General features: G+C 38.6%; 1 protein-coding gene across 1 annotated transcript; it reads left to right on the top strand.

The window, feature by feature from the left end:
- Positions 1 to 21,265: 21,265 nt before the first annotated feature.
- Positions 21,266 to 44,333, top strand: LOC140338167 (uncharacterized). The gene is made up of 7 exons (XM_072422247.1): positions 21,266 to 21,616; positions 28,503 to 28,850; positions 30,220 to 30,318; positions 31,336 to 31,776; positions 33,229 to 33,585; positions 35,875 to 36,180; positions 42,592 to 44,333. The coding sequence occupies exons 1-7, from the start codon at positions 21,358 to 21,360 to the stop codon at positions 42,657 to 42,659; spliced, it is 1,878 nt and encodes a 625-aa protein (XP_072278348.1). The 5' UTR covers positions 21,266 to 21,357; the 3' UTR covers positions 42,660 to 44,333.
- Positions 44,334 to 72,089: the final 27,756 nt, after the last annotated feature.

Below are 72,089 nucleotides of genomic sequence, written 5' to 3'. Positions count from 1 at the left end.
ATACTTAAGGGTTTTGCAACCTACATACACATACCACAGCTGTTTTTATTTACATCTTCCAGTTGGCCTTTTCTAATACAAAATGTTTTATTGCTTTGTTAGGACAAAAATAGCAAGAGACAATGAGTGCCTAAAGGAAAGGTACATTGAATCCCCCATACAAAACATTCCTGTAGAATAAACAACACATACAAAGTCATCCTTCAGTTAGAAAAATTATCGTTATGTTTAACGACAAAAAAAATATTCCGCCAGTAAGTATTCCATGTGTTAGGAAAATATAACTCATCCAAAAGGAGAAGTACCTAAAAGGTAGGTATTAAAATGAAGCCTATGGCTAGTACGGAGTTGAAATGCACTAATCTATCAATCCATTTATCTGTCTATGCAACCTACACATTTTCCCAAATTGCCTATCTATGTATCAATACCTGTTCTATATCTATCTATCACTTTCCGATCACTTTTCTACCTATTCTTACTAACAACTGTCAGTTTCGAGTCAATGCCCATTTTACCCCTCAGTGGAATGCGATGCAGCATACAATCATCCCAATCATTCATCACCAAAATAAAAACCAGATGCGGCTCCAAAGCTTATAATAAAAGACTAGATTGGAATTCTTTGCACAGCAATTACAGCAATGCAGGTCAAGGACTGGGGGATTAATTCCATCAGATTAATATGATTTATCAGAAACTTTTAGATCTAAATTATTGAGATCACTGGTAAACATTCTCCAACAAAGGTATTGTCATGTCTGTGCTCTGCAAATCTCATCCAGTATATCCATACAGCTGTACATACATCTATACATCCAGTGTATCCATACAGCTGCATCCAAATCTAAGGATTTACGGATGACATGCCCTGTATTATACATTTAGGAAGGTTTTGATGAACCATAATAACTATTGTTATTAAGGCAGAGCTCTAAACACAATATAATACATGATGCTAGCTTTCAGTAATATACCTATTTAATGTACAGCGCTGCGTAATATGTTGGCGCTATATAAATCCTGTTTAATAATAATAATACCACAAGCAGTTATAAGCAGTTTTTGTTTTTTTAAGTCCCCTCTGTACCAACTTTATTATCCTTTGATCATGTCATCAGGATATTCTTGCACTTCCTATAATAGGGTAACAATACTGTTTGTTCTGTAATGAAAGCACAGCAATGTTGCCTTCTAAACATCTTGGTCTTAAAGCAGAACTAAAGTTTCACTTTTAAAAATAAGCTATCAGGCAGGTCATTATTGCAGAAAAAGACAGCTCATGTCCCATCTACAATAATCCCTTTTACCTGCCTGATCACTCTGGGTATCTGTCAAAGAAAGCTTAGCTGCACATGCCAGGATATTCAGCAATCTTGTGTGGGAGTTACATCATCCCGCCCTGGTCAATCAAGTTGGCCGAAGATAGTCTCCAGGAAGAGAAGGAGGAAGATGGCGACAATGTGCAATAAAACAGGGACAGGCGAGTTTCGAGAGTTCAATTCTACTTTAAAGACACTAAGTAAGAGATAAAAAAAAAATGTCTAACTCCGGCTCTTTTTAGGATGTGTTTTAAGAAACATAAACTTTATGAATAAAACATAATAGGGTCCCATTCAATGTTTGATTCAACCTCTGTAATGTTTGCTGGACAGAGTAATCTGCATGTGGTAAAAATAATTAAAGTATGTGAAAATGAAATAATAGGAATTCAAATGGTGAAAATTATAATTACAGTTTATAACCTCATAAAGTTACCAACATACAATATTTGTCATGACATCCTTTAAAGTATATTTCAGTGCTTACAACACAAGTTTAGTGTATAAGAGGCCCAACATTGTTATGATACTGCAATTACATTTTTGTAATTTCCTAATATGGCCACTTGCCTTTCTGAGGGCTTTTGGTAGGGCACATGAAGTGCCCATCTTTCTGTTACATTTTCTGTCCTTAACCTCCTGGATTGTGGAATTGGTGCTAGCGTCATGACACAGATACATGATTAAGGGTCATGATACAGAATGACGGTTGTGTGACAACAATGCAGCATTGTCATCCCTGCAAAGGACACTATGCAAAAAGGTTCACATTGCATGAGTTTTTGTTTGTTTTCTGCACATGACCTGTGTTTTAACGTCAGGCACTATGGTTTTGTTGTATTTTCTCTTCCAAGACCCCCATCCTAATCAAGTTATGTATAAAGGCCAAACTTCAAATCTAATTTTTATTTTCAGTTTGTACTTCTGACAGCCAACCATTTACGTATCATGAAGCATTTATATCATAAACACACATTAACAAGGTTGTTTATATCAGGCAGATCACTTTGATATAGAAAAAAAATTGAAGATATGGTTTACTCCCTGTTAAACCACTATCTTATGCCTGTGGACAGCCGTACTGGCACAAAGAAGAGAGCAGAGAGGATGATTTCATCCGTCTCTATAACATATAACACCTGCCTTAGGCAGCAAGGAGTGTGGTGTGTTTCCAGTTATCTGCCTGTTTAGCTGAGGGTCATTATAAATAACAGAATTACCAGCTTAAATATTCTATCATTAAAATAAAATACATTCCTAAATCAGAAATTACCTAAAGGCTTGAAAATCCAGCCTGAGCTCACTATAATGTAGGAGAAACATCTTTAATTCATCCGGGTGGACTAATACAAAATAGCGGGTTATAGAGGTCGCCCTGAGCTAAGAGTTTTGGAATTAGACATTAACATTCTGCACAGGGGGGTGTCACGGTGATTTGTTTGGTATGATCTATGTTATCTATCTGTGCCTCATTGTGCATCTAAAATCCTGGCAGGATATTTGTATTGTCCTCTGTGCCCTCCAAATGTGCCAAAACACTTGACTCTCCAATGTGGAAGGAAGCAAAGGCTATACAGTGCTTGGTTGACCTTCACATACAATATTAACATGCTTTAATTGTTAAAGCTAATGTTTAATATGAATAAGTTTTGCCTTTCCTGGTTCCTCCTTTTTCCTGTCATCAACATACTAATAAAGTATTTGAATGGAGTATGTTTTGCCTTTCCTGGTTCCTCCTTTTTCCCCTCATCAACATGCTAATTAAATAATTGGAGAACACCTTTCCGCTTATCTTATTTTAGACCCAGTGATATCAATACTAAAATAAATAAAATAAAAAGTTTCTGTGCTTCCATGTGCAATGCAGATGGATAATGATTGTTGGGAGGGGTCAGTAATATGTGAAAACCTTAACATCATGCCTTGGTAATCCTCTCAAGAGCCCACACCAGTCCTGATGCAAGCAACGGGATGGTTTTAGGAAGGAGTAAGGCTAATCATAAAACACATTAGGTTGTCAGTCTCAAGGAGTGATCTTTCTAACTTTCTGTAATTGCATGCACACCTGGAAACTCCCATGTTTGAAAGAACTGAATTCCAATAAATGAAAGGGCTATAATGTGATTGACTTACTGCAGCCAGAAAATGAAGCGGGCCCTATCTGCCTTTCTGCAGGTTTTAATGAATTTTGAGCAAAGCTCACTGTGTGCAGTAAAATCAGCAAAATCAATTTCAGTTCAGGAGAGGAACCTGTGCGGCTGAGCAAGACTAAAAAGGGTGGAATGATGGCGGATTTAAACTAAATACAAGGGGGTTACAAAAAAGTAATACAATGAACAATGTTAGGAGACCAGGTTGAGCAGAGAGACAATCTCCTTAGAGGACCACTGTTCTTTTATTGTCCAAGTAGAAGGATAGGGGTGTGTTTCTTAAACTGGTCAAGGATCTGCCTTGTGCTGCTTTTTGTCTGCAAGGTGTCTGGATCACCACTCTGTTTTAACATACTTTTAAAGCATATCTGCTTGTTTAGCTGATAACTTGGTGAAATTTTTAGACTTACTTGCTTTAAAGTTGCCTGACAAAAACATTCATCCTCTGCCTTCAGTACTTATTTGAGTTGCTGTCCTGGAAATCACAAATCAGGAGCTATTGACTGTTATTTTGCTACAATAATATTCCATATTATCTGTGCTTTTTTTTTTTTAGTATTTTTGCATGTTAATTACCTTCCTTGTTGTAGAACTGAGTACCTCTATCTTGGATGTGATATCAGAAGCCCCAGCAGACTTAGAACAGTTACTCAAGCGATGCTCTATAGCAGTGTTTCGTAGTCAAGATTTCAGCAGTTAGCTAGGGGTTACGAGAGCAATAAGCAATTTGTAATTTGTAACCTTTTAGGTTAATTTAGGTAAAACTAAGGATCTTTTTGGCTATCTGAAAGAGTGGCATTCTTCCAACTGACCACCATGCAAATATTAGTTGTGAATATAGTAATTATAGCAGGGGTTGACTGAAGAACGGAAAGTTATTGTAAGGCAGTATTCTCCCCAGAATTGTTTTAAGGCTGGGTGGGAAGCTGTAGGTGGGTGACAGCCCCTGTATTGTGACCCAACTTTTCAGTAAACACCCAAAAACAACTAGGTGGTTCTTGAAATGTGTCACCCTGATAAAAGGGACTGGGGTAAGGGTTCCTCTATCTTAAAAAGGTTGATAAAGGCTGCTTTATAGCATTCTACATTGTTCCTCCCCTGGGAGCTACATAAAAGGTTATGAAAAGGAGCAGAAGGGTGATGGAGATGGGTTGGCTCAGCCAAGAGAGTAATTAGACACTCCCAGAAGAGGAAAGGGCTAAACCATGCAAAAAAAGAGTGGGGTGTGCTGGGGAATTGACTCTTCCTAGAGAAGTCATATTTTCTAGAATGTTCAGAGGTTCATTGCATGTAAATAATCATTTAAAGAAGGGAAAATGCTGCAAATGAGCATTTTTCTGTTCTTTTACCTGCAACTTAAGTTGGTGACAGGGTCTCTTTAAGCTCCCAGTAAAACCTTGCGTGTCACAATTTTTTTTTCTGTATGGTGGTGACATAATCATATGAAGAGAAGAGAAATAGGATGTGAGGAGGATGCAGCTTTGTCATCTAACCTCGGCCTGACTGGACAGAGTGGAAAAGGATTGTCCATGAGGGATAATAATGTGACTCACATACACATGTTCTGCACGGAGGTATGCAGGCCTGGCTATCACTTGAGGGCCCTGGGCCCTAGCCAAACCAAACAAAAACCACTCTAAGTAAATACATTTGTCCTCTATGAGCAGCTCTCCTCCACATCCAAAATCACTGGAACGGGAATGGCTTTACAAAAGAAGAAAGCTGAATGCCCAATGCACACTTTATCCGCCGCTATGAGCTCCTTGTTATATAAAAAGCACAGATAATGGCTAACATATCCTGAGCAAGGGAGCTCAAAGTATGATAGTGAGCAAGGAGCATGTCATTACCCACAATTCTGAGCAGGAGCAAAAATGGTCCCAGCATGCTGACGAAAGCCAGGGATTTTGGCTCATTCAATAAGCATTCACCAGTTGGCTAATAAAACGGATCTAAACCCAATGACAAAAAATTGTAAATATTCTATTTCTACTTTTAAAAAGTTATTTTCAGTCTCTTTAAAACTGCACATTTCATTATCAAAAATACCTAAAGATCTTGCAATAGTGTCCCTCAAATCTCCCAGTTTTAGGACTTGAAAGTGGGACAAAAGGCAACATGTGGGCATGGCTATTTCAAGCTGGATCCTTGGTGGTTAGTGGTTTTGGTTTTTAACCCAATACTTTTAATGCCCCTGGGACTCCCCTTTATTCTTTGTTTGTTTTGGACACCTTTTTTATGCCACCCTTTTTTACCTGCGGTGCATTCCAGTGGTCATGGATGCTTAAATGTCCAGACCAAATATAGCAGTGACATTTATAAAAGTGTAACTGTATGACAGAATTGCAGACAAACACTGCAGCAAGATGGTGGCTTTCATTTTTGTCAATAGAACGGTCAGCTTGCCTGCAATCATTATGTCACAGTTGATAATTTGATACCTTGATCAGGAAGCCAGAAGATGGCAGCATCATTCCAGGATGGTGCAGGACCGAGTCAAGAACAGTGCCAGAGGAATCAGGGGCTCTGCAGAAGTAAAGGTTATATGTGAAAATTTTATTTTAAATTTAGTTCTGCTTTAATCCCTGCCAGTCTTGCTATAAAGTTCCATACCCAAAACCAGACCTGCAAACCACAAGAAACCCTTTTAAACCTTTTCTATGTCTATATACAACTCAGAACTAGAAATCTGCATAAAGTATAACAAATATTAAAATTTAGCAACCAAAGCAAAAATGACAACTGCTCTAAACAGTTACAAGTTAACACAATTGAAGTATAACAAAACCTAATTATTAAAATATTATGAGCAGTGAGTTTTTTTTATTGCAGAAGGGGCAGGCTATGTCTCTTCTGCAATAAAACAAAACTATCAAAAACTACCATTCTGTAAAATATTCAAATCAAGAAACAATCCCAACATTTCTAGCTGCCGGGAATGAATGAACCCCAACACACCTGCACAGAAATATTGTCATTGCAGTCTGGCCAACCAATGGCTGATGGTCCCAAACCTGGAAGAGAACTGGGTAAAGTAACTGTCGCTGGCAATGGAGCAAGGACATGCTAGTTAAATAATTGCAAACAGACAGGTTTGTTCTTCTTTGCAGAAGACACCATCTGTCTTTTGCCTGCTCACAATTCTTATATGTTTAGTTCCCTTTTAAAACCTCTGCCTTTAATGCAACAATCGAACAACAGCCATGTGTGTATAGTCATACAAAGCATCTTTATTATATCATAAAATCATTATTAAAACAAGGCACCTCCCTGTCTGGCCAGACCGCCAAAATACCTCAATATCAGAAATGATTCTAAACACAAAGGTCATCCACACATGCTTTGATCTACATATATACGTCCTCATGAAAACAGAGAATGCCTCCCAAAAATATATGAAATTACAGAGTAATAAACGACATTCCACAACCAAAATCTCAGTTTTCTTTTTATATTTATATTACAAAACCTGCAAGGAGAAGTAATAATGGATCTATGCATGTGGCATAACAAGCCATAGGTATAACTCCCCTATTGGCCAAAATTTGGACCGCGTTCACTTGTCATGTATTGCTTACAAATGAATCAGGGCGATAGCAAGGTCATAAATCTAAGCAGTGCGGATGTTTAATTCCCCATAGACAAACCTCTCACTAATCATACAGTGTATCTAAATATATCAGAGCAGTGAGAGCCCTATACATCCAATAGGTTAACATTTCTCATAATGGACAGGGCTTCATACCAATTTGGTGAACTAACTTTTCTGTATCCATCCATCACCCCGATGTCACCCTGCAGGAAGACAAATCCACCCCAGTTACCCCAGCCCCCCACCCGGCCTTACAGCGCATCTATATTTGCCATAATACCAGTGCAACCCAGTTGCCAATAACCCTGCACCTCCATGCCACCCTGCAATAATATCAGTGTAAACCAGTCACCCAGCACACCTATGCCACTCCAAAAATACCAAAGAAACCCAGTCACCCTTCCTCTACCCCTCAAAAAAAACGATTGCATATGAATTGTCCATATCCTGATATCTCCATGCTAACATGATACTGTACCCTAGTTACCCAAAGTAATACCAGTGCATCCAAAGCACCCCCGTCACTCCAATAATACCAGTGCCCAAGTTACCTATCTGACCCCTTACTACATTCCCCATGTCACCCAGAAATAATACCAATGCAAGTTACACATCTCCTTCTACCCCCATACCCCTCCAATAATACAATTGCACCTGAGTCGTTCATATGGCATCCTATGCTAACATGCAATAATAACACTTCACCCTAGTCATCTCTACCTACACCCTATGTCACCCTGAAATAATAACCAGTGTACCCCAGTGACCCATCTTGTTGCACCCCATTTCCACCCTGCAATAATACCACTGCACACCAGTCACCCATCACCCTCATGCCACCCAGTAATATTGCCACTGCAAACCAGTCAAATATCTTCCTGCACCCCAATGCCACCCTACAACCATACCACGGTACCCTAGTCACACACACCCTCCCCCGAACAGCCTATTTTAACCTGCAATAATACCAGTACATCTAAGTCACCACCTCCTTAATGCCACCCCAGGAATAATGCCAGTGTAAAACAGCCACACACTTTCCTGCACCCTTTGTAACCCTGCAATAATACCCCTGTACCCCAGTCACCTCCTACACCCTGTTACCCTGTATTAATACCTCTGTATCCCAGTCACCCCTTTAAACCCCATATGTTACCCTGCATTAATACCCCTGTAGCCCAGTCACCCCTCTACTTCCCATTTTCTACCCTGTAATAATACCCCTGTGCCCCAGTTACCCCTCAACACCCCATACATTACCCTGCAATTATACCCCTGTAACCCAGTCATCCCTCTACACCCCATATATTACCCTGTAATAATACCCCTGTACGCCAGTTACCCCTTTACACCCAATTTAATACCCTGCAATAATACCCCTGTACCCCAGTCACCCCTCTACAGCCCATAAATTACCCTGCAATAATACCCCTGTACCCCAGTCACCTAACTACATCCCTTATATTACCCTGCAATAATACCCCTCTATCCCAGTCACCCTTTTAAACCCCATATGTTACCTTGCAAAAATACCCCTGTACCCCAGTTACCCCTCTACACCCTATGACACTCTGCAATAATGCCCCTGTACCCCAGTCAACCCCTCTACAATCCATATATTACCCTGTAATAATAGGCCTTCACCTCAGTCGCCCCTCTACACCCCATATGTCACCTTGCAAAAATACCACTGTACCCTAGTTACCCCTCTACACCCTATGACACCCTGCAATAATACCCCTGTACCCCAGTCACCCCTCTACACCCCATATGTCACCTTGCAATAATACCCCTGTACCCACTTACCCACCACTCTGCACCTCCATGGCACCCCAATAATACCAATGAACCCCAGTCACCTGTCTGACCCCTTCTTACACCCCAATGTTACTCCAATAGCACCTCAGTCACCCTTCCTATCGCACCCCACCCCCCTATACACTCCCATGTAAACTTTTTTTAGTACCAGTTCACCCCCAGTCACCCCTCTCTCCCTCTCTGTACCCCCTATATCATCTCACAACAATACCAGAGCAACCAAGTATAGCTAATGCCACTAATATCACAGAAACCCCCCAATACCTTTATCTGGTGACACTGGAATTTGAGTTTTCTTGGCCTCTCAGGTACCTCAGTGCATGGCTCCGCCCACTTCCGGTTCTGTGACATCACATCCAAGTGCCTTGATCATTTTTATCATCTACCTACTTCAAATTCAATAAACTTTATTAGGTAGCACTTTTTTTTTTGATCGACTTTATTAAACAGGCAGTTTGACTTACAATGAACAGGCTTTTCTAGCCAAGATAGGCTTTGTTATAATTAACTAAACTCCTTAGCTGCCCCCTCAGTCTGGTTCTGGGAAGCCATTAAAGGCCAAGGATCAGAACACCAACCAGGCAAGCTGTATAATATAAAATGCAGACAGCAATAGCAGTGTATATCTCTCATGTGAAAGGTCCTCTTTAAATATGGAGAGCGCAGACCCCGGGAAGGCGAAGGAGACCACAAATAAATGGCCTGTACTAGATGGAACTGGTCGTAACCGAGATTGTTCTTTAATTAAAAAAATGTGATCTGATTACAAATCCCCAAAGTGACATTATACTTAATAGCAGGAAGATATGAGCAGAATGGAGCACTGAGGAATGGCGGCCGTCCTACAATTAATCATAATCAACCAACGCTGCAAATCCACCCACGTCTAAGAGGACGTTTCCTCTCTCACTGGTTGATACCTATGAATATGGCATGCTGGGATTTGTGGTGCAGCGCAGTTGTTGGTAATTTAGGGTTTGCTGACAGGGGTGTAGTGGGGTGGGCACTCACTTTTTTGGGGGGAATAAGGCATTTACATAGCAATGATGCACTCACCATGTATAGCCTTCACTATTACCGTGACCCCTCTTTTTTTTATCACTACACCCCTGCTTGCCTAATAAAATATAGCAGCTAAGGGCCACTGCACTCTTGCCTTGCAACACCGGGGTCCTGCCTAACACCCCATTGATGACAATAGGTCTCTACTGAAAATCCAATATGGCAGACGTGGCAGTGTTTCTCAACCAGGATTCATCCAGAGGTTGCTAGGGGTTCCTTGAGCAATGAGAAACTTGTGCCATTTCGTCCATTTAAGTGACAACAATGATCTTTTTGTCTATCTGTAACATGGGTGACATTCTTCACAATGGCCAGCAATGTAAAAGGCATTCTTCCCACTGACCACCACAGTAACGTACCCATGTGTTACCGTAGTTCTAGCCTTGCTTTTAAATTATGATAAAGAACTGTGCGGACATCTTGTGGTGAGTTTGCAAACTGTACCTTATCAAGATCAACTCCCATTTAAAAAATCTATCCAATTCATTAATTCTCATATAAGAATCAGGAGTCTCTTTTTAAAGGTTCCTACCCCAAACCACAACCTTGATTGTGACAATACTGATAAGTATAATTTAAATTTATTATACACAGTAATTCACAAAATGCACAGCATTCTGGTAGATTTATTGGAGGTGATTGTTTGAACATTTTGGAACAAACATGGATGTCAGGTCTGAGCTTTCAATTCATACACTTACACACACTGTTTTACTGTCAGTGGTTCCCACTATCTGCAGGTGCAAGATGTGACCATGGGAATGATATGCACTCCCTGTTACCCCAACTAGTACCTAAAAGGATGGAATTCAATTTATATTCTAATAGTCATACATCAATGTACTTCTGACATTGTCTAATGCAAGATATGTTGCACATATCGGCCTGATTAATACATGTATCCCCCTTTTCCTGAAGAAGCAAAATATCTGATCTGCAAAACGCGTTGGAACATAAAATCTTGATCTTGCAATCTTGCATCATTTGCAGCAATTGGAAATAAGTTGCCACTACCAACATTTACATGATTGTATTTGTGATACACAGCATACACAGCACACAGACAAAGCAACCACAACACACATATACTGCACACAGACACAGCACACTTATACAGCACACACTTTTACCACACATTACAGAGAAGCTGCTCAACCTCCCAGCTTTTCTGTAAACTTGTCAGTAAGTGTTTCAGTGACATAATTGCTACCTATTAAGCCAGAATCAGTTGTTGCATTCATCAGTCCATGATTTGTTTCAATCGTGCAATCATCTCAACTCAAATGATCTTTTTTATCCAGTGGTATGATAAGCTAGCTTAGTCTTTGGCAGGCATTACAAACAGCCAATAGGATGGGTGCAACACAGATAGCAGATCAGAGAGCCCCTTGCTCCCCCCTATGCATTCATTGCTCAAATGGCTGTTAGGTACTTTCCAATAGGTTGGCAAGAGTTTCAAAGAAGAAACACTGGCCCTAAATGTGCCAGTAATTTTAAATTACTGTTGATTAGCCTCCCTGGTAGCAACCCTAGCTATGCCACATTCCTTGCTGGAGTCAGGGACTGAGTGGTATGACTACGCTGCCATGACATAATTATCCCTAATGCCTTAACTACAGGGAGGGAGGGTGGACAATTTCCTTCCCTCTGCTATACTTCTTCAAAAACTGACCTCACCCCTCCAGTTAGCCCCCCTTTTATCATTGCCCTTTGACCCACCCCTCAGGACACTATCACACCCCTTCACCCACCATTCAGTTTAAAACAAAACAACTACCCCTAATATTCCCGCTTTCACTAAACAGTCATGTCATGTGGCCTTTCGCCTATATTTTTTTTTTCTACGGGCCATCTTTCTAAGGCAGTGTTTCTCAAACAGGATTCCTCCAAAGTTAGCTGGAGGTTCCTTGTAACCCCACCTCCTTGTTAATTTTAATACGAGTTCTATTTAATCTTTCCACCGACCTCGCATGCTGCCAAACCCTTCTCGCCACTGTCTGACCACACAAATAGCGTCTGTGGAAACAGACCCCTCAACCCTAAAAAATAAAACTTTATATCCCGAATAAGCTCACACATGGACTGCGACCCCAGATCATTCCCCCCTGCATGAATCAAAACCACGCTGGGAGGCCTATCTAACCAGGCAAATCTGCTGGTCTCCGGTAACACCTGGCTCCACTGCATACCCGGGATGCCTATCCACTCGACTTGCGCAGTCTCCGGAGGCACAACCAATACACAACCCCAATAAACAAAAGAATTTCCCAGGATCCAAATTAGACACTCCTGAGAACCTAATAATAATTAACAAACAACCCCACCTAGTTAATACAACAGTACTAGTACTAGTCCCCAACAAACTCACTACCCAATATAAACATACTTCACCTCCCAAAAACAGACCTCCACTGCTATCAAAGCCAGTGAAGGCGGACAGACAGCTGGAATCACCAGGATTCCCACCTACCCATGTGTTTTATGACACCCTCACCAAGTCCCCACCTGGCCAGCTCCGTTGTGGCCCCAATTCGAAATGAATGTGAGGAATACTCACCTGCAGTCCGTCCTGAAGCTGGAACACATTTTTTAAACACTGCCCCAAATTGGAAGCGAGACACAAACATCTCATCCGCATGAATAAAGAATGACCCCCCCTTTTGGGGATTGACACTCAAATACTCCTTGCTCTGCGCCCTACTAGGGCTAACCACTTCACTCACCCTTAGAGCAGCAAAAAAAGCCAAATACAAATAGAGTCCGGAACAAAATCACCTCAAAACCATTAACACATAACAACCCCACCTGATGTATCAAATCCAGTAGCAGAAAAAAGGATACCGGCCTCCTAGTGTCCCTGTGCACACTTCCCCTACGATAGCCCCGTAAAGCCTGTCTCACGGCAAAACTCTTTGTGCCATCCTGCCAATCCATCAATTTAAACAAAAAGGCCAAAGCCGCCAATTTCCTGGCCATAGCAGACCCAGACACACCCAAGTTATGCACTAAAAATACTAGCACCACCGTCTCATCCCCTTTGAGATCACCGTCCATCCCCGCAGTTTGCCAAAACAAGAACCACTCCCTCCAAGTCCCCACATACGATTTGCATGTTCCAGAACTGACAAACCATTGTCTTAAACCAGCGATGATTCCCAAACCACCTTCCCTCTCTCCTCTGCCAACGGTGCTGCCTCTCAAAAACTTTCCCAATGAAAAATAGAATCACCGATTACATTGTCCCATCCGGGCAAATATTACCCAAATATTATGTTGCAAACACAAAAGTACCATGTGTCTAAGTAAACAAATCACTGACAGGTAAGATGCAGAATTGTTGATAATTGTTTCCACCACCCCCATGTTGTCACATAAAAAACGCACCTCGCGATACCTAAGCTCCGAACCCCAAAATACCAGACCCACCACTATAGGGAACAATTCCAGCAGCACCAAATTTTTGCAAAACCCATTGACTCTCCATGCCTCAGCACTCCACTTACCCTGAAAATACACACCATATCCAAAGGCTTCTGATGCGTCCGTCAACAGATCTAGAGCCAAACTGTCCTCCAACTCTGCCATCCAGAAGGACCGTCCATTGTACTGACCCAAAAATTTGTACCATACCTCCAAGTCATCCTTCAATACCCTTGTCAACCTAATGAAATGCTTAGGCGATTTAACACCTGCTGAAAATCCTTCCCATGGGCATAAGTCTACAAGCAAAATTTAATTTTCCCAAAAGAGATTGCAAGTCCCATAAACAAACTTTCTTTAGCCTCACTGCACGTACCACTGCCATTCTCAAAACCACCACCTTATCATCCGGCAACCTGCACTCCATCCGCTGAGAATCCAGCACAATCCCCAGGAAACACAAATGTGTAGTCGGGAGCACTGTCTTGTCCCCCACCAGCCTCCAAATTTCTCCAGAACTTCCTCCAAACTACTCAACACTGATGCACATTCAAAAGACCCAGCCGGACCAGTGTAAAACAGAATGAACTCCAGTCACCCTCTGAACAACCCATTCAATAAAAGTGCTAAACATTTCAAACAATGCACAAGATATTGAACACCCCATAGGCAAACATTTCTCCACATAAAATTCCCCTTGCCATTCACAACCTAAAAAGCAAAAACATTCTGGGTGAACCGGCAACAACCTGAAAGCTGCCTCAGTGTCAGCCTTAGCCATTAAACAACCCCTACCCGCCCTCTGAACCAAATCCATAGCCTTGTCAAATGAAGTGCAAGCCACCCTGCACAACTCAGGATCGATACCATAATTTACTGAACCCCCTCTGGCAAACTACAAATTATGAATCATTGGAAACTGCCCAGGTTCCTTTTTAGGACCAACACACAAAGGTGACACAACCAATTTTTCAAAAGGCAGCTCCTTAAAGTGTCCTTCCCTCGGCTATACTTCTTCAAAAACTGACCTCTCCCCTCCAGCTAGCCCCCCTTTTATCACTGCCCTTTGAGCCGCCCCTCAGGCCACTATCACACGCCTTCACCCACCAATTAGTTTAAAACAAAACAACCCCTAATATTCCCGCTTTCACTAAACACCAAGTCATGTGGCCCTTCGCCTATATATATATATTTTTTTTTTGCTACAGGCCATCTTTCTAAGGCAGTGTTTCTCAAACAGGGTTCAGTTAGCTAGAGGTTCCTTGTGCAATGTGAAATTTGTGCCTCTCAGGTCGGTTTTATTGACACCAATGATCTTATTGGCTATCTGTAAAGGTGGCATTCTTCCCAATGGCCAACAATGTAAGAGAAATTCTACTCACTGACCACAATACTAATATACTGTGAGCTGTGGATATAGTAATTATAGCAGGGGTTCCGTGAAGACTTGAAGGGTATTTTAAGGGGTCCCCCATATTAGAAAGGTTTGGATATACTGCTGTAGAGTGCCACTTGGAGCTGCCAATATCACATTCAAGATGGCATTACCCAGTGGCAGTCTAAGGGCATTTGGAATTTTACAGAGAGGACGATTTTACAGGTAAATATTATTTATAAATGACATCAAAATCACATATAATACTTTGTAAAGATTGCTTTAAAATAACTGGGTAATACAGTCTCTTTAGGTAGGCTACATCAATTAAAAAAACAGCATGTAATTTATTTAATTTTGTGCACAAATGAATAAAATTAAGCAAGTTATTTTCACAGATTGTCCCTATGTTTAGCTTTGATTTTAAATTATGGCACAGGACTATGAGGACACCGTGTGGTGATCTTGCAAACTGCACTTAAATAAGATCAACTCTAATAAAATCTTATACAAGCTGCGGCGGTTTATTTATTAATGTTCCTACTCAAGATTTATGGAAAATAAATGTATAAATCTTAGGTGACAACACTGATAAGTTCAATTTAAATTCACAGCAATTTTCCAAAATGAACATCATCAATCAATAAGGTTTATTGGAGGTGATTGATTGAATCTTTTGAAACAGACATGGATGCCAGATCTGGTCTTTCAAATCATTAATATTAAGGTAATGATATTTCTCCTTACTCATACTGTTTTTACTGTCAGTGGCTCCCACTATCTGCAGGTGTAAGGTGTGGCAATGGAAATGATATATGCTGGCAGAGGAAAACACAGGCCTTAATGAGCCAGTAATGGTATTACTATTGATCAACTGCCCTGGCGGCAACCCAAATAATGCCACATTCCTTTCTGGTTTCAGGGATTGAGTGGGGTATCAAGCTGCTTTGCCCCAGCACCAAAACCAAAGTGTCTCATAAAGCAAACAGGTTTGTTGCTATGGACACCAAGAGCGTTGAAATTTCAATCCTTTCACTGTCCTTTCACTAGTTATCACTATCGGGCCCAGAAGTGGCCATGTTAATAACAGGCCGAAGCCTGCAGAGATTACTCTCCATTGACCTGCAGACCTCGGTTGCTAGGCAACCGTTTCTGGCTAATGTGGATGGTACAAGTGTTTAGAGCAAGCACCTGTACTCCACTTTACTAAATATAGGAAATAAATTACTCAATAAACCCTAAGCAGCAACCACCAATACTCTAATATTATAGCGGCCACTCAGCCTATAAATACAGGGTCATCTGCTCAGAGGGCATTATAAATTTTGAGACTTTCTCAGAGATAAGAAAGTTTGGTGATTTGCTCTTTGCAATGTCCAGATTCGTTTATGACCCTGAGGGGTTTTAGCACTACGCTCTGTGCATTTCAGAAATAATCAACAATGCTCCATAACATCCAACAGGCTTATAAACAACTCAAGAAGCAACCAAATCTCATCACAAAAATAATTTACCACTTTCTTTGTAAAGTGGCCACCAACAGAGACGACAAACAATATGTTTTGACTGATGAACTCGTCCTATTGACTCTAAGGGATATGATTGAAGCAAGTAGGAAGAGGCAGGATATGTATATTTTTCAATCAGTCGGCTGCTATATCATCCGGTAGATTCTGGCATGGTGATAGCACAGTTCCTGGGAATTGATAACCCACTTACACCGAAGGCCATTGAGATTCTTGGTGCTATCACTACTCATGCCAATATGAGCACAATTGCCATTACATTTTTGCTCCCAATTATGAACAGACAGATGCCAGATTTGCAAAGTGAAGGACCTCTGAAAGATTGCTGCAAGATCATAATGAACTACATACTGGCCATCGCTACCAAACTACAAGAGGACCAACGAGTGATTCAGCCCCAACTGATGAGAAGCTATCAATCCTAAACAACTGGCGGGATGTTTGCTTCAATGACCCGTTGGTGGAGACAATCACGAAAACCATCATCCTACTGAATTTGTTAATGCAGATTGATGGTGAAGTTCTAAAAGAACAGATAGCGATCCAGAAAGCAGAGAATCAAACTGAAATACAGAAGTTGTATTAAAGCTGAAGACTCATACTACAATTCGGAGTTCCTGATAATAAATGAAAGTTACCATATGTGAAAGAATTAGTTGAGGTGTTACATCAGATAAGGCCCAACCACAAGATATTTGACTTAATTACGCCTTTACTTCAGTCTCAGGTGACATACAACAAAATGACAACCATCACAGTCTTATCTGAACATATAGCGTACCCTAACCATTTAAATGAAATGCAAGTACAGGAAATCGAGAAAATATTGTACATGGTTCATGAAGACGACGTTAAGATCTGTTCCCGCATAGTAGGCTTTATCAAGACAGCGGTTGTGATCCATACAAAGCAAGCCAGGAATTACAAACACCAACTGGCAAAACTCCTCCTTAATAATATCAACATGGACAATGCAAGCATAGTAAAGAATATCATGGAAACACCCATTGTTATGCTGCCATTGTATAAAGGCACCAGCATATCAGTGGAGATCTTGAGTGTGATTGGTATCTTCTTTCACCACGAAAATGGTGAAATACAGCTGTTAACAACAAGGCTGTTTGGGGAAGCTACAAGAGGATGCCGGTCTTACCCTATAAGAAAGATCTCAACAGCCTTTAAAGTTCCTGAGCATCATTCTAAAACTGTACAGCAGTGATCCTGAAATGTCAACTGCAGCAGTGCAATGTGCCCGCCAGTGCCTCCCTCACCTGTATTGGAGGCCAAGAATAGCTGAGATGGACAACATTTAAGGTATCTACCAATTCCTTCCAAAGAACGACCTTCTGATTGCATTGTTGTTTCAGGCTGTAAGCACATTAATTAAATGGACCCATGGAGAGGCCATCATCAAACACCTCAATGTTCTAAAGGACTACCTGCCATACTCAGCCATGTCACACGAAGATATCAGAACTGCTTGGGATGACCTGAAGAGAGGAACAGAAGATCCAAATTCAATAAAATAGACAGCAAGAGATGCAGCTGTCATATTCAGGTGGACATGGAAAAAATCATGTACAGAAGCAGGCAGAACAAATAGCTTTGTCTTTTATTGTGCATGCTGGGGAGCAACACCCACATACAAAAAATAAAAATTAAAAGATTTAATAAAATTTCAAAAAAATTTAAACATTTCTAAAAGTATAAAATTTAAATTACCTCCTTGCTTATCCTCTATCTATCTTATACTCTATCAAAGTAACTCTATCCAAGAATACATAGTAGTAGCACAGCACGGAAACAGTGATTGCTGCTGCAGAGCTGTACTATGTGTTGTTGGATAGAGAAACTCTATCCAACAACACATACAACTAGTAAAGGGCTGCAAGAGCAATCTGATTGATCTTGCAGCCCCTAAAGGACTCCTAAAAACTTCAATAGCGACCATTGACTTCAATAGTGTTCGAATTCGGCAATCGCTCAATAAAACCCATTAACATTGATTTTTAGTGCACATCAAATAGCACATCCAGTGCAATGGTGGGGTAGATTACTATGACTTCACTGATCAGGAACAAGATTTCTGACGTGTTTCTTCATACTTGTTCTAGCTTACGGATTGTGGTATTGAAGAAATCATGACAGTAGGGCAAATAGGATTTTTAAAGATTATTTCAGCAAAATCAGCTAGTGACTTTGTTTGGCTGAATTTCTGTTTTAACTAATAGAACGTCCGTAAATAAAATTGCCTCAATGGCTTGAGTAAGCACCTAGGTAAGGGGAACACTGACTACTGTTTGCATTAGTTTGAGTGCTGCACAATAAGAATCCAAGGACTACAATAAGCTCAAGGCTACAGGTTGGGCACCAGGTATATATAGCCACCATTTTTGCATGAAAAATTTCAACCAATATCTCAGCATATTACAATTTAAAGCTGAATAGTAACAAAGTTTTATTTTTACTGGGGGGCAATTACCAGAACCAAATTTGATCGTCCCTCTCGGTAATTATTTGATCCTAAATAACAACAGAGCTCTTTGACAGCACTGAATTTCTAATAGGACCAACAGGTATTGTTTGCGTTTATGGACCACATATAACAAAACACTTCCAAGGGAAGAGTAAACAAACAAACCTACGTCACGCATCCCGGGAGGCTTTGGCTACTCCTTCTGAACATTCTGGATATGTGCAGAAGGGGCATCTTTTCCACCAAGGGAGAAGAGATGTCGATCTCACACATGCGCAGTGAGATCCGCTCTCTTTTTTCTCCCCCTTCACAGCAACTATGTCACCCGATCTTGTACCTGGGCTGTGTGAGATCAGGTGACAGAGCAGGAAGACTGGAAGAAAATACAGAAGATGGCGGCACTTGATGCTTCCTCTGCGCTGGAACAAAGAGGAATTCCAGGATGTCACGGAACCAGATCGCAAGAAGGACAAGCACCATCGAGGGATCTGCTGGATTAAAGGCAAATGTAATTTTTTTGTTTTTTAGTTTAGTTCCGCTTTAAGAGCTGTGCATTTGTGCCGGAGCTCATTCAGTCCCAGCAGCCCCCGGGGGACGAAAAGATATCCATCATATACAGGCATCCTAAACTGCATACGCAAATTTAGTGCACAGGCAGGTAAGCATGTTTTACTGCAGAAGAAACATCCTTTTTTTCGATAAAAAAGCTGCCTGGTCGCAATTTTCAATTGTGCAACTATAATTCTGCATTAAAGCATACCTAAACTCAGAAATGTAACTTTACATAAAAGGGTATATAAACTTTTTTTTATGTAAGGTAAAAATTCTGTTGTTTATTTTTGAACAAATAATTTGGAGCGAAGTGTGATGTAAGAAGGAACCTTTTCGTGCAATGGAAAAAAAATTGCTGACCTCACGCATGCGCAAAAGTTTTTTTTCCAACTTCTTCTTCCTACGTCAACAGACCCAGGTGAAGAACCAGGATAAAGAGGAGAAGATGGCGGCGTCCGGAGCGCCGGCTCTGGGACGGATGCGGGGACGACACGGGACCCGATGCAAGACATCCCTGGAGGGATTTGACTGCCCTGGGGTAGTGTAAGTGTATTTTTTTTTTCAGCTCACTTTTTAGTTTAGTTCCTCTTTAAGTAGTTCTTGCTACAAAACTGCTTTAATGTGTTTTGGAAATTCCCCTTTAAGAGCTCATAACCAAAAGTGAAACTGCTATCTCTGTAGAGTGACCCAGCCCTGTGTGTAAACTAGTCTCACTAGTTATGAATCCGCCATGGAACCCACCAAGGAAATAAGAAAACATATCAAGCTGCATTTTTGCATCTTTACTACCCTTTTCTTCTTGCTGTTTAAAAGCAGGCAAGTGCATCATATGATATTTATTACTTCCTTGTTCTTTACATAAACTTTGCATGCAGGACAGTGAATGCCGGGGGGAAAGATCACAGATTATACATTTCCTGCATTTGTTTGCTGTTGTATGTGAAAAGAATTATGATTATAAACTGTCGTATGATATTCAATACTCATGAACACAGGTCATACATTTCCTGCATTTTTTTGTTGTGGTACGTTAAATGGATTATTTTTTATTATTATTATTATTTATTATATTATTAATAATAATAAACAGGATTTATATAGCACCAATGCAGTACGCAGTGCTGTACAATAAATAAGGTTTATAACTCATAACCTCTACAAAATCTGTAACTTTTGGTGTCTTTTTTGCTTCAAGTTTCCTAAAAGAACCCTATACATCTTTGTATAATTATATAGGTTCATGTTGCACAACACCCTGAGCAAAAGTACAATTTATTAAAGGACTGGATTACATTTAGTAGATTCTGGAAGGTCAAACTTGTATCTCTTGACAACTTGTTTGGTGGGATCTCTTTACTTTGTTGCACCTGCTAGGCCCATTATGAGGTCCCATGCCACCCCTGTGCTGTTCCCAGGTCTATACACCTGCTGTGCCCATTATGAGGGTCCCACACCACCTCTGTGCTTTTCCCAGGTCTGTACACCTGCTGTGCCTATTATGAGGGTCCCACACTATTCATGTGCTGTTCCCAGGTCTGGCACTTCTTGGGGCAGGAGTGCAGTGACAAACCCTATGCAAAGAAAAAAGCTAAACTCAGTGAAAAAGCTCTTTTTATGGTGGTATCTGTAGGTATTCTTTTAATTTAAGCTGCAACTCAAATGTAAAAGGAATTACATAATGTTATTAAGAAATAAATATACAGAGAAAAGGAGTATATAAGATTTTAGTGAGTGGCTTTTCTTCTGTGAGGAAGAACACATTGGCAAAGATGGCACATCTGCATGAAACCTCTGAAGCTGGTAACCTGCATTTTCCTATGCACCCTGGCAGATATTTGCAGAAGATGAGGCATCTCACAATCATCCTAACCCAATTTTTAAAACAGTGCAGAGGAGTAACAAGATGTGAAAAATTTGTAGTAGACATTGTATTGACATGTATTTAGTTTTGTCTGATTTTTTTTTCCAGAAATCCATATTGAACAGACACCTTCTCTTATTAACGGATTGCTGGGACATGATTTAACGCTCCCATGTTTGGTGACTGATAAGAATAAACCACTGATGGAATTGGATCTGAATGTTGTTGGGATCAGATGGAAGAAGATGTTATCAAATGGAAGCGAGATTGATCTATATAAATTCATAAATCTTGCTCACAATCAGATTAGACCGGGGTCTTCCATAGATAACAGAGAGCTGAAAAGAGGTAATGCCAGTCTAACGTTGCAGCACATGCAGAAAAGCGATGAAGGGGAATATACCTGTATCGTGTTCATCACTCCTTATAAGGCATCGGCTAAAATGGATGTACAGTTATTAGGTAAGTGATCATAATAAATGCTACATTAAAATACAGCTGACATTTTGCCTGCAAGTTAGGAATTATATTTTAAAAATCTTTTGCCAGTTTTGTATGCACCACTACCAAACAGCTTCCTTCATTGTTTCTTAACCAGCGTTCCTCCAGTGGTTTGGTTGAGAAATTAGCACTTTTAGCGAGCGAGATTTGTAAATTCGATCTTGTGGCAAATCGGGCCTTTCTCACTTACCGAATATGTAAGCCTGCTGTTGAATTCAAATTATTTGGGACCTGCAAGAGCAACCTTGCAGCCCTACCAGAACTGTAGTTTGTGTTCTTGGATAGAGATTCTCTATCTAAGAACACAGGAGTCCCTCAGCTGTGGTTATGAATGCATCTGTGGGAATTATCCCGTGGTGATTCCCACAGCTGCATTCATTGATGAGTACAGCCGCGGGACTCACACTGACAGAAGGAGTATCGCGGCTGTGCTCATCAATGAATGCAGCCATGGGAATCATCCTGTGATTCGGAAATCATCAGACCCATCTGAAGTTCGAGGAAATTTTCGGGAGACTGGTAGAGGCCTTCTCATTCATCCCTACTGAAGACCTGAAAGTTATTTGAAGGGGTTCCTAAATGTTAAAAAGTTTGAGAAACACTGGGTTAGTCTGATTGTCATCTTTAAAACGTAATATCAGGAAGAGAACAATTCTTTTGTGCAACCAATCTCTGTTCCTATACACTTACATGCAGTGACACCATCCACTACAATGCAGGAACTAGGAACAAACTAGTCCTGCACTGTTGTCACTGGGTGTCAAGGGTCCCTCCCACAACCCAGAACATTTGGTATAAGAGGAGCTCTCCTGCTTCTGGGGATGAATATAAGTAAAAGTACTTCCTAGGCCTAAAAAAGCATTTATCAATGTTGGGGGTAGCCCTAGTTTTTTTTCTGGAGCTTTAATTGTAGCTAAAGCCTTAGGACCAGCTTGCTGATTAAACAATGAACAAATAGGGGTACCCATGGTCATTTCTCAGCTCTTTTCACCTATTATAATTTTTACCATCAACACATGTCCAAACTGCAGAGCCTGATTAGTTTATAGCACACCCCTCCTCTTCTAGTCTGCAGTGCTCAGGGGTACAAAAGTCTGGGTTGGATTGAGAACTAGGGATGAGCGAGAAGTTCGATCTCGCTGTGAATCGGGCCTTTCTCGCTTACCGAACATTTAAGCGAGAACGGCCTTGTGATTCGCCATGAGGTCGTGTTCTCGACGAACAAACAAGGGAAAAAGCAGGGGGCGAGAACACCCACTATTTCTGGTGGGAATGGCGTGGCTGGGAGCAAATCATTTGCTCCCAGGATGCAGAGCAAGGCCCAGCAGGCCCAACCAGGAAAGATCTGAGCACAGGCATTTATACAGGGAAGGAGGAAGGGGTTAGTCACTCCATCTTGTGTTCTGTGTGAAGCAAAGTGAAGAAAATTGTATACTTCTGGGTGGCATTGATGATGCACTACATCCAGCTCTAGATGCCGCCTGTCAGTACCCCATTCACTAAAATTGTATTAGACACTTCTGGGTGGGTGGCATTGTCAATGCAATACACCCAGCTCTAGATGCCAGTTACCAATGCGATCCCCGCTCCATCTCAGGGCCCAGCGCCTTCTCCTCCTGCTGTTTCTGCTGCCGCCTGTCAGTATTCCATTCACTAAAATTGTATTACACGCTTCTGGGTGGGTGGCATTATCAATGTACTACACCCAGCTCTAGATGCCAGTTACCAATGCGGTCCCCACTCCATCTCGGGGCCCACCGCATCCTCCTCCTCCAGCTGTTGCTGCTACCGCCTGTCAGTACTCCATTCACTAAAACTGTACACTTCTGGGTGGCATTGTCAATGTACTACACCCAGCTCTAGATTCCAGCTATCAATGTGGTCCCCGCTTCTTCTCAGGGCCCACTGCCTCCTCCTCCTGCTGCTGCTGCCGCCTGTCAGTACTCCAGTCACTAAAATTGTACACTTCTGGGTGGCATTGACGATGCAGTGCTCCATTCACTAACATTGAATTACAGACTTCTGGGTGGGTGGCTTTGTCATCATACTACACCCAGCTCTAGATGCCAATTACCAATGCGGTCCATGCTCCGTCTCAGGGCCCACCGCCTCCTCCTGTTGCTGCTGCTGCTGCCTGTCAGTACTCCATTCACTAAATTTGTATTAAACACTTTTCTGGGTGGGTGGCTTTGTCATCGTACTACACCCAGGTCTAGATGCCAGTTACCAATGCGGTCCATGCTCCATCTTAGGGCCCACCGCCCCCTCCTGCTGCTGCCGCCACCAGTCAGTGCCACAACACCGCCTCCTCCTGCTGCTGCCGCCTGTCAGTATTCCTTTCACAAATATTGTATTATACACTTCTGGGTGGCATTTACAATGCACTACACCCAGTTCTCAATGACACTTACAAATGCGGTCTGCCTGGTGATAGCTGAGCAGAGGCCACACACTGCTACTATTCTCGCTGACCCACGCTCCGTCTCTGGTCCTCCATCCTTTTGCCTAATGTCACCACGCTACTTGTCCGCAACTTTATGGGTGGCATTCCTAACACATGCCATTTAGGTCATGATGCCAGCTAGCAATTATTATTATTAATAAACAGGATTTATATAGTGAAAACAAAAATAGGCAGCTATAGAAATTAAATAGGGTGCATACATTAAATAGCAATGCATTCTTCTACTGTTTTGACAGCAGAGACTGTTGCTAGTGGGTTGAGTTCACCCTTTCTCAATGTCCTAATGTTTATGCTGCCTTCTGGGCGCTGTCTATCACGCAAAAATCCTATTTGCCTGCTGTCACTTTGCCTGTCATTTTCTGGAAAATCACAAGATCTTTTGGAACTTTTGTATTTGTCCCTTGTTGCCACTGTTCTACACATACCCAGCAAATTTGGTGGTTTTAACATGTATAGTGGCTTTCCTATTAATGTTTAAAGTCAGCCCATTGACTTTAATAGAATTCGCGAGGTTCAAGGAAAATTTCGCAAGACTTTCAGAGGCCTTCTCACTTATCTCTATTGAGAACTTGCAGCCTACCACAGGAAGTGAGAAAGGGGGTGGACAGGAAACATAGCGTTTCTGCTATTTTGTAAGAGAAACAAAGCCAGGGTTCACTTTCAATTTTGTGGGCAAATTACTAGGGTCCACCAGGTTTTTGTTAACTTTTAATTTTTTTCCAGCAGATCAGTCCAACCCTGCAGTCAGTTTCTAGGAAATAATTGCAAATTTAATAATTCAGATGGCATCACACACTGTTTTTAAATAATGGTTCCTTTTGCTTTTAAAAAGAAAATACTTCAGCTTTAAGACTTTGCTTACCATTTACATGGTGTACTGAAATCTTCTTCCTAGTTGTCACAAGGGGAATGTCAGTGCCCATTCTGAATTAAATGCAATATATTTAGAGGTACTATGGAACATATGGTAGGTGAAAGAGTCGAGGGGAAACCGCAATGAATAAAGAGTACATGGAAAAAGATACAGTAGGTCAATAGAAAGGGGATAGGAGAAAGACGGTTGGGAGGGGTACAATGTCAGGTCTCCCTAACGTGACTCTTCCTAGAGCAGAGGTGGGGATCCTTTTCGCATTCGAAGGCTGCATGAGAGGTAACATCCTTCCAAGATGGTCACATTCTAAAAAAAACAGAAAACAAACTCACTGCAAAATGCAAGTAATTTATTAGTAATTTAGCTTCCATAGAGAATTCACCCTTTCAAGTATCTTATACTGCCATACAGAAAAATGCATACTAACAATGTTTCGATATATATATATATATATATATATATATATTATTTTATTTTTTTTTAACAACTAAGCTAGCTGCTTACCTTTCAGTGACTCTTCTGAAGTGCATTTTTGCAAGAAAGCAGTGATATATCAGGCTGCAACGTGAATGTGCATAGTCTTAACTGGTCTTTTAGGTGTTCATCTGTAGTTTGTGATCTTAAGGATGTCCTAATTGATGTTAAGTAGAAGAATGTAGATTTGCAGCGATATGTTGTTCAGAAGCAGGAGAGCAAGCATTGTGCGTGTTCCCTGAGGTGAGGATATTTACCATCATTTTTCCATATTTGAATGGGATCTTTTTTGCTGTCAAACAGCAACTTCAGAATATCATATTCCGAGAACTCAATTTAAGATCTGCAGCTTCTCTGGGGCCTCAGATACATCAATTAAGTGAGGTTGAAAAGCCAATTTGAGGGTCATGTCATTCTTCTCAAAATCTCTAAACCTTTCATTGTATTCCTTGATTAGCGAGTCTAAAACCAATCATATTGTTTGAAACGTAAAGAATTTTTTTCTTCATTAATCATTTTTACTAGGTGAGAGAAGTGCTCTTAAGGAAGCTCATTTCGGTCATGAAGTGATTTAAGAAATGGTAATTTTTTTGGAATATTTGAATTTCTTGCCACATACCATATGTAGACTGGTGGTGTTACTTTGCAATGAATTGTTCAAGTTATTTTGCTTTGTCATTATATCACACAGAAAAGCAACATTGCTATGAAACTCTTTTCATGATAATTCAGTGTTCATTCCTTTCCTTGAAATATTGGAATATTTGTTTACGCAAATACAAAACTTTGACTAAAACCTGTCCTTGTGATAACCAGCGCACTTTCAAATGGTAGGGCAAATCAATACTAATTACTTCATTATCCATCATTAGCATCTCACAAATTTGTTGATGTCTCGTTGCATTTGCTCGAATATAATTCACAATTCCTACAACTTTCTGCAATGTGTCATTTAAAACAGTGGATTTGGCACAGAGACTTTGTTTATGCAAAATGCAATGAAAAGAGATAAGATAATATTGGTTTGAAATCTTTCTTAAACTGTGCGAAAAAACCTTAGTTCTTCCCTGTCATAGAAGGTTTTTCTATGTGCATACTGTGCATACACCTACTAAATTGGCCATATTCAGTCCGAATTCACAACATTTGTCTTTAAAATCATTAAACACATCGATTCCTCGAGTTCTGCTCTTTAGAGTGCTCAGAGTAAGCAACTCTTCGTAAACACGAAAATCCTTATTGCGGAAACAAAATACAATACCTGCGCAGTGCAATCAGTTGATTCATCCAGTGCTATTGAATAGTACACATTTTTTGGGGGGGATTATTTCTTTCAGTTGATCTACTACATTGACTGCTAATTCATTCTGCAGATCAGCATTAGGCATTAGGCAGTTTTTTGTATTTGTTAACCTTATCAGGATCTAAGCATCCCACAACCTCTATGAGGAAATCTTTTATAATTTCCGCATCACTAAATGGCTTACCTTTTTTCCCAAGTATATACGCCACTTTATAATTAGTTGCTGTAGTTGCGTTTCCGATACTCTGCACTGACTGGAATAACTGCCTCTGCTTTTTCTTCCCTTCTTTCAATTTTTGTGAACAATCTTTCGGGATTCACCTTCTAAGGTAACGTTTATATTGTCCTTATGAGTAGTGTTGATGTGCATTGTATTTTTTTACCGTTGAAATCACAGAATCACGGAGCAAGCAAGTAATTTTATCCTTCTCAGAAACAACATAGTATTGCAATTCCCACTCATCGTTACACACTCTGTGTTCTTCTTTCAGCAACCTTTTCGTTTGATTCGACATGATGGAAAGCACAAAAATATATATTCAAGTGACAGACACAGTCTGAGGGAAGGTACCACAAACGCTCCACTCTCTTTGCCAGACAGTTAGTAACTGTAACCACAGTGTTGCCAGAAGGTGGAGAAGGAATTTTGGTTTCAAAACTAGTGCAAATTATTTTTTGTTGCTGGATTTGTTTCTTCACATATAAATTTGAACTAAAATTTTGAGAATTTATTTAACACCACACATCGGGAACCTCCTCGTACCGTGGTTTTACATCCTACACTCACCAAGGCTGAGGCATACTCTCCTCTACGCGACAGTTCGATTTGCATGTGCGACCACTACGCTTCACCGCTAACTCCAAACTGATTCACTAATGCGTTCTTTCGTTCAAAATCCAAACCTTACTCTTCCTCTGCATTCTCCTCCGTGTCTCATCGTGATATATCTATCCGAAGGCGTGATGTTATGCCACACCAGTTCCGCATCTGTCAGCGTCTGTTATCGGGTGTAGTGTCTGTTTCCAGTTTCCCATACCAACGTTGCCGGCAACGGACATTTCGACCTCTTTATCGCCTCCAAGAATTACAATAAGTGATAACACCTTATCGCAGTCAGATAACGTCTTTTACCGAGAATCCTCTCTTAACAGAATCGCCATATTGCAAAAGTTAGTTCACATATGTTAATCAACGTCATATATATAACAATATGAAAACTTGTTTAAGAAGGCTGCAGAAGGCCGCACATCATGCTCCAAAAGGCCACATGCGGCCTTAAGGCCATAGGTTCCCCACCCCTGTCCATAAGGCTATATATTTATTAAAATGAGTAACTAAAAAGACGGGTCTTTGGTGTAATGTTTATGGAATAGAGATTGTAGAAGCCCAAATACTCTGGTCCAAAACTGGCTAAGCATAGTGCAGGTCCACCAAATATGCTGACATCAATGGTTGCCTTGTAACCTCTAAATCAAGTGGATGATTGCACTGAATGGTGGTGGACAAACCCTGTAGATGCAAATTTTACAAGGTAACAATATCTAGGTTTACAGGGACATTTTGTACAAAAATTGTAGATTTATATTCCTTAGAGTTTTTGTATATATAAAATTTGAATAAAATGTTTTTGTGCCAGGACTATAGCTTGATGACCACATGAAAGTCAACAATATGAATTTGAATCATCTACTTATAAAAAGGACAATTATGATTATAAATATTTTATCTTTTCAGCACAGCCAAATGTCTATCTCTCTTCAACTTCCCCCCTCTCCAATTCTGAACTTACTGTCGTAGAAGGAAAAGAGAGTTCTGTTACTTGTGAAGTCAGCAATTATTACCCAGAGAAAGTGAAGATTCGATGGAGGAAGTACAAAAAGGGTTTTGGTATTGGATCACCAATGGACAAGTTCACTTATTTCACTGTGCCAAAGGAGAACAGCGATGAATCATTCACTGTGACAAGTCTGCTGACTCTGAAACCTTCCATCCTAGAAGAAGATGGAGATGTCTGTTACTGTATTGTGACACATGCATCCTTCAGCCATGACCGGAATATCAGCTTTACTATAAGAGTAAAAGGTAACTAATGACAATTATGATAATATTATTATTATCATTATTATTATTATTATTATTATTATTATTATTAATAATAATAATAATAAACAGTATTTGTATAGCACCAACATATTACACTGTACAATAAATAGGGGTTGCAAAAGATAGACAGATACAGACAGCAACAAAAGAGAAGGGGAGGACCCTGCCCCGAAGGGATGTAGCACACAAAAGGAGGGGAGATATGGAATGGTAGGTAAATAGTGAGGGTTTTAGGAAACAGAAGAAGACGGGTAGGTGAGATTGAAAAGACGTGTTTTGATTGCTGTTTTAACTTAGCAAAAAGTAGGAGCAGCCCGAATAGGATGAGGAAGGATCAATCCAGAGAATTGGCAATAACATTTTCTATTAAACAATAGCTACTTTTAGTATTTTAGGAAAAAAAAAGGTGGTGAAGTCTATGGAAACACCCCAGACAATCCTACTTTGTAAATGATAATGAATTTGTTTTAGTATTGTAACATTTAACACTCCACTCTTCACATCCTCGAATATCACAACCATTGGTGTTTAATTATGTGAATTGACTGGTGTGCCTATGGGCTGTTTGTGTGGTTAGTACAAGCTTCTAATGTGTTGTGTGTATTTACCATCAAAGAAAAAAAAAAATATATATTTATAGTACCGTGTTTCCCTGAAAAATTAGACTTACCCTGAAAATAAACCCTAGCATGCTAATCATGTAAGAGGGAAATGTAAGCCCTACCCTGAAAAATAAGCCCTATCAGCAGCTTCTTTGTGCAAGCAGCAGACTTCTGAGAGTGCAGCCACGTGGTACCCAGCGACGGAGGGATACCAAGAGAAGAGGACGGAAGCAGCCGGGATGCACACCGTGGGATCGGAGTACGGTATCAGTAGTGGTGAGTACTTTTTTTTTTAACCAAATGCTGACCCCACTGACACCAATGATTTTTGGGAAAATATTGTAAATGTGAGGCAAATGGTGCTTTGTATTGTGTGGGGGCACTATATATGTGGGGGCACACATGGGGACAATGCATTCCCCAGGTAATATAGTGTTCCCACAGTTAAGTACCATATGTATCTTCACATATGGAGGGCATGCTTTGAATTGTGCGGGGGCACTATACACATAATTTAGTGCCCCCACATTACGGTATGTGTGTTCACATATGTGGGCATGTTCTGTAGATTTTTGTACATGAATAAATAGAGATTTTTGTAGATCCACTGAAAATAAGCCATAACGAGATTTTCGGAGGTAAAGGTAATATAAGACCTGGTAGATAAAAAACATTACTATCTCATTTTAATAACTTTAGTATTTTCATAACTCTCACTTTCTCTTTTTTGTTTATTATCACTACAGAGCCAGAAGCCGACAAACATTTACTTGCTGGAACAATTATACCCTCTGTACTGTTGTGTCTAGTTGTAGTTACATTGGTAACTTTATACTGCAAACCAGGTAAGGACCTCTTACATATAAATAATTATTATGTCATATAGTTTAAAAAGAACATTTCCCAGTAAGAGTTTTGTGGGGAAACAACAATATTATTTTTAAATGGTTGTAAGGATTGATGATATCCAATGATTTAGGCATTAATAGATTCAAAATCAAGTTTACTTATTTGTGAAGAATTTCTTGGAAAATTCATCCAGTAAACCCTTTCACTGACCTTAAGATGTAACAACATTCACCTGACTTTCCACAATCACTGCAAGTGAGGAATGAGTATGCAGCTCACAATACTAAGGGTGATGTCATTACCCATGTTTGGATAAACAATAAATATAGGCAGTGAACCTACAAGAAACCCCTTTTTGGAATTCATGGCTTGCAGCAAGTTGCTAAAGCACACAATGGGTAATGTTCCCTATGGCTGTTCTTTGTGCGGTGGTACCACTGCTAACAACCACTAATCAATGTTAACCCTGCCTCACCAGCAAAAAGGAACCATTTGCAAGGTAAATAACTGGCTGGGAGAAAACACACATTTTGCAAATTGCAAACTTTTAAAATTCACCACAAACTCTAGTTTGGCTAATGTGAATTTAATTGCTGTCCATGTCCCATGAGAAGATTTGTTTTCATTTTCTTCCGGTTGACATACCAGTAAAGTAACAGAGACATCTTTCCAACCGGGAAATAGAAAGCAATATTGGAACTCATTTTTTAGGGGGGTTGGTGGTTTAAACATCTGCAAAACAATCAGTGACCTTGTTAGGGTATACCTCTTCCTATGTAAATCTTGGAAAAGAAAGTAAGGGAAAATGTATCTTATCGAGCAAAAAACAGGTTCTACAACTTCCCCACTCAATTTAAAAGATAAACGTACTATAATTATCAATTGGTTGCATTATGCAGCAGGCAAACCTCTTAGTACCCTTGGTTCTTGGTTAGAAAGCTGTCTATATATCACAGCCATTGGTCTTTAAAATCTTGGTAGCAATATCCTGATCTTTGCTTTATTTCTTACAGCACCACCAAAGGTATCAGAGTTTGTCGGATTGAGTGATTTATTTCATGGGAAGAGATCAACACTGTCCTGCATGGTTTCAGGTTTCAACCCAAAAAACATTGAAATATTGTTTTATTTGAAGAGAACTGATGGACTTACGTTTCTGATTAATTCATGGAAATACCCATCACCACCAGTCCAGTGTAATGATACTGTAGATAATGCAGGCCATACGGAATCACAACCTCTTAGTTCCAGAAATAGTTCCAGAAATAATTCTGTCATGGAATTGGCAGTAATACCTCAACCAAAGAGATCATACTTTTTATACAGCTTTCTGCATTCTATTCATATAACTCCGGACATAGAGAAAGATAATGGGGCAGATCTCAAAATGATTGTGATACACAGTGCACTGAAATATCCACTCTGCATTCAACATACATTGAGGATCAAAGGAGGTAAATGAGAGAAATATTAAACAACATATTTTAGTATTACAATTTTAACTAATAGTATACAGTATGTGCATTAACAATTGGCATATGCCTGTTTTGTAGAGCTATAGGAATTTGGATAAAAACAAAAAAAGCGCTTAGTGGGGGCTTTGCCTGGGGATTGCAGCGTGATTGTGGAACACTCCAAGTGTTCCCCCAACAAGCATCTCTTTTGAGCACCCAAAGAATACTTTTTCCCCAAATGAGCATTAGACTGTGTGGACTCCCCCTTTTATATCTATACATCAGTGTTAGAATCACTCTTAGAGCTTAGGACCATGCTAGACCTGGAACGTACAGCTCACGTCGAAGCTTCCTGGTTTTTACACCGGACAGGCTAGCACTATACTCATCCTGAAAAACATGTTTTGTTTTGTAATTGGATCTTCCAATCATGTCCTCTCAGCATGCCACTGGCTTTAAAAACCAAATAGTCATCCCGTCCATACGGTAGTGAGAAAGGTCGGGGCCTCTATCCATTGTAGTCATTAACTAAAGTAGGTAATGGTGGAAATCTAAATTAATAAAAAGTTCTTCAAGGAACTATGTGCTAACACTAGATATAGCATATCGAAAAACATGGAGAGAAGAAAAGCAGGGTTGTTTGCACTGTATATTCAATACAATTTTTCTGTCTGCAAAAAAACTGCTTTTTTTCCTCTCCATGTTTTTCCATTGTAGTCATTAAATAGGATGATGTAGCTGCAACACTCTGATCTTGCTTCACAGATCCAAAGACTGGAGCAAAATTATAATAAAGGTTGCCACTAATCCTGATGGCTCCTTCTAAAGTATTGGTCCATATATACTGTGGGAGGTTGTCTGCTTACAGTGTATTGTATTATTATGATTATGCTTTGGGTATACTCTGCTACTATGTTGACTTGGTTTTGCCTTGTTAGTGGGTTGCCAAGTTTGCCCTGTCAGCAAAAATAAATATAGGGCATAGTGTTGGCAGAGCAGTATTCACACCATAAAATTTTTTAAGCTAGGTGGGAAGAATGACAAAAAACCAAAAGGTGGACTTTAAAGGCAATAAATAAACAATTCTCAAATAGACATAATTTATTTGTACAAAATACTTAAAACACTTTATATTCTTCTAGAACAAATTATTATACAAATAATTAGCGAACAATATTTGTACAAGTTATAATTATTTCCGTGATTACATATGATTTAGTTCTATTTCCATAACTACATATAATTTGATGCGCTTCCTGCATATCACCACAATAAGGAGAAGATACGAACACATAGTTTTTGAATGTGTGAGATAATCCCGTAGCAGTCTTTATTAGCATATCAAATTATAACTAAAATTGGCCTCATAACCTGATAGTGAACTAGACAAGAATGATTTAATTTATTATTTGCTATGGCTAAATTAGCTTTTTTATTTTTATTTTTTTTTAGATCTTCTTAAATTGTCTGTCATTAGGCACCCACAATATTTTAAACATGGTGAAGAGGTGACTTTGACTTGTGACATGTCAAAATATGTTCAGGGATCCTTAAATATCTCCTGGCTGAAAAAGGATTTGATGAAGGAGAAACCAAGTTTAAATATACACAGCAAAGGGAAGACAAGAGATGTAAAATATAAACATGAACACACAGCAGAAGAAAAACGAGGACATCTGTATATTTCGTCCAGCTCTTTAACATTCAACCTTAATGTTAAAGAGGACCACGGGACCAAATACATCTGCACTGCCCACAATCCAAAAACAGGCCAAAGCGTACAGTCCTTCCTGGAGATATTTGTCACAGGTAAGTGGCTGGATTACAGCAAACTTCTAATTATTATTATCCAGTATTTATTTAGACCAGACATATTAGTCAGTGTTTTACAGAGTCCATATTCATGTCACCAGCTGTCCCTCAAAAAGGCTCTCAAAAAGGCTTACAATTTAAACTCCCTGCCAAGGTCATAGACATACGTGAATAACACAGTCTAAGGGCAATCTGGGGGGAAGCCAATAAATGTGAGAGGAAAACCTGAAAACTTAGAGGAGACCCTCCAGACACAGGGGGAACATGCAAACTCATTCCAGATAGTGTACTGGTTGAAATTGGAACCCAGGACCTAGGGCTGCAAAGTCACGAATGTTAGTCCCTGTGCCACCCATAGTTATGCTCTAATACACTTTGAAAAATGATGGTTCACTAGTTGGCATTAAAGCCTTGTAGTAATTGAGCAGTAGTCATTTTAATGTCTATCTTGGCTTGGAGGTCCTGTACATTTATCTAGCAACAGGGGTCCCAGAGGCCACAATTTCAAACAGGCCCCTTGCTTCTGAGGATTTGTAGAGGCACTCCTAGTAACCTATATAAGTGTCCCGCTAATGCTAACTCAAAACAGTCAGCAGCAGAAATCTGGGAGGCTCTAACTGAGTGGTGGTCTTTCACTGGTTGGGGGAGGTCTCTCACTGAGGGCTGGCACGGACCATGAATGATGAGCGATGACAATGGAAGTGAAGGGGAGAGAGCACAGCAGGGTGCTGCTTGCTTGTTCTCCCCCGTCCCCTCTCCATAGAGCAGAACAGAGCTGTATGTACTATACATACAGTGCTTGTTCATGCATCTTTCGGTCTTTTGTCATTGGGTTGGATCATGAAAGATCCTTTCCAATGACAAAGTCTTACATGTGTACGTAACCCAACACATAATATTTACATTTAGCTCTCTGCATACTACCATACACTATTTCACCGCTCATGTTTAGGCTTCATAACCATTACTTATCTTTCTTTATCTAGTCTCCGCTCTGCTGTGCAGCTGTTCAGCTATGATTCACTTTTGGGTTACATAGTAAGTTAGGTTAAAAAAAGACATAAGACCATCAAGTTCAACAACTAAGGAAATGAACATATCCCAGTTGAAGAATACCCAGCGCCAGCAATCATTTATAGTGACATTCAGCTAATCCAGGAACAGAAAAGAGTGAGAAGGCACCTACAGAAGATTTGGGGTTTTCAACCATAAATAGTGTTGTCTATGAACCTTCAAAGAAATAAATAAATATGTTCGGAATACTTACTGATCTTTCAGTTCTACCACAAAACCACAACCACATATCACCAATGATGGTTTGCTGCACGTGGGATTTTAGAATTGTCTATATTTTAGGTACACATGTATGTTGCGTATGCCCAGCAATTGACTTCCTCTTCTATAGTTTTTGATTGTCCTCTCAATTTAAGGGTGTGATCCACTGGAAGGAAGAGAGTCAAGTGCTAGATTCCGAGTATAAGTCTTGTAGAGGCCTCTAATGACTTGTTAGTGTCATTACTTTAGAACGTTTTGTTTTGGAGAGCAGTAGGAGGCAGACCCTGATTTCCATATTTAGATACAATTGGGATATTTCACTGGAGGAATCACTAGCAGAAAGGAGGTCCTTTATATGGGGTGCATCACTATAGGGATCAATAGAAGGAAGGAAGCCCTGATTCCCCTAAATAGGTAGATTTGTGTGGTCATCAATAGGGGGATCACTAGTAGGAGGTTGAAGGTCCTGATTCTCCTATACTAATTAAATGCTAGAAAATATGACTTGAGGGGTCACCATCCGGAGGAAGGATGTCCTAAATCTCCTATATAGATGGAATTATGGGTCATCAATAGAGGGATCCCTAGCAGGAGAATAAAGGTCCTGATCCCCCATATATTAGATAGAATTTCGGGTGTATCACTAGAGGGATCACCACCAAGAGGAAAGGTCTTGATTCCTCCAACACAGATAGCATTTTGGGGGGTATTACTAGCAGAAGGAACAAGGTCCTTGCACCCCTATATAGATAGAAATATTGGCATATCAATTGAGTTATCACCAGCAGGAAGGATTTGGATCTCTATCTAGATCCCAATTAATACTGTGTCTAGTTCTCTAGTGTCTCATTTACAAAAAGATATCGAAGGGTAGAACATGTCCAGAGAGTAACAGCAAAAATGATGACAGGTCTATGCTGACATGAACATCGACATGATCTATACTCAAACAAAACAATCGACCTGATACAAATACTCTCAACTATGGTGTTTTTTACTTAATATTTTCAGCCATACCAGTGATGGAGCCAATAAAATCCAGGCCTTCAGTGCAGCATGTTGGTCAGCAGATGGAACTTTCCTGCAACATCCTCTCCTTTCATCCACAAAAAATAGTCATTCAGTGGTACAAGGAGGAAACAATATTACCAACAACAGTGAATGATTTACGTATTGGAGAAGACGGCCTGTACAGTGTTACTTCTTTTTTGAACTACACCCCCCAAGCCGAGGACCACGGAAAAGTATTCAGGTGTCAAGTTGACCATCAGAGTTTCACAGATCCTGAAATTAGAGAATGGAAATTGGAAGATTTGAGTAAGTAGAGCAGAACAAGCCTAGAACAGAATATTGTTAAAGAAAAAAATTAACATCTTTGCTGAAAATTGTAAAAATTCCTAGAAACTGATTTAGGATGTTGTCTTCAGGGATGACCAAGAGTTAGGAAATGTAGTAACTCTAGAACCTGCTCACACTAACTGCTGACCTCCAGAGCATCACAGTCCTTTCTAAGTTCATTTTTCCAAAATTGGCTAAGGAAATATGATAGCTTGCTTCATTCTTTCCACAAATACCATCACTTAAAAGAGTAGGGTCCTTCCAGAAAATTCCAGGATTCACTATTTTTATGGTGATCAACTTTTTTTGTAACATGTTTATTTATTTTGATAACACCTAGGGTTTGAATTTTTCTGTGGCACCTAAATTCTCCTCAATAATCGCTCAATATTCTATGTAGGTGGGTAGAAGAATCTCCCAACCTTTAAGAAACCATATCATTGGTCTGGTTGCTGTATTACTGATTCGGAATATCAAATCAACTCCCTTTTGTATATATAAATACATTTTTTAGCAAATACATTATCCCATGAAGACTGATTTTACTTCAATTAACTTTTTATTTTTTTTAATGTTTTTATTGAATATTAAACAAACAAAAAATGATGTTGACAATGCCAGGGTCAGGGTTACAGCACATAAATTGGTACAAAATATACAAGTATTAAGTAAACAGAAAACGACAGGCAGGTAAGATAAAATAAACAATTATATTGCTATGTACTGATCTATTGTAGTTTACAGTTCACAATAACCATTGCTTCCACTCACACATCTTGCAAAATCACAGGGGGATCATTATCTAACACTGTTAAGGTATACCAGGAGGTGTGTTCAAAAGATTGTTTGAGCTGTCTCTTTACTGAAAGAGATTGGGTATCTATATAAGACTCCCAAAATTTCAAAAAAACTTTGCTACCTTAGTTTCCTTGTCCATGGATGCCTCAATCCAAGCCATTCGAAAAACATAACCCAATTTTTCTTGAAAGAGCCCAACAGGTGGTGGATTTGAATCCAGCCATTTATGTAATATAGTTTTCTTACCCACTAAAGAAAGAATAGCCAATAAAGTTATACGTCCCCTTATAGCTCTTGCACCCTGTAAGTCATAAGTGCCTAAAACGGGCTATTCTGAAATTAGAGCAACATCGTTAATAAAGTGAGAAGCAATAAAGTGTGCCACCTCTTGCCAAAATCTCTTTATTTTTTGGCAGTTCTAAAAAGCATGGTACACACCTGCTTGATCTTGCAAGCATTTAGGTCAATTAGAAGTAGAGGTATAACCCATCAAATAAGCTTGCTGTGGAGAAATATATACTCCATGGTAAATTCTGAGGGTCATTTCCCTGTACGTTGCTGAAGGAAGCACTGACCATGCCCTAGATAACGCTATAAGGATATCATTGGGTGCTTTGTTTGGGAAGTGTTCAGACCACTTACCCAGACCAGTTTTCCTGGTGGAGTAGTCCAGATCAAGTTTATTGGTTTTGTAATTTTCTTCTATTGCTTACCTAAAGGGGTTCCCTTTGGACAAAAAATTTCCAAAGTATTTTTCCAATCTCGGGTCGAGAGAAGATTTCAATATTCTCGAAGTATAAGACTTTATTTGTAGAAAAGCATATATCGCAGATCTCAGAAAAGGGTATTCAGTTACCACTGCTTCAAACTGAAGGGGTTGTAGCGTAGTTCCATCTACCAGCGATCTAATAGTCATGAAAGTATGAAAGGTATGAATAGTTCATGATAGTATGAAAAGCATGAAAAGTCAGCCACTTCTGTAATAAGGAAAGATGAGCTAAATGTGAAAGAACCAGATTACCCTAATATGGGAAAAAAAGAGAGGAATGACTATTCAAAATATGTTTACCCCTAATCCTGTGCCATACTGTCCAACAAGAAAACAATATCGGATTTGATATCACTTCCTCAGGTAATAGTTCTTTATGCATATGTAATAGATACTTTAAGTTAATATGGGGTACAAATTGATGCTCTAATAAAGAATCAGCATACACATTAGTATCATGTAACCAATCCTTAATATATTTCAGAATAGACGCAGCATTGTATAATTCTATGGCCGGGAAATTTACTCCTTCATTCCTTGTTGATTGTTGTAGTACAGATAAACTTAGTCTGGCACATTTACCTCCCCATATAAATTCAGAAAACAGTTATTAAAGGCTTTAAGATCAGATTTTTTAATTATTATGGGCAAGGATTGGAGAACATAAAGAATCAGTGGGAAGAGAATCATTTTTAATGAACTGATCCTTCCCAGATATGAATGCATCAATTTAGACCAGTTGCACAATTGTTCTGTAAAAGCTTGAAAAATATGTTCTATATTCTGAGAATACAATTTATAGGGGTTTTTGGTAATTTGTACTCCTAAGTACTGTACTCCTAAGTACTGATATACCATTAAACTCCAGTAAATCATCTAGGAGCTGATGGAGAGGGTCCAAGGCCAAATTAAATAAAATTGGAGAAAGGGGGCATCCTTGTCTGATACCTCTAAAGAGTACTATAGGCCTTGAAAAATTTCCAATAATGATAAATTTAGAAGATGGATTATAATATATATATTGTCTGTAAGATGAAAACACCTGTCCAAACGCCCTATTGGATAGTACAGCATTAAGCAAAGGCCATTCTATTTTGTCAAAAGCCTTTTTGGCATCCAAACTTATTATTATGGATTTAGAGTTCTGGATGCCATAAGACTGTATGGTAGCTGCAATAGCTGCTGGGATTTCAATAGCCGAATGCTTGTTACAGACAAAGCCTAGTTGGTGATTAGTTAGTGTAGTAGGCAAGACATTCTGCAATCTATTTGGAAATATTGGTCTATAAATTGGTCTATAAGAAACTAATTGGTCAGGATCTTTGCCTGGTTTTAGAATTAAAGTAGTATAAGCTTCATTAAAACCCGGAAAAGGAATCTGATGGGATAATATTTCATTATACAATTCTGCAAGTAATGAATTTATTGCCAGAGCTAAGTTTTGTAATATTCAGCCAAAAATCCATCTGGACCTGGTGTTTTATTAGAAGATTTTAATTGTGTAAAAGATTTCTGATTCTGAAACTGGGGCATTTAGTTGCTCCCTATGAACTGAAGATAACTTTGATCATTTGGATTTTTCTAATAAGCTTTGTAGCAACTGAGGTTGAGAGTCCTAAGCAGTGTATAGATTGTCAAAAATACTTTTAAAAACCCCTTAAATTTCCTGGATGGGTGTAAAAAAAAGTATTAGAAGATGAATCTTTCAATCTCAAGATATGATGCTTAGGGCCCAGGGGATTGTCCAACCTTGATAACAACCTACCTATTTTTTTCCCTCAACTATAAAATTTATGTTTGGTATAACTAACTTGGGTTTTCACTCTAGTATCGACGTTCAAATTCAATTGAACTACTGCTTCCTGCCAAGATTTCTTATTTTCTTTACTATTAGATTGAAGATACAATTTATATTGTTGCACAACCTGGTCCTGGAGAGAGTTATACTGTTAATAATATTCTCGATTACGTTTTGCTACATAAGACATAATATGCCCCCTCACAACAGCTTTCATAGTACAGCACAACAAGATTGGGGTATCCCAATGTTGTACATTATCATCAAGTCCATCTGCTCAAAAGGACTGAAGGTAGGACTTAGATAAATAAGTTGGAAAACGCCACATAAATGTTTTCCTAAAAGATTGTTCTAACTGCAGTTGGAGGATGGTCAGAAAAGTAAAATTCCCAATAGATACCTTATTAATCTTTGGAAGTAGGCCTTCTATTGCTAATAACAAGCCAATTCTAGAAAATGTAGAGTGAGATTTAGAATAACAAGTATAATCCCTCTTCGTTGAGTGGAGGAGACGCCACACATCCACCAAAGGTGTTTGAAACAATAAACGTTTTAGTTCAAAAGTAGATGGATCTGGTCTAATATTGGTTTTCTTTGATCTGTCAAGTAACGGATCAATAACTGTGTAAAAATCCCCAGCCAAGACTAAATTAGGATAAGAATTACTTAAAATCTTCTTACAAAGATCAATGAAAATAGCAGAAGAATTATTATTAGGTGCATATATAGAACCAAAAGTATAAATTGTACCCGCAATCTCCACTGCTACAAATAAATATCTGCTAGCAGGGTCAAATTCCGTAGAAATAATTTTTTTTAAACACAATAACCGCACCTCTCCTTTTGGTCATAAATACCATGTGAATCACTTCACCTATCCAGAGGGCTCTGAACAATAGGACCTGACTCTCTTTCCATTGTGTCTCTTGTAAAAACACTAGATCCGAAGATTGATTTTTAAATGCATTAACACCCTCTTACAATTTTGAGGACTATTCAAACCCGCCACATTCCATGAAACAAAGGAGTTATAAGAAACTGAACCAGATCATGGCCTTTATACGATTCCGGTACACCAATAAAGTGCAAATTAGACCTCCTATTGAGATTCTCCAAGTCCTCTAATTTAGTTTCCATGGAGATAAGTATAATATCTTAAACAGCAACTTTTGTATTGTATTGTAAAAGCTGGTCTTCCAAGTTGCTTACTCTGTGTTCCAATTTAATTGTTCGTTGAGTGTTGGAAGAAATATTCGCCAATGCTGATTCAATAGATTTTTGTAAGCCATCAAATTTGTTATCAAAATAAGGCATCAAAACCTTAGATACTTTAGATGCTTTTCTGGAGCAATCAAATGACCCAGACAGTGGGCCTACCTTTGAACTTTCCCCCTCCATATGTTCTATTGAAAACAAAATGGTTGAGACAAAGAAGATGATGGAGGGGAAGGGGAATCAGCTTTTAATGGAGGCTTAATTTTCTGCTTGTTGGCGTTCTTGTGCATAGAAGAAGACTGTTGTTTCCTAAAAATATATATATTATGTTGCAGAGACTGCACTGATGCACTAAAGACTTCAAAGGCAGTATTCAAATATTAACCCACTTTACTTTGGAGATATTATCCAATATACAAAATAGGAGGCCTACTATATAAGAAGCCTACTATATTAGGAGAGAGCCCAATGGAGGTTTCCCAGCAGTGCTGCCATTCCAACAAAATATATTGATCTTTGGAAGATATTCTATTCCCCAAAAAGTCAAAGAAGCAATGCAGAGTAAAGAATGAAGTATTCCAAAAATCGAGTTTCCACTCACAGTTTCAGAGATAGTAAAAGCGCCTGCATAGAAAGCCTGAACAGCGTATCTTGCTTCCAATATGGCAGCTCCCAACCACGTGGCTACAGAAAATGGCGCTGACTCTGGGTGTTTGTGCAGAGTGAGTGCCGCTCGGTCCGAGCCCTCACCCTGCACAATTGCTCCCTGCAACAGTCTACACCAACAGTCTGGGCAAATTTTTTGGCTTAGCCTATTGTCGGATCATTGGAGCCAGCTCACAAGGAGCCAGATAGGATGCGGCCCCTCCTCAGGCTCCGCCCCTGGAAGTCTTTCTCAATTAACTTTTAAAAGATTATCACTAAATGATTGCTCCAACTGTTAGTCTTTTGGAACCAATTTCCTCTGTTCTTCTTTTTGGCTTTATCGATGTATCTCTATAAAAAATCTATATATATATATATATTTTGATTGCCCAAAATTACTGCATATTCCACAAAACTTTTCCTCTAACCTCTATTAGAATACATTTGTATTTTGAAAAGCCATCAAAGAAAAATGGATTGGTAAAAAAGAGCACCGATAGATTTAAATAGATATCTAAAAGGGGGGCTCTTCTTTTACGACATACTTCTTACCAAACAATAATGTCTAACTTTCTCTTTTTAAAAAGTTTGTAGATATTTACCAATATGTTTTTAGCTAAAACTGCCAATTTCCTGGCTGAGATGATGATCTATTTGTCTACAGTGTGTGTGTAATTATATACACAAAAACTAAATTTTTAAATATCCTTTCACTAAAATAATTCCTGGTGGAATTATTCACCTGCCATGAAGGTGCGTTTTAGAAAATTCCTGTTTTAGAATGACAACTTTCTTTCCCTGGCCCCCACTGGTCCTCTTTCTTTCACATTTTTACATGAGCTTTCAATGGAGGCTACAAGTGGTCATTTTACTGCTTTTTAAGCTGATTTATGTATAATATCCATGTTACAACAATGTCTCCTTATGCACTGTAGAAAAAGATGTAGACAGGAAATGTAATATACACAACATAACCAAATAAAAATAAAGGAAAAAGGCTGAAATATACAAAAATGAATGCAGCAATCATAAGTAAGGACTTGTACAGGGCGATATATAATAGTTTTGTTTGTGATTTATATAACCTTTATTAATACCATAATGTAAAGCCCTCTGTTATTTATTAGAAATATCTAATATAATCTATCATATACTATTTTTTTAGGAATGAATGACACAAAAAAAAGAGACACTCGAACCTTCCTTAAAGGTTTCGGTATTATAGCAATGTAATACCTTTTTCACTTTTCATTGGATTCAGTTGGGCATTATACACCGAGAACAAAATCCATCAAAGTGGAAGAGGCAAGAAGACGTTTGTACATTTAATAGTTTGTTTTTTTGGACTTTCTAAACAAAATCCCAGTTTATTGTCCTTTTGATGTTATATGGGGCCAGACTGCGACAAATTGAGGTAAAAGATTCCCCGGGATTAATAGAAATAAACAAAGCACTAGGTTCAATAGTCAGTGGAAGTATAGATGCCCATTGTTGGTATCAATCAGAATAGTTGTTCCATATCTTTGGTATAAGTGTCCCATTGTTATCATCAGTGGGAGCAATGGTGCCTCATTGTTGGTGTCCATAGATTGGAGCCCATCAATTCAGTCCATTGGAGGAAAAGTGTCCCTTCATTAGTATCAATAGGAAGAATTTTCCCTCAATTTTTAGTTTCAGTGGGAATAATGGTGCCCCATAATTGCTATAAGTACATTAACCATCGGGGTCAGTGGTATAACAGTCCCGTTATTGGTGTCTGTTCGAGGAATGACGCCCTATCATTGTTGTCAGTGTAGGTATAGTGCTCCTTTGTTGGTGTCATGAGGAGGAATAGTTCCTCATTATTGATGTCAGTGAAAGAAAAGCTAGCACCCCTTAATTTGCACCAGTGGTGGGAATGGTGCCCCACCATTAGTGTCAACAAGAGAAATAGTGTCCACTTGTTAGTATCAGTAAACGTAAGATTCCTATTATTGGTATCAATAGGAGGAATAATGTTCCATCGATGGTGTCAGTGGGAGGAATTGGGCCCCATCATTGGTGTCAGTAGGAGGAATATTATTCCATAAATAATGTCTTTAGAAGGTGCCCTATTGTTTGTTACAGTTCCCTTTGAAATGAATGGAAGATCCCTCTATGTTGGGAGAAAGCAGCAATGCAATAGGGGGCTAAAAGGTTTGATTACCTGGAACCCAGGGTTAACATTAGAACTTTATCATTTTATGGTTATAACTCCTCATGGGTGGATCCACAGAAATCTGGATCAAACCACGAGGAATCTCAAAAAGATGTTTACAATTCTTCCAAACAATTTCTTCATGACCATGTAAGTACAGCCCAATCAATCATTTGCACAGTCCTTGGGATGAAAAGATAATTTGCAAAATCTTGAAACTGGTCTTCGTATTCAATATGAATTTAATATTTTCCAAAATGGTTAAAATGTTTTTACTGTTTTTGTAAATGAAATGTCCAATCAACTTCTTGGACAAGCTCTGAACCCTCTCCACAAATGTTCATTTTAAAATACGGTTCTCAAGTCAGTTATATGGAGGTAAGGTTATATTATAATCTTATATTTTTATGTCCTTTATTTTTTGCATAGGAGGAAATGCTATACCCCTTGGTTGGTTGCAAAATCATTTGACTGGCCTTTAGTTGCTCTGTTTTCACTTTTTTAATGTGGTTCAGTATGAAGTTATCGAGTTAAAATATAACGGTTTATAAACTTCAGAAATTTTAGCATACGTGGACGAATGTTATCTAGGGCCGGTGTTTTATCAAAAGTCATTTTATTTTCTCCTGTGTTAGTATCCTAACATTACATATGGAGCATTACTTTGTTTTCTTCATTGTTTGCCTTTTTGTGAAGATGAAAAATGAAGGGACTATTATTGTAACGTAAAATTTATTTTTCTATACTTTTTAAAACTGGAACCCAAGGTAAGTAATCCTCCAGTATGTAGATGCTATTCTTCTTTTTGGCACCAACACAAGTTGAATATAATGAATTTTATTGTATGTCTTTGACTTAATGGCCCTAATTTATTAAAGCTCTCCAAGGCTGGATAGGATACACTTTCACAAGTGAAGCTGGGTGTTCCAGCAAATCTCGAATGGATTTCTTAAAAGTCATTTTCTATTTGCTAGCAAATGTTTTCAATCTTAGATCAGATCCATTCCAGACTTGTTGGATCACCCAGCTTCACTGATGAAAGTGTATCCAGTCCAGTCTTTGAGACCTTCAATAAATCAGGCCCAAAATGTAACACAATACAAGATGCACTATAAGTGCAACTGGTATTTTAAAAATGTTTTCCTAATTTTTATTGTTCATGCAACCTAAATAACACAATTTGCTTTGTTAGTGCTTTTGCAGCATAGTTTCTAAATGCTGCCATTATCTATAATGTTACTAGCATTTTTATCAAAATATATTAAAGATGCAGCAATTAAGATTTTTTTAAGAATACAACGCATTGCCCTGTACCACAAGGTTTGGCACTCACTGCATAAGCCTTAGTAAACAACCAAATAATATGCACTGGATGAACATGTAGCAACGTATTGCTGTTAAATCCCACAAGTCCTCTTTACACTGTCATTAAAAGTGCATTTTAAATAAAGTCTTAAAAAAAACATGTAATGTAAGTACATACATGGGAAGGATCTTTTCCCCTGTACAACAAAAAGCATCCTACCGCCCCTGAAACTGTGATACCCTAGGCCAAAGATCCTCCAGTTCAGTTCTTGAAGGCCAGGATCTGAACACTTTTTTAGTTTTTCTTCAATAGCAATAAAGTAACTCGGAAATAACTTACAAAGAGGACAACATGACCATTTTATACCTAATCTGACTTGTATATATATCTTTAGGAACTGGAGTTCAGGACCCCTACCCTGGTCTATGACCTATGTGGTAGTTTGTAAATTCAAGCCTTCATGAGCGTGGTCAATACATACGGAGATATAAAATGTGTACACAACACTGTTAACCACCTGATGTCTAGATTTCTGTAACAAAAGATACTCTGTTTTTCATGAATTTTTTTTTTTAAATTGTAGACCTGTAACTTACAGAAATATGTCCGAACAAGGGTCTAGTAGATATCATGAATATAAAAAACGTTTGAAACACACAATCATGTAAAAAAAAAAATTACTTTTAATAAAATTAAATAAAAAACACAAAAATCAGCTTAAACAAGAATACATAAATACATCAAAAATACTGAAAATGCAATAATTGGGTATACTGTATAGTAATATATTTTTCTAAAACACCTCCCTAGTGTGGTCCATTTTAAAACAACGTCACATACCTATAGATAAAACCACATAAATATATTTTGTATTATTTCGTATTGGACTGGATACAGGACTTTGTATTGAATCCAATACAAAATATTTGAATTTCCCGCTACGACCCCCATCGACGGGCGCACGCACGGACATCATCAGGAATCGCCGAGGGACACATACGCGAACGCCGGGTATTCTATTTCTTTCCGAACTTCTGTACTTCCATGTAAAGAGTGTTAAATTTTTGGCATGGAAATTTATTTTAGATTGTAGGCTATAATTCACCGAATTACTCAATAATTACTTATAATTCACCTAATTACCGCATAACTCACCGAAATATGTCCAAAATTTTATAAATTATATAAAACATAAAAATATATATTACATATTATAAGACATAAAAAAATCTTAAAAAAAAAAAACTTTAAAAAAAAATCTGTATAATGTAATTTAATTGGACAGTAGCTTATATAATATATATAAAATACAATTATATATATATTATATAAAGATTTCTTTGTATTGGACTCAATACAGCTTTTTTGTATTGAGCTCAATACAAAGTTATTTGAATTTCCCGCCCCACCTCCCGCACCGATGCATGCAGCGACATCACCGGGAAACCCCGGAGATCGTCACTGCACTCACCGGGAGAAGACAGAAGAGGACAGACGTGTCCGGAGGAACTGCGGGGACCGGGTAAGTATATTCTTTCAATTGTAATCCGATTATCATACAATGTATGACAATCGGATTGCAATATAATGTTTGTTTACCCACCTGAGAAAAGTTCGGGTTTAACACTTTTTGCAAGTGTTTTTACCCCGAACCAAGGTCAAGTTTAACGGCTGGGTGGTTAGGATACCAGGTTTTTGTTATGTAAAAAAAACATCAAAACAAAAAATTTTAAAACATTGGAAGAGTGCCAAATATTGTCAGGTCAAGATGTGCCATGCCATGGATTCCTAACCACCAAGAAGACTGAATTTCATAATAAATCAAAAGGTGCTTCAACAAAGTATTAGCTTAAGGGTGTGCACACTTATGCAACCAGTTTGCCATACTTTTTTTTATATTTTTTTCAAACAGATTTTTTTGTTTTTCATTTGAAGTGTACAGGTTATAGGTTACATTAAAGGTGGGAAATTTTTTGAAATAATATACTGTGATTTAATTTTTTACAGTTTTTCTATCCACTGTATTTGAAATTATATGTGGTCTGCATAAACATATTTCATATACACACTTTGGTGTTTTGTTACAAATGTTTAGCCATGATTTTATAGCATAACACTTTATTTTTATTTTTTTTTAAATATCCCTATGGAATAATGTGTGTACTTACAAAGATGTTTTTTTTTTAATAAAAGAAGAATTTATAGCAAATATAAAATATGGGTATGTTGTATTTATTTTGAAGATCTGTCTGTCTATCTTTCACAACCTTTACTGCAAAACTTAATTGCTTATAAAATTCTGCACAGCACCAGAACTCAATTAAACAAAGGATGTGGTCAATTGTGCGGGGCATGTACAGGGTATACACCATTGACTAAAGTGGAAAAACAGAGTCCATGATAGGGTACTATGATAACAATTATTAACACAGTATACGCCCTTCAATAGGCTCGGGACCTTCCAGATTAGGAAATGGGGTAGCAACCATGTGTCCCCCCTCTCTAATCCACAAAAGTTCTTCTGGATTTTAACTTTCCCCAAAAGCAAGAATGCAAAAAGCATGCGGCCCCTCCTTTTCGTAAAAACCAGACCAGCCTGCCCCCAATGGTAGCAAGGGCCTTAGGGGAGAGTCCCTTTACCCCACAATGTTTGTGGGGTCTGTGGGTGGGCAAACCATTTGAAATCTGGAAGACCCTTTAATAAGAGAAGAACCCAGGCACCCCACCCTGGGGAATGAGTGCAGGGGTACATAGTACACATTATTCTTTTGCACAAAAGGTTAAAACAGCCCTAGAAATAAGGACACCACACCATGTATAACAAATATTTATTCTAACTAATACATTTTCAGGAGTCAGCAATGTGTACATGTGCCCACCATAGACCTCTTCATGTTGTCTCCACACTAATCCCATGCCTGGATGGATGCATCACGCATTGTGGGGTGATGGAGGAAGTGAGGGGTGCTGGGATCTGTATTGTCTATCTATTGAGAACTAGCAATCGCTGAGTTATTGGTGCCATTTAGTGGCATTACATTGGGTTACACATAAGCATAACCCAGAAAATTATCAATGCCTCTAGGACTTTTACACAGCTCACCTGGGCAGCGTAATATTTCCCAGAATCCGGCACCGTCCTGGTGAAAATAAGACAGAAGGGAGCTATGCAGCATTTGGCACAATAGGACGGAATGATTGTTGAGCTGTTATTAATATGTTGCACCTTCTGTTCCCAGAAGTATGTTTACTACAGTAAATGTTAAAATCTATAGATGGGGCTCAGTTGTATGACAACTTCCATGCTTTAGCCAAGCCCGGTGCGCTTGAACTCACATTTTGCTATGACATGCTTTGTAATTCGCTAACTCTCTATGTGTCCCTTTTTGCCAATTTAAAATGTTGGGAGGTATGAAATAGTTACTCCAGCCTCTTGGTAAGTCATGATGTCATAACCCTGCCCACTCTCCTATCGGCCCGGCCACTCTGTCAAATTTTATTTCAGAATGTAGCCCCTGACTAAAAAAGTTTGCCCACCCCTGCTTTATACCGTACACAGATAAGCAGCACACAACATAATAAAAAAACAGACATTAAAGCTCAACTCCCGACATAAATGTCTTCACAAATGGTCCACACAAGTTCAGATTTGTGTAATGCAGGGAAGAGTCAAACCCCTACCATGCTTTTTTTCTGTCCTCAACCTGCAAGGGGGATTTCTCTTGTTTCCAGTCCTAAGGACACCAAGTGTCACCTAAACTTAAAAGGGGATGCATATCCTCAGCAGGCATGCAGACAGCATAAAAACTTGACAAAGGGCCCAACCCCTTCCTACATTTCTCTTAAATTCTGTATTTGAGCCTATTGGGGCTATTTACCTTTGATTGTTGTTCCTGTGACGACAAGAAATGGGGAAGTGTTTGATATCGAGGCATCAAGCTTTGATTAAGATGTTAGGAGCTCCTATCCTTACACCCACAATGTGGTATGACACCAGTATTCTGAAACTGTCCTAGTTAGAAGAATGTATAAAAATAGTTATTTTTTTTAGGTAACTGTTCGCTTGTAAATTCCATTAAAAAGCGGTTCTCCCACGAAATGCGTTGGAAGCTACCAATGTTATTTGAAAATTTGTACATTGTTGTTTTTATTGTCATTCATGACTTTTAATCAAGATAGCTAATAAATATGTCAGATTTTACTGCCACGTTACTCCTTGCTTTCTATAGTAATGCAGCCATAATTCAGCTCCATTTTTGCTATATGTTGTATTTCCTAGGAGGTGGCAACACAAAAAACTTTGATAAAATATTTAGTGTATTTAAAGCCTTTTTGGGTTCTTTTTCACCTCATCAATATTTTACCTAAGTTTATCCTTTCCATTGTTTGTTCTCATGTGACTTAACACAATTTTTGTTTTTTAGTGTTTTTGCAGTACATTTTCTATATGTTGCCATTACCAAGTTTGTACCCAAACTCATCCCGTCCTAGTGCATGTCAGGTCAGTATCACAGGTCTGGAACAAGGAACAGGAACTGGAACAGGACCAGGGCCAGAAAGAACAGCAGGCGGCAAGCCTGTAACGAGCGAGGAAGGAGCATAGGGGAAGGCCGTCATGACTGGGCAGTCAGGGGGCAGATAGCATAGGGTTAAAAGTTTTGGTTGAGAGTGAGCGAGAGAAAAGGGAGGGGGGAAGGAGGTTTAAGGAGGGACAAGAGTAGTTAAAATGGGCAGGAGGAGGAGGGACTCCCCCTTTCAGAGCGGGACAGCGTTCAGGAAAAGTTTTTCCCACCCTCCCTCCCCTTTTAGTGCTTATGTGGTTGGCAGTTTGGGTTTTTGATTGCTGGTTTGGCTAGTAGGGCGGGGGGTTGAGGTCCTCGGAGGGAGTGTGCTGGTGGCAATATTTTGCTTAGGGTTCCATCTTTAGTATGGAATCCCTGGTTTGGGGTAATGGTCTGGTAAAGTGTTTTGGGGAGGGTCTGCACAAGAAAATGATATATTCGTTCCCGAGCTGGGAGTATGGGCGGCTGGGAGCAACTGTCTTTAAGGTGCAGACCCCAAAAGGTGTAAAGTGGTGGCCTTCGAAAACTTGCAACCAGTAAGAAAGTTGTGAAGGCAATATGGTTAAGATGTGTTATTGCTTATCTGGTACTTATTCTTTAATTATGGTGTTATTAAGTTATATTGGTTATTCTATGTATGCGTTTATTTATACTGTTTTATTGTTATTTTGTTATTTATATTTTTTGGATATTACGTTAATTTTGGTTATAATTCTGTTAATAAAAGGCCTACGGGCCATTTAAGCAATGCTTGGAGTGGTAATTCATTGGTGGGAGGATTTGGATGTGGGGGTATTTAGGGGGTGGGGGTGGGAGATTGGATAAAAGGGGAAGGGCAAGTTTGTAAGGCGCATAGCGTGTTAGTTATGCAATAAGTCAATAATGCTGATCTTGGTGCTTTCATTTTCCTCCTTCAGCTGATTGACCTTGTGTTGAGGTCCCTAAGACAGATAATCTATTCAGAATACAGTGTGCATCAGTATGTTCAGTGTAGAGACAGCAACGGCGCCGGGGGAGAAGCTTTTGAATCACTCAATAGATGAATAGTGAGCAGTGCAATAGTGAATAGTGCTGGTTATTTATAACACTTAGTGTGGTGTTATTATTTTTAGGGCTGTTTTATTCTTTCTGGCAATAAGTAAACGTTACTAGGCACTCCTCTACTAATCTACCCAGGGAGCAGATATCTTGGGGGTTTCCAGATTCAAAATAAACTCCCAACCCACAGACCCCCAGAACACAGCGGTCATGTTGTGGGAAAGATGCTATCTTCCCCCACTGATGACTTTTACTATCATTGGGGGGCAGGTGGGGGTCTGTTTTTTGTCAAAAGTAAAGGGACTTCACACTTTTTGCTCCCAGACAGGACAGATTTCAGAGGACTTGTTATTGATTGGAGAGGGGGCACACCAGCATTTTAATCCATTGTATATCCAGGAAGGTCCAGGTCCTTGAGGACATTTGTTACAGGTAAGTGGTTGGAATAAAATGCATTTAAAGTTATGCCCTGATACATCTGGTAAAAAAATAGCTCACCAGTCAGAATTACAGTCTTGTAGTACTGAGAGGTGGCATTTAAACCTTTTCCTTGGCATGAAGATTCTGTGCAGTGGTTTGGGAACAGGGATCACATAGGTTGTAAATTGCTACCTGGCTTCTTTTTTTTTATATTTATTTATTTTTTATTAGCAACCAATAAAAACAGGCTACCAGGCTTCTTACTCCGGGAGGGCTCTATGGGACTGCAAATGCAACCAGTGACAGCTCAGCCCTCAACACTTCACCACATATCATCATTTGGTAGTTCGACATTTGTATAAATAATAAGATCTCAATGTTAAATCTCCCTTTCCTGAGGAAGTGGTAAATATTAAACACCACGAAATGCGTAATATTCACTTTACGCCAAAAACTAGGTCTAGGAATTTAACTCTATGAAAAAAGATTTACCGGTAATGGCAGAAACTATGGACTGCGCAAATAGGGAAAGTGTTGTTGGGCAAAATTTGATATGTGGATAACCAGCCCAGCGTCCAGGCAGTGACGGAAGTTAGGATAACATTTTAGTTTCGCCTGTATTGTCTCATTTTAATTTTCTGGACAAATAATAAAAAGGAAATTTTTAATATTTATTAGATATATTTGTAAATTTATGTATGCACCTATAACGCCCCAGTGCTGTTTTAACTGTGCAGTAGATTAAAAAATTTAAAACGTTGAATAAAAAAAAAATGTAACCTAAATATGAGTATGTTATATGTATTATAAAGATCTGTCTGTCTATCCTGCAGAGCCTCTAGGGTGGAAAAGTAAGGCTCTTGTCAAATGATTTTACTGCCTGCCAATCACCACCACAACCTGAAATGCCAGGTAGAAAAGGTAGCTAAATGGCTCAGTATACCCTTCTGCATTTGTTGGGCATGATCGTCTCCACATAGGTTTGAAAGACATTATGAAGATTTTAAAAATAGTGTAACTGGGATGATGAAGCCAAACCCAGTGGATGTTAGGGGGATAGAAACAGGAAATCTGGACAATACAACTTTCACCTGCGTAATGCTGAAATGCTGATCTGACTTTTGATAGAAAGGATTATCACATGAATGTGTGCAGTAAAGCAGGTAATAAAGTCACAATGCAGGGAGAAAGGATAAGAGACAAAGGGAAAGTGTCTAAGAAATAATGAATAACTTATTAACTTAGTGGAAAAGCCTTTTTTGGTAATAACAGCTTCCAGATGCCTGGAAGAAATTAGTCACATTTATTGCTCAGGTGTTGTTTTGTCCCATGCTTCCACACCTCTGCAGTCTTTCAGCAGGTTTTCTTGGCTTTCCATGTCTATTTGCACCTTCTTTTTTCATGTACCTAATACTTATTCTCTGTGCCTTTCCACTTTATTTCATATATCTTAATTTATGGACTTATTTTTATTGATTTCTTTGTATGTGTGGGTTACTTGGGGTGGTACCAACATCTGGTGTACATTTCATGTCAATAGCCGCGTTAGAAATATATTAAAAGAGAAAAACTTTGATTTGTTCAATTCTTATTTCCGCCACTGCATCTCCTGAAGTATTTCCACAACTAAATGGTTTCACCAACCCTGGGACCCTCCATTCGTTGAGCCTTTGTTGATAAAGTTCATTGAGCAGCTATTTTCTTTGGATCTGATTATCCTTTACACAAATCAATGAAAATCCAAAATGATGAAGCACAATGAATTTTTATTTCACATGAAACTTACTTGCTGTATGGACATGAGGGATTTCAGTGCATCTTGTTTAATTTCCAAAATATGTCCTGCACCAAGATTCATATCTGCATTTGAAATAACATGAAAGAGGCAAAGTCAGTTATATAATCTTCATTTTATCATCTACCAAATCAAGAACATCTTGTAACAAATGCCCTGAAATAAAGAAAGGTTTGGAGTTGCTCACATTTTATGATGATCTCTGATACCAAAAACAGATTTCCTAATGGAAAAGCCAAAATAGCATGAAGTTGGTTAATGCTAATCAGATGGAGGTCAACTATGGGTCAAGTGCACCTGTCAATGACAGTAAAGGATCTTAGAAGCATCAAAAAAACTGCAAGTTCAAGATTACAACCTAACAACAGGTATGTGTGTATGTTTTGTGTTCACTTCACTATGGATCAGACTGTCACTTCTTGTCTCTTCTTAATTAGTGACGGTAAGTACCCAAATATGCTATATAATAAATAAATTATGCACCAATATATATTTAGAAATTAAAGGGCAATGGTATTATGAGCTTCTTTTGCAGCCAATGAATTTCCAAGGATCAATAGACCTGATTTATTAAGGTTTTCCAAGATTGGAGAAGATAGACTATCACATTGAATAACAAATTATTTTTAAGAAAACCATTCCAGGTTTGCTTGATCCCTCCCAGTCTATCTTCTCCAGTATCAGACAGCTTTAATAAATCAGGCTCAATGTGTCACAGTTCCTCAATACACAACTACTGTACATCTTCAGCAAGACCAAAGGGCTTCAAAGTCAGCCCTGGCCCCATTCAATAATGAATTTTGACATTTTCACCTTCAAGTCTGATAGTTATGTCAGAATATGAATGTTTTATCCAAGGTTTCTCTCCAGTGACAAATTAATTATTTGGAAGTGGTGTGCAAGTGCAGCTGTAGTTTAGGAGACCACAATACAACATAAATCCTCATTAAGGGCTGCTTTCATACTTGCTGCCCCCTTAGGCCAACTGTGTTGTCCCACACTTCCATCTTGTCAGTTGGCTAACTATCATGATTGGGGGTCCCTGGTTGTATGGGAAGAGAGACAGAGAACTAACTTACTAATTACAGTAAGACAAGTACTGTAGGAAAGGTGTCTCAGGGAGACTCATTCAGAATCTAGCTGGACGGGCACATCTGGTCATCTTTCTGCATGGAGTTTGCATGTTCTCCACACATTTGAATGGGTTTACTCCAGATATTATGGTTTCTTCCAGATTCCAAAAAAACATGCAGTTAGGTTAGCTGGCTTTCCCCGAAACTGACCTTAGACTGTAATAATGATATATGACTATGGTAGGAACATTGGTACAAAACAAAAATTTTAAAAAAAGTAAATATTAATTTATAATATTACAATACAATAAATATTTACAATAAAATTATTTATTTTGAAACAATTTGTGTGTGTTCAATTATTTATACTTGACTGGCAGGTAAGTAAATTTGAACTAAACAGGATGAAGTACCGCAGTGGAACAGGATGAAGAACTCCGCTGGAAGAAACAGGATGGGAATTGCAGAGAGTGCAGAGAAGGGCAACTAAACTAATAAAAGGAATGGAGGAGCTCAGCTATGAGGAGAGATTAGCTGAACTGAATATATTCTCCCTTGAGAAGAGACGGGGGGATATGATGATCCTGTATAAATATATAACGGTCCATATAGTGAACTCTCTTCCCAATTATTCACTATGCGATCATTATAAAGCAGAAGAGGGGCGCTCCTTGCATCTGGAGGAAAAGAAGTTTAAGCTCACTGTTCACTGTAAGGTCTGTGAAAATGTGGAAGTAGTTTCAGCAACTACTATAGATCGATTTAAGAAAAAGCTGGATGATTTCTAGAAGCACAGAATATAACTGGGGATTAAGGCTTGAAAGTAAAAATAAGAGTGACTGTTGATCCGGGGAACATCTGATTGCCTCATGGAATCAGGAAGGAATTTTTTTGTGCATTCATATCCTGAAATGGCCTCCATACCCCACCATGTCTAATGAGAGCAATCTAGTAACAATGCAGCTGGTTTAATAAAAATGGCAGTTGGTTTCTGTGACTGTGGATATTTTTGGTCTATAAGCTACCGCAATAAGTAAAATTCTGCACCCTGGCTGATTGATTGCTGCTCTAACTGTGATTTTATTCTACAAAGGGAGATGAACAAGAGGAAAGAAAAAATAGCTGTGGTAGGACTGTATGTGCGTGCGCATCAAATTCACTCCATAAACAAAACATATAACTGGATAATGCTTCTGAAAAGGAGAGTCAGACCCTCACTTACTAAAAGGTATTGTGACTTCTGATCCTTGCCTGGTCACCCAGCAATACATTCAGATTATGTACATTGATCTATGATGGGCACTTGCTTGATGGGTAGGTGCTTACTAATATGGTTGTAACCCTGTCACCATACTACATGGTACACAAAATGCAAAGAAACTATCTTTAGCTTGGCTCATGTCTTGAGGCACAGCAACTTTAGTGCTTTCACATGTTGTGATATGAATTGCTACCCATCAGAATAGGGTACCATTGCTCACAAAGCCTGAAGGATAAAGTTAAACATTAGAATACAGGCAGGCTAGTTTCTGGTTAGGGTTTAGCACTAGATGAGAGGAGGGTTACATTTAAGAATCAAGAGGGAAGGATTAGGGTTAGGCATCAGGAATGTGTATGGGGGTTTATCATTAGGCACCAGAAAGGTAGGGGTTAGACATCAATTAGGGGTTAAAATTAGCCAACTGGCGAGGTAGCTTTTTATGTCACTTGCTCTTTTTCTATTGACTTCACCTACCCAGCAAACCTTGAAAACATGGATACCTTTACCACATCTAAAACATGCAGCGCAGACTATTTCCCAATTCTCAGCATTTAATCCACTTCCCCCTACTCACACTAATTACTCTTAATGTATTCCTATAACACTGTTGTCATATCTTGTATTCTTCACTTTATCTCAGAGTAATAAATGTTAATCATTACCACCAGTCATTAAGTAACTATCACTAAAACCAGGTATACACATCAGACGTACAAGGGATATCATTTGGTGGAACATTCATTTACTGGCTCTGAATTATGTCTCTATATCGGGCTCTGAATGAGCCATGGAATTCAGCAAGTGGTTAAGAGAAGGACTGAAGCTGTGTTTTCAGTGTTTAATGATTCTTCTCCTAATAAGCCCATTAAAAGCAGGTAAATCTAAAAAAATTTGATTACTCCTTCCTTTATGTAGTCAGGGCTAATGTTAGAAGTCAGAACTGCTGGTCCACGGGAAATGCAACAGCAGTTAAAAGTAGGTCACAAAGAGGTCAAGCACAGGTCAAATCATAGATAAAATAAGGTAGATTGGAATAATTGGTAAGGTATCAGCTTTGACCCCTATTAGTTCTCACCAGGCCATGAAGTCACAGACAGTGATAATAGACTTTAACCCTTCTCTATATTTCCTAAAAAATGGTTGTGGTCTGTGTCATCATTGGAGAGATTTTTCAAGACTTTCTATGCCAAGAGGAAAACTTAGTAAAAAACTGTTAGTAAAAACATTTCCTTCCCCCCATTCTGACTTTATCTAAAAGTTTTATCTAGAGTTTCTGCTTGCCACATTTGAATGATGGCAGATTTTACCATACCTATCTGAATTTCCTTAGGGCAACACATACGTGTTTTGCAGTAGTAGGGAGCTGCACAAGTCTTAGTGATCGACTTTCAGGAGTAACTACAGTTAGGTCCATAAATTTTTGGACAGAGACAACATTTTTCTTATTCTGGTTCTGTACATTACCTCAATTAATTTTAAATGAAACAACTATTGACTTTCAGCTGTAATTCAGTGGGTTGAACAAAAAAAATGCATATAATTGTGAGGAACTAAAGCATTTTTTTTACACAATCACTTCATTTCAGGGGCTCAAAAGTAACTGGACAATTGACTCAAAGGCTATCATGGGCTTCATGGGCTGGTGTGGGATAAAAGGCCAGGAGTTGATTTGCGGGGGTTCTATGTGTAAGATTTTGCTGTGAACAGACAACATGCGGTGAAAAGTGTTCTCCATGCAAGTGAAACAAGCCATCCAACAGAAAAAACCCATCCAAGAAATGACTACAATATTAGGAGTGGCAAATTCTACAGTTTGGTACATCATGAGAAAGAAACAAAGCAAGGGTGAACTCAGCAACGCCAAAATACCCGAACGTCCACGGAAGACCACAGTGGTGGATGATGCCAGAATCATTTCCATGGTGAAGAGTGGTGAAACCCACTTCACAACAGCCAACCAAGTGAACAACACTCTCCAGGAAGTAGGCGTATCGATATCCAAGTCTACCATAAAGAGAAGACTGCATGAAAGTAAATACAGAGGGTGCACTGCAAGGTGCAAGCCACTCATAAGCCTCAAGAATAGAGAGGATAGATTGGACTTTGCTCAAAAACACCTAAAAAAGCCAGCACAGTTCTGGGAAAACATTCTTTAGACAGATGAAACCAAGATCAACCTTTACCAGAACGAGTGCAAGAAAAAAGTATGGAGAAGGCGTGGAACAGCTCATGATCCAAAGCATAGCACATGATCTGTAAAACATGGCGGAGGCAGTGTGATGGCTTTGGGCGTACATGGCTGCCATGGCACTGGGACACTTGTGTTTATCCATGATGTGACACAGAACAGAAGCTGCCGAATTAATTCTGAGGTGTTCAGAGACATACTGTCTGCTCAAATCCAGCTAAATGCAGTCACATTGATTGGGAGGCGTTTCATAATACAGATGGACAATGACCCAGAACATACAGCCAAAGCAACCCAGGAGTTTATTAAAGCAAAGAAGTGGAATATTCTTAAATGGCCAAGTCAGTCACCTGATCTGAACCCAATTGAGCATGCATTTCACTTGTTGAAGACTAAACTTCGGACAGAGAGGCTCACAAACACACAGCAACTGAAAGCTGCGTCAGTAAAGGCCTGGCAGAGCATTAAATAGGAGGAAACCCGGCATCTGGTGATGTCCATGAGTTCAAGACTACAGGCTGTCATTGCCGGCAAAGGGTTTTCAACCAAGTATTAGAAATGAACATTTTATTTTCCAATTACTTTTGAGCTCCTGAATTTAAGTGATTGTGTAAAAAAAGGCATTAGTTCCTCATATTTTTTATGCAATCTTTTTGTTCAACCCACTGAATTAAAGCTGAAAGTCTGCAGTTCAACTGCATCTGAGTTGTTTCATTTAAAATGAATTATGGTAATGTATTTTGTTTTTGCAGTGCTGGTGGCTTACCTAATTTGTTAAAAGCTGTCTGAAGTGGAATTCTTGTTGCTTTGTTTTTCTAGTTATTTCCTATGTTTTCACATGTTTTCTTCTATTATTTAGGCGTTTTCAGTGAATGTATTTTTTATCAGAAAATGGGCCCTTCTGATCTCATGTCTTTTAGTAGCTGAATGTGACTCTGTCCACTGTTAAACAGATGTTTGATCTTTTCAGCAAAACCAAAAGTCAGTCTCTCCTCCTCCCAAGTTATAATCAAACCTGGAAATGAAAACAAAGTTACTTGCAAAGTCACTCAGTTTTACCCAAAAGCTGTGCAGATTCAGTGGAAGAAGTACAGGAGGGGTACCAGTCTTGGATTACCAGTGGACGGAGACATATATTTCACTGGGCCAGAGGTAAACAGTGATGGGACCTTCAATGCCACCAGCCTGCTGACTGTGAGACCCTTCAGCCTGGAGGAAGATGGAGATGCGTATTCCTGTACTGTGACACATATGTCCTTCAGCCACGATGAAACACTCATATTTAGTCTAAAAGGGGAAGGTAATTAAATATATATATGAAAATCTAGTAGTAGTTGAAGTAATTGAAAAGGTTCTTGAGTTCTTGATCCTTAAAGCAAATATTTACTTTGCTTAAAGTAACATGAACCTGGCCCGGGGAAGTTTGCAGTGCTTCTTGTACAACAACTGGGCCTGTACCCTATGACAGGGAGATTTGGGGAACCAAGTAAGAGAAATGTTACTTTGCCTAGTGCAGAAAAATAACAGGTTTTTCTATAAATGAGTCTACCCATAAAACAGTGATTGTCACATTCACCCAACATTCTTTGATAAAGAATTAATAACTGCCTTTGAGACCACATGATGGTCTATTTTTAAAACAGCGAATCTAATATTGAAACATTCTGAGCTGGGGAATCTTCTAGGTCAATGTGTTTTACTAGCAATAATTGTTTACAATAAGGACATTTTCAGTGAATGTCACATATCACATAACTGTTTTTAATGGACCCCAAAGTGAATTTTTACTCCACATATGCATTGTTCCCCTATCAGTTTACACAAACATTCTCTCTTATTTTCCTATATGCATATTAATGTGTTATTAGTGGAAAAGCTCATCTAACATAAAAGCAAACTTTTACTTTAAGCTTTGACATTTCTTTATTTTACGTACAAGTCTCATTATCCTTTTGGTCAGAAAGCATTCTTTTTTTACATTTTAGGGCAAATATCTGAAGTTGTGTGTGTTGCATAAAAGTTGCATTTAAAAAAGTTCAAAAATATGCAATTTAGTGTAGTGTCATGAGTTATGTTTTGCATGCCATTTACTGTAATTCATTGGTGTAATAATTTTTTAATTAATTTCTACTTTATATCATTACAGAGTCGTCCACTGACAAAAGAATGCGTATTGGAGTATTATTGTCAATAACAATACTACTAATTTTATCTTTCATATACATAGGATTTCAAGAATTTTTACATGCTATCCAAACAGGTAAAGTTTAAAATTCATGTTAAAAAACCAAGTTAGTTTTTACTCAAAAGTCAAGCACACTTACCTTCCCTAGTCCCCACACCTAGGATGGGGTGTCTGGGTTAGATAAGAAAAAGGCATATGGAGGGTGTGTGGGTGGTATTGAGACAAAAGCGAACCTGGTGAAAGAGTATCCTAAAACACAGCTCATAATTCCTTTAGTAAATGTGAATAGAGTCCAGACTGATGGTATTGTTAGTTTTCCCACTAGCCATTTCACATACTTACAAACTTAACAAATACCTGAACAGTAACAGAGTGGAAAATAGTGAAACAGATTAAAGTGCTGATTCTGCTTTGTGGAAGATTAGGTGTAACATTACCACTTTCCTTGGGGTGCATTATGCAATGTTCATAAAGCCCTAAATACTTGTGGACCCTCCAACACTACAATGTCCTAGGATTGTGCCAGTTCTTTTTATTCTTTTATTATAGGAAGGTATAGCATTCCAAACAAACTGTCTGTAGTGGGGGGGGGAGCACTGGGGGAAACACAACTTAAATCCTAATATAGCCTGGGGGAGGTAGCAGAACCTAATTACAAAGTAGTAGTTGTCAACATATACAAGACTACTACACTAGACTGTCAGAAATTAGTCAGAAATTCTGGAGTACATTGTGGTTGCAGACATGCTGTTGGAAGTACTCAGAAACTGGAAACATGATACATGTAACTGCACTGTAATATTATCCAAACTGTGTTTCGCACTTTTGAAAGTTTTTCAGGGCTGAAAATAAATTTTGAAAAAAGTGAGATATTATTTCTGGCCAGGTCTGCGGAGGTTGTAGAGAGCTCGAGGGTGCATGTGTTGTTTAAAGTGGCAACACACTCTACAGTGTACCTGGGACTCCGCATTGGCCATCTGCCATCATCTTTATACACATTGAATTACCCGCCCTTGATTACCAAAATACAAAAATAATTGAGAATGTGGGAGCAATTGCCCTTGTCATTACTAGGCCGATGCCACCTAGTGAAAATGATGTCGTTCTCAAAATTGCTTTATCCCATGCAGACATTACCCCTTCTACTGACCCATGTTGGTGTTAATGCTCTCAATAGGGCTTTTACGAAATTTCTGTAGGCAGGTAAACGCCCGAGAGTTCGCTGACGAAATTGTACTTGCCCAAGACTGAAGGAGGCGTAGGTTTTCCCAATATAAGACTTTACAATTTGGCCTATTTGACCAGACATGTTGTAGACTGGCTTAAGGGGACGTCTTATTGCTTCAATGTACTTTTAGAAAATGCGATGTCATATCCCTGGGACCTCGGTGCTCTACTCCATTGTAGATTTTCTGTAATTCCTGTCTTTCTGTGACATATTATATTAACTAGAGATACAGTGGTCGCCTGGAAGGTGACTAGACAGCGGTTCAAACTACCAGTTCGCCTTTCTCAGTATCTGCCCATTTGTGGTAACCCTATGTTTCCGCAGGCACAAGAACACGCAACCTTTAAATTAAGGAAACACAAAGGCCTAGTATACTTTAGAGATCTTTTCCAAATGGAAGATCTGGCTAAACTTTCCTTAACTGATTTACAGGTTAAGTATGATATCCCACGTTGGGCACTTCATCCATTGTACTACAACCAGGTTATGTCCTATCTTAAATCTTTGGTGCTACACTATGCAGAGCTGTTTCACCCTAATGGCTTTGACAAGCTCTTGTTGCTGTCTCCTCCAAATATCTCTAACATACACGCGTATGTGCTGCCTATTTATATAAAACCCTTACCAGTTTCCAATGTGAAAACATGGCAAAAGGATTTTCCAGATCCAGACATAGTGGATAGTGCTATACAGGGTTACCTAACGGTTAGGAAGAGTATAATTAATGAAGTATGGAGGGAATCCCAATTTATGCTTCTACATAGGGCCTATAAGGTGTTTAGGCCTTCAATATCTACCCCGCAACCCAAGCAATGGCATTTTCAATGTCCCAAATGCAATTGTAATAATGCCTCATTGTCAAACCACTTATGGTTTTGTCCAAATATTACCTGCTTCTGGCATCAAATACTTACGTTGATATCCAATGTTACTGGTCATCCAATCCCTCCCTGCTGCTGTTTGGCTCCTGGGATGGTATAGCCACGGACACTATACCATGCTCTATATGTACATGTATAAATCTATATGTATATGTATAAATGAAAATTATTAAAAACAGTTTAAAAAAATGTGTAATGTCAAATTTATATTTTTCTGAACTATGTTTTGAAATTCTTTCAGCTTTTTTTGTTTTGTTTATAGTTGTTTAAACATTATTTCAATATTTTGCCATTTTTTTCTTTCAGATAAAAACAAGCAAAATGTAAAATTGACAAAGGAGATGTTGCAGCATGAAGAAAGCCTTGTGTAAGTTTTTTTTTTTAGTCATTTCCTAAGTAGATTTAAACAAGAGCTATCCCTAAAAACAGAATACTAAAATATATTGATTGAAGATGAGTCATATACAAACAGCAAATAGAATATCCTCAGATAACAACATAAATGGTAGAGAAAAAAATCTACCATGGTCCAACTAAAAAAATTGCAATCTAAAGTTTACATTATACTGACATAGTCAGCCAAAAGATCAACATGTCAAATACATCAGAGATAAATGAAGGTACCTAAAGTATCAAAGAGAAGAGGATAATAAAGAGGAAGAAACAAAGGAATGAAATAAATAGGCTTCATATAGTAGACTAGAGATTACAAAAGGTAAGTGATACAAGGGTCCCAGGTTATGTGGAAAGCCTCTGGGGAATCATTGCTTGTACATGTGAGTTTACCATAATCCAGATCAATTTGCTTTTAACTGGGTCAGGGGAGATTATGGAAGATTGCCAGTGTTTAACATTTGTTTTTTTATTGAGTTTTTTGTAAATACAAACAAGAAGTACAGCAATACAGGAATAGGAACAATGTAACTAACACCAGTAAACATCAGGTGAAGCAAGATATTCATCAGTTAGTGTTATGGCCAAAGTCCAGAGTAGAATCCCATCGAGTAATGCTGAAACAAATCACAACCAAGGCTGGGTCTACATGGACGTTTTCTAAAAAGGCATGTAAACGTTCCTACTGCGTTTATAAGTGGTTTTAGGCACTTTTTTTAAACGCTCGAAAATGTCTATGCCGTGTTTTCACATGTTTTCCGCGTGTTTTACCGCGATTATACAAGCGTTTTAGCACTTGGTAGAAGTGATTTCTGCAAGTACATGAAGTAGATACATCCCTGCATACATGTGATAATGTGATCATGCAGGAGTACAGTGACAAATGTAACAGTATACACAGAATAGAGTGAAAAGAGTGCAAAGTGAAGCACAATTAAAGACAGGTGACTACACACAAGTGACAATGAATGACATCATTTGCAGGTGTGAAAAACAACAAAAGCAAACACAATGGCAGACAATCTTCACACGTGCCAGGCATAAGTGTTCATTTTTAACAGCATAGTACATGTAATTATTCATGCATGACACATGGAATAGTGACACAGGACAAAGACCATTGTTAAAACATTTGTAAAAGCCACCATTGAAAACAATGGAAGCTTTTTTTACTGACAATTTCTAGCATGCATAAACAAAGGAAAACGTCCCATTAAAATGAATGGACGAGTTTTCCCGCGTGTTCCCGCGCATTACCAGCGTTTTAATTTCTTAAACGTTGCAAGCAACGTTTAAGATAAAGCTTATAAACGTAGATTAGCCCATTAATCTACATAAACTTAGATTAGCCCATTGGAATGTATGGGGACTTCAAACAAGGGCTTTAAAAGCCTGAAGTTAAACGCTGGGGAGAAGAAAAAGCAAAGAAAAAAAAAGAATGAAGAAGAAATAAATAAATATAAACATGAGCATAAAAGCAGTCAAAATAATATCCATTAGGAACAATAAGGGGGGGGGGGGGGTAGAAGGGTGGCAGGTGGGCATCATTGGTGAGGTATACCGGAGCAAGTGGAGCACAACTAAACCCTAAATTTGCAGTTGAGCATAGAAGGTGTCCCATGGTTCCCAGATCTTTTCGAACCCATCCACTTTGTTTTGCATAAGGGCAGTAAGATATTCCATTAGGCGAACATCTTGTATGTGGGTATATAGGTCCTCCAATGAGGGAGGTAAAGTGGACCTCCATCTGGTCAGTATTAGGTTGCCAGCTGCCACTAAGACATGTGCAACCAGTTTGCCAGTAGGTTTGGAGAGACCCGTTAAGGGTAGCCCCAGTAGATGGGTAAGCGGGTCCAGGGAAATTTGTTTATGAGTTACATCCTGAAGCAGCTTATGAACCCGGTCCCAATAAATACGAATAATGGGACAGTGCCAACAGGTAGGATCCACATCAGGGAACAACCTGTGTAAGACATCAGGTGTATGATACCATCAAAATATTATTTTGTATAAATTTTCCTTATAGAGTGTACAGATGGAGCTCTTATGTGCTGCTTCCCAGATGTCTGACCACTCCTCACTATCCAAGGAGCGACCTAGAATAGATTCCCAGGTGTTCATATAGGCAAATTTTCCGGAATTCCCTCGTACAATGGTATGAAGGAGGTGGTAATTTGAGGAAACCAGACCTTTAGTATATGAGCCAAGGATGCATATCCTCTCAAAAGAAGTAGTTTCTGCAAACCTAGGTGCCTGTGTGAGAGAGAGGGCATAATGCCAGTGTTTAACATTTGTGATACTGGCTGCCAGAAATTTTTTTGTAGGGGTAGGTTAGACCTTTAAAAATAAGGTGCTATTTGGCTTTAGGTAAATTATCTGAGCAACAGAGAAGATTATACTGTATATTCTTGTATAGAACCTTCATACTTTGGTGCAATACTACCAAATGTAAGACTTTGTCACCAAACTACCAAACCCTAAATAAATAATGTAAGTAAACAGGGGAAACCTGAAGATTGAACTTGGAGATCCAGGCTGGAACTAGATTCCATCTAAGCATAGTTTTAAAACTCACTTATGTATTTAGTAAGACTTTTTATGAATTGTACACCATTTCCTGCCAGTCCTGTAACTTTTAAGACATCTGCAGGTTGGCTTCCCATTGAACCTTATTAGAAAGTTTTTCAGACATAATATAAAGGGACTGATAGATGGTGGAAATTCTACCTTTAGAAAAAAATGAGACATGCAGGTGGCTTAAAATTTTCACAGGACCAACAAGATTTTTTGGATTTTAAAGTTCAGGAAAAAAAGACATTTAAAAAAAGTCAGATTAAGTCATTTAAACCAAATATTAGCCCAGCCCCTAATACAGCAATCACTTAGCAGCTCAGGTAGTTCTCTATATAGTGTTTTAGCAGCCCCAACCAACATTCCCCTCCCTCTCACCATCCTCTTCCCTGCATGAAGTAGCAGCGCAGTTCATCCTTTTTTCTTGCCATGATCATCTTTTTTTACAGCCTCCCACAAAACTATAACAATGGGACTAGGAAGTTGGGTGAACTGAGCTGCTGAGAGAATGATTTTCATTAGTTCAGCATCGTCTGTGAATTCGGAGTATGATTTCCCCAAAGCCAGTGATTGTTTTATAGAATAAAATGAAATGTCCATAATCTAGTTATGGCTTTATATTTTAAATAATAATATGTTATTCCCAGACAGTGAAGATTTTATGTCTACATTAATATGTCACCATGTTTGAAGATTGTGATAGCATGGAGTCAATGCGAGCTGCCTCTCCTTGCTCTGCTGTTATATGGAATAACAAGTATTTGATAACATGGGGATCATATCACAGCTGGTTTATTAGTAAATATGACAATAATAATTCACATTATGTTCTCACTTTAATCACTGTACTTCTCTTTTATATAATTTTCCCTCTTAGGAAAGAAAATTACATTCCCAGACAATAGTGATGTCCTCAAAATAATATTAAACATGGTGTTAATGATACATGACTTACATTTTCGGGATCATGGCAAGACTTTGACTTTTGGAAACAATTTGAACAATTATAGATCAACAAGAAAAAACTACAAAAACCATCACATGGATGCATTAAAAAAAAGTAAAATCCCATCAGAGCCAAAGGGGCTTAATAATGAGCAGGCTTATGGGTAATAATCCCAATATTCTATGGACAATGTTCAACTTTATCTTAAAGCTACATTCATTTATCAAAGATTACTGTCATTCCAAAACATTGGGCATGAATTGTTAAAGCTCTCCAAGGCTGGAGAAGATACATTTTCATCAGCAAACCTGGAATGAATTTTTTCAAAGTCATTTGCTAGCAAATTTTTCAAATCCTGGACCAGATCCATTTCAGGTTTGCTGAATCACCCAACATTACTGATGAAAGTGTTATCATTTCCATCCTTGGAGAGCTTTAATAAATCAGGCCCATTGTTCTTTAATCTTGACTGTAACATTTATCTGATTCACCTGACACTCCCTAACTTGTTTGTAGACAACATTTGTAAATGTATTGAATTTTTTATATTGTCTATATGATGTGCTGAGCTACTACTTTTATTTGATTTATCAGGGTACTACAATAAAATTATTACAGGGTATTACAATAAAATTTGTGTGTGTTCAATTATTTATACTTGACTGGCAGGTAAGTTTTAAATTTGAACTAAACAGGATGAAGTACCGCAGTGGAACAGGATGAAGAACTCCGCTGGAAGAAACAGGATGAAGTACGGCAGTGCAACAGGACAAATAAATATATAAATATTTCTCTCTCTCTCTCTCTCTCTCTCTATATATATATATAGAGAGAGATATATATATATATATATATATATATATATATACACACACACACACACACATACATTAATATACACAATACAGTATGTATTGAGCGAACGTTCGTTCATTGCGCATGCTCAGACCATGGATGATCACTGAACGACCGTACACACGATAGATGGTCAACGTTCGTCGTCCAATCCGATCCGCCGGTCCGGTCGTTCTTTTCCAACGACTATGTTCATTCGTCGGCGTCGTTAGTGGTTACTTTTTTTACGAACGATTTTTGGCCAATCGGTCGTTTGTCGTTTGTTCGTCGTTCATTTCCAACGATAAAAATTGGAAGTGTGTACGCAGCTTTAGTGTTTCCATCTCACTCACTGGCAACACCCAGCACACAGGTGCCGCTACCTGCAATTCATCCACAGACTGGGCAGCCAGGCAACCATACACATAAACAGGAATGATAGAAGGTTACCTCCTGCTTGCCCTTGTGTTATTAGAGGTGGAAATATTCCCTTTGTTCCCTGCATTCATATATGTGTTGTGACCATTTCATCTTGCCTGTTCATGAGCTACAGAGGGTCTGGTTTATTAAAGTTCTCCAAGGCTGAAGAAGAAAGACTTTCATGGCTGAACCTGGGTGATCCAGCAAACAGCAAATAGCAAATGTTTTTTTTTAAGAAATACATTCCAGGTTTGTTGGATTACACAGGTTCACCCATGAAAGTATATCTTTTCCTGTGGAGAGCCTTAGTAAATTAGGCTCAGGGTCAGAGAAAGTCTTCAATGGAGGTGACAGCTGGTGGCTTTACGTAGGTCATTGAATTACCATTCAGGTGTGATTACCTGGCTACCAATTCATGGTCAATTCACAGGCTTTGTTTGACATCTGCAAATTGTAACCTATCCTTTCCTATATGTTTCATATTACACAAGCCTAAAGTTAAGTACACATGTGCAATAATCGTCATTGGAAAGGATCTTTCACAATCCTTTCCAACCACAAACAACTGCTCGATGCATAAATGAGCTATGTACATACAGCGTCGTTTTGCTCTATGGAGAGAGGAGGGGGAGAATGATGGAACGGCTCTTTCACCTTCACTTTCATTACGATTGTTCCTCTTTCATTGTCCGTGGATCTGCCAGGATGGTCGTATGGATGATGAGCAATGTACACACACCAGATTCTCGTCAGATATCAGCCTTGATCCGATTATCGAGACGAGAATAATCTGACGTGTGTACGTAGTCTTAGTGGCATTGTAGGTGGATCTGTGGACACAGACATACAAGACAAAAACTGACTTCTTGCAGCATACCTTAAACAGATGTAAAACAGATTATCTTTTTTATTACAGTTTAACTGAACCTTGATCTGCAGAGAATTTATTGATTAAACAGCAAAGTTCTTACCACTTTCAGTGTTGTTAGTGAATTATATATATATATATATATATATATATATATATTTCTCTATCTCTGTTCTGTCCTGGTGGATCAAAACAAAAACCAAGGTGGGTCAACCACTGTGCTTCATGATTTATAATCCTCTGCTTCCCAACACAACACAACAGGACTTTCTCCTATATCTGTAAATGAGCAGAGTGGGGTAGAATTTAGACATTACATGGCTAAGCATGCAACATAACAAAAAAAAAAATATAGACATGTAAGCTCCACACCAATGTTCAGATTTCTGTCTTCAACCCATAAGGGAGATTTCCCTAATTTCCAGTCAAAATGCACCAAATGTCACCTAAACTAATAAAGGAGATGAATATCGACAGCAGGTGCACAGACAACATAAAAACTTGACAAAGGGCCTAAACCCATTTCGACTTTATCCAAAACTAAAAATGTTTGCCTTTACGTATACTTTAGACGAGACAAAAAACGGGGAGTTTGATATAGAGGCCTCAAGGTTTGGCTACGAGTTTAGGAGCTCCTATCCTCACACCCACAATGTGGTATGACACCAGTGTACTGAAACTGTCCTAGTCAGAAGAATATATAAAAATACATAACATTGTTTAGGTAACTGCACATCCTCCTGTGTATTATAACATTACATAGCGAACATTAGTTTGTTCTATCATTTGTCTCTCTTGTGAAGATGAAAGTAATTTAATTGGAGATGTAACATTTGTCCTTTATACTTTATAATACCTAGGTCCAGTAATCTTCACACTCTAATGTGTTATTAGAGCAGAATTAAATCCCTATTATTACTCACCTGCCCCTATTACACTGTGGTACAGCTTAAGTAAACCATCAGGCAGGTAATATCCTTATTGCAGAAGGGACAACACCTGTCCCTTTCTGCAACCAAGCCCTGTTCCTCTTTAATAGCCATTACGTTACTTTTTTATTGTAATTAAAGTTTTAGCGGAAATCCAACTTAATTGTGTTTCAACTAAGTTTATCATTTACATTGTTTGCTCTCATGTAAGTTACCTAACACAATTTTTGTTTTTAGTTTTTTTGCAGTACATTTCCAAAATGTTGTCATTACCAAATGTTTAACCAAACTCATCAAGAATGCAGCAACACTACCCTGTACCACAATTTTTGGTAATCAACGCACATTCACCCTTACTAGGCAACCACATACTGTATTATGCACATGATGAATATGTAGCTGCTGGACCAATGCATTGCTATTGGTTTCTTTTTGCATATCTTCTTTATATTTTCAGCTGCCTTGTTGTATAAAGTCCTATAAAACAAACTAATGTGTACGTGCTGTATTATTACAAGAATCTTTTCTCCTGTACTACAAGAAGCATCACACTGCCCCAAATCCTCAACTCCAGTCCTAGAGGGCCAGGATCTGCACATATATATATTTCACTAATACAAAAAAATGAAGTAAGGAATAGTTTATGAAATTACATTTGGCCTGTACATGTAGGCGAGGACTGGAGTTGAGGAGCCCTACCCGAAGCTATGGTCTATGCGGTATTCTGTATATTGAAAACGAGCGTGGTCAACACTTACTTGGAATTAGATGTGGTCACTGTTTCAATGCTGCACAGAAAATACACTATGTACAGACGCCGGAATTTACCAGAAGTTACTCTTCTTCATAAACATTCTTCATATTTTCACTTTGGTGTTTTTATTACTATAATTATCATGCAGTATTTATATAGCACTGACATATTACACAGCGCTTGTTTTGTCACAAATATTCAGCCATAGTTCTATATCGTGACAATTTTTTTTTTTATTTTTATGAAATGATGTTTGTACTTTTTACAAAAAAGTATTTTTTTTCAATTAAAGAAGCATTAATAGCAAAGATAAAATATGAGTATGTTGGTTGAATATCTGTCTGTCTATCCTTCACAACCTCTTCTGCAACTACAGCCTTACCTTGGATAACGTCCAAATTACGCCCGCCAGGTTTAAGTGGTCATTTGAGACATGTATTGGGGGTTTGGGATAGTATTAAATATTTTGGTAAATTAATGTCATCACACTGCCCACCGCTTCCCATACAAAACAACCCGGCATTCTAACCTGGTTATGAGTCCCCAACAGCATTCGCTTGGTGGGCAGCCCATAGGTATATTATTGTACATGCCTTGCTCAATGGTTCAAATATACCTAGGAGGAAATTAAAGCTTCCCAGGATGCTCCTAATAGGGAGTACTTTTGATATTTGCGGCCTAGACATTGGGTTGGTGTGCTCATTAAAAGTAACATCTGCCCACTCCAACTGTCAGTGATAGGACGGATCTGTTTAAGAACACCTTTAATTAAGAAAACTAATCTCAATCCTCTCTTTTGAACTTGTTAGTATATCTAACCCATGTGCATAAATATGTTTCCCAATGGGAGAGATATTTGGGAACGTCTAAACCCACCAAGGAATGGTTTCGCACTTGGTCTAGGATGACGGGGTGTTTCAGGAATGTGGCCACATTAGAATCGACTTATAAGGTCATGACGCGATGGTATATGGTTCCTTCTCACCTCAAGCATTGCACAAACCAAAGTTCTAGTATGTGTTTTATAGGCTGTACAGAAGAAGGTACAGCGGTAGATATATGGTGGAAGTGTCTATTTGTAAATAGGTTTTGGAGCAGAGTATTCAAATTTTTGAATGGTATGCTTCAAATAATTCTCCCAAAGGATCCTTGGTTTGTTCTGCTACATTTCAAACCCTCAAATCTTACCAATAGACAATTCCAGCTTGTTACCCATTTTTTATCAGGTGACAGCTGATGGCTTTACCTAGGTCATTGAATTACCATTCTGGTGTGATCACCTGGCTACCAATTCAGGGTCAGTTCACATGCTATATTCAACATCTGCAAATGTTTTTTGTAACCTTTCCTATATGTTTCATATTACACAAGCCTTAGTGTTATAGTTGGTGGATCTGTTAACATGGACACACAAAAGACTATAAAACATAATAATGTTTTATTATACTTGAGATCTACTTTAACATTTTATTTTCTATGGACCTTTATATCCAGAGTAATTTAAACAGCAAAGTTGCTTTCAATTTCAAATGAAGAGAGGACTTTGTTCTCTTTGGACTCACAGTAGAGTTAAATCCATACACAGATAAGCAGCACACAGCAAAACAAAAGAAAAAACAGACTCCTAAGCTCACCTCCAGACATATTTGTAATTGTATGTCTTCCCAAATGGTCCACACAAATGTTCAGTTTTGTGTAATGCAGGGAAGGGTTAAGCCTCTCAGTTTCTTTTTCCTTACCCTTCAAGGGAGATTTCCCTCATTTCCTGTCCTAAAGACACCAAATGTCACCAAGACAAATGAAAGGGATGAATATCTTCAGCTGGGACACAGACGGCATACAAAACTTGACAAAGGCCCTAACTCTTTCCTACTTTAACCAAAACAAAACATGTTTGCCTTCATATACACTTTAATTTTGATAGAGGGAGGAATTGTTAACATTTTTCTTAAATTCTGAATATCTGTCTGTGACCCTATTGGGGAGATTTACTTTTGCTTGTTGCTCCTGTGACACCAAATAACATCAAAGTGGAGAGGCAAATTTGTTGAACCAGACATCAAATAGTGGGAGCCATAATGTTTAATCAAAAAGGACACTTTACTCGTGTATCATCAAACATCCCATAGTATTTGAAGTTTAATTACCCAAGGAAGAATATTACTTTTTCTCCAAACAAAGCAGGTTAAAAAAAAAAACACTAAACCTTAAGGATTAGTTTTTTTTAAACCTGCTTTGCTTTGAGGGAAGCATTTTTCTTATCCACTTTGATATATTGTTATGACCTATGACTGTGTATGGAACTCTAATAGAAGTAAAGTGAAATAAGGAATTGTCTATGGTCTGTACATGTACACGAGGACTGAAGTTGAGGAGCCCTACCCAAGGCTGTGCGGTGTGGTCTGTGCGGTGGTATGGTCTGTGCGGTGGTCAGTAACTTCAAAACAAGTGTGGTCAACATATACTTGGAATTAGATGCGGTCACTGTTTCAATGTTGAACAGAAAATACACTATCTACAGACACCAGGATTTACCAGAAATTACCCTTCTTCAAAAACATTATTCATATTGTCACTTTGGTGTTTTTATTATTTATAATAATATTATCCACTATTTATATAGCGCCCACATATAACACAGCACAGTTTTCTCACAAATATCCAGCCATAGTTCTATATCATGACAATTTATCTTTTTTATTGTTACGAAATGATGTTTGTACTTTTTACAAATCACTGATTTTTTTTCAATAATAGAAGCATTTATAGCAAGTATAAAATATGAGTATGTTGTACATATTCAAGATCTGCCTGTCTATCCTTTACAGCCTCTAC

The sequence above is a fragment of the Pyxicephalus adspersus genome, chromosome 9 (assembly GCF_032062135.1).
Source record: "Pyxicephalus adspersus chromosome 9, UCB_Pads_2.0, whole genome shotgun sequence".
NCBI classification, from domain to species: Eukaryota; Metazoa; Chordata; class Amphibia; order Anura; family Pyxicephalidae; genus Pyxicephalus; species Pyxicephalus adspersus.
The sequence above is the reverse complement of the archived record's forward strand: the minus strand, read 5'-3'. Positions and strand labels throughout refer to the sequence as shown.

What these genes read in the sequence shown, in the direction of transcription:
- LOC140338167 (XM_072422247.1), top strand. Translation starts at nt 21,358, where the DNA reads ATGGAATTGGATCTGAATGTTGTTGGGATCAGATGGAAGAAGATGTTA. An exon ending in AATGGATGTACAGTTATTAG is followed by an intron (nt 21,617 to 28,502) that starts GTAAGTGATCAT and finishes TTATCTTTTCAG; the next exon opens with CACAGCCAAATGTCTATCTC. An exon ending in ATGGAAATTGGAAGATTTGA is followed by an intron (nt 36,181 to 42,591) that starts GTAAGTAGAGCA and finishes CTATTTTTTTAG; the next exon opens with GAATGAATGACACAAAAAAA.